This window comes from Pinus tabuliformis, chromosome X, assembly GCF_031772625.1.
Source record: "Pinus tabuliformis cultivar Carrire ecotype Pingquan chromosome X, CPIR1, whole genome shotgun sequence".
Taxonomy (NCBI): Eukaryota; Viridiplantae; Streptophyta; class Pinopsida; order Pinales; family Pinaceae; genus Pinus; species Pinus tabuliformis.
In genome coordinates, this window is record NC_142308.1 from 793,964,729 (window position 1) to 794,036,817 (window position 72,089).

Here is a 72,089-nt window from a genome sequence, read left to right on the forward strand (position 1 = left end):
GGTTGCACCCACATTCTTGAGACCGAATCGGAGCTTCTAATACACAAATATGCACCAAGGATAGATTAAGGTAGTTTTTTGCTAGTAAGTAGGTTTGATAGAAATCTAGTTATACCCTGAGCAGCCATCCATGAAGGAGAAAGATTCACAATCAGTGCAATATTCAATTATTGTGTCAATGAATGAAGTTGGATAGGTATCTTTTGGATATGCAGTAGTTGACACAGACGTAGATGGTACCTTGTTTTTTGTCTACAAGAACTAGATCAGAAACCCTACATTCATTCAAGGGAACAGGGTAGATAAAACCATCACTTAACAGTTTTTCGACTTCAGTCTTGATAGTTGTTGTTTTGCCGGGGTAGAATAGTCGAATTCTTTTCCAGATAAGCTTGGCATTGTCATAAATCTAGAAGGATATATGACGTCCATTTCCTCGTAAGACTAAGTGAAAACATCATGGAATTCCTTAAAAAGGCAGGTGGAGCTCGCAATTTACTCAGGACTGAAGTCAACTAAAATCTAAATGTTTTCCATGATGCCTGTTTTGATCGAGATATTGATGATCATAGTCTTTGAAATATTTCCCAAGTTACCTTCTGAATCCATAGTTTGGATAGTCGTATAAGCCAAAGGAACAATCTCAGGTGGATCAAATGGCAGGATTTATAGAGATGTCACATTTGAATCAGAGGTTGAAGCGCAGTGATGAGAATCATCCCAGGGTCACTCTTCTAAAGACATGATCACTCAAATAGATTTTTCTAAAGGTAGGACTTCATTGAGGAGATCATTAGAAGGAGTGGTTGTGGGAGAGGAAGTGGTACCATTGGTCATAAACAAAGCAGTGGAATAATCAAACATAGATTGAATAGCTTGGTAAGCTGATTCAATTGGCGAAAGTGACATCTATTATCCATACGAATCATTGTTTGAAGGGGGTGACAGGATCTAGGGATAAGTAGGGCCATTAGGAATGGTAGAGACCATTGAAACCTTCCATGGAACCTAGAGCAGCAGGGGAGGAAATCAACCTAAAAGGGAGGAACCCTTCAGAAGACCAGTACCAAAACTGAGATAGGAGTTAGGTATACCACCCACTAAGGGAACGATTCCACTAGGTAACAGGGAGTAATATGGGGTACAAAGAATAGTTGATCCACTGTGACTATTTTCCCATACAAATGGAAGAGGATGAGTCAGAAGACCGAAGAAACAATAGCAGTCATGGAATAAGTCCAGCGGCAGGCCAAAATCATATTATAGTTGAGATGACGATCTACGACTTCAATATCCACTTTTATCGTTTTCCCACTCAGAGTGATGGAGTAGATGGCAAGGTATCCTTTTAGGGTGAAAGTGTGGCTATCTAATTCTTTGATGGAATTCGACGGCGGTGAAAGAGTGGGAGAAGCCAAGGTGAGCCAACATGAAGTGGACATTACGTAGGTCAAAGCACCTTTGTCAACGACAGTTCGATTGATAGAAATGAAAGGCGAGGCTTTCTTTTTCCATGTCAAAAATTGCAAGAGTGGAATCCTAAGGGTAAATTCCACCAATATCTGAAAGCAAAAATTTCCTTTGTGCTGGACAGGTTTGTAATACTTCGAGGGTAGACATGGCAAATGATGCTTACACAAAATCTACTACAATATTGTAGTTTGGGCAACACGTGTGGATATATTGTGTGTTGTGCGACAAACTATCCCTTTGTGGGGACAGACCACAAACTCAACAAAGGCCCTTCGATATGAAGATCATTAGGCAGTGGTGGATTTGAACTAAGGAAATTTTTAGAGCATTAGTGACTGGAGTTCCATAATTCTTGGCTCACATTTGAAAATGAACCATTTCAAAGGTGTAAACAGCTGACGATCCTTCACCAGAGGAAGGAGGATGTGAACCATCATTTCCCCCTTGCAGGGGTTACAATGGGTTCAATATGAGGTGTCACTACTACTGAGAATGGAAAGGGTTGTTGAGGATTGCAGGGATCCGACTAGTGTCCTTTTTTTCAAGAAGGTTTATGAATTTTTGAAGGCGAGGACATTTGTAAGTCATGTGGTTCTATGCATAGATCTTGCAAGGGAACTTGACAACTTTTCCTTCCTAGTATTAGATTTGGAAACAACTTTTTGTTTGGGGTTGTTCTATGTGGTAGGCTGCTCCTCAAAAGGAGAGGTATTTTTATTATTCTTCTTGTTCTTAGTGCTACATTTTTGTGTATATTTCACAAATTTTATCGCAGCGGTTGGAAGAGAAGCCATTTGGGGAGTAGGAGTGGTATCGATAGATCACTTGACAGCTTTCCCGCTGAGTTGATTTATAGCATCCTTAGAGGCAGCGCCAACAAGTCCATAAGCATGTGCATCAGGTTGCTGAGTAGTGAGAGAATTGGAAGTTTGAGGGGCATGGGGGAGTATATCGTAGAGAATGCCAGATTGAGAGTAGATCAAACCTAAATTCTAGGTGCCCCTGAATCTAACCAAGGTAGTGCAGGATGAATTGCAGGACTAGGGGGTCCCCCCACCAAGTTGTTTCCAAAAAGATACATGGGATTCATCAGATAATAACTTCCTGGTTGTGGTGGTGCAGTCATATAAGGTGGCGGTCCGTATGTGATATTAGGCTGGGTGGAAAAATACTAGTTTCCCCATGGATAGAAAGAGCCACCATGACTCAATTGTGGTTGAGGAGGGGGTTCCCAAATTGATATAGCAGGCCCAAGTTGAGGGATACTTCTAGCCACATAGTTTGGAGTAGGCACATTACTGACACTAGAATAGTGTCCACTTGGTGAAGGTAAATTGATAAGCGAAGAACCAGGTTGTCCTATAGGTGAAAGGGGAACAAAAATGCCCCTGACAAGTATATGGATGTTTGGAACATTACCCCCAAGAACCTGAACCTGGGGTTAGAACTTAGCAATCGGTTCCAACCAAAATGGTTTCTGAAGGCGGCTATGCTAAAAACACTACTAGGAGCGATAAATGGTGGTATAGGAGATGACACGAAAGGGGTGGAGACCAAGATGTGCTAGACTCCACTCATAACTAGTGTAACATGGTTTCTTGGACTAGGAATAGTTTGAATAGTAGGATGATCAATTAGTTGTGTAGTACTGACTATAGGTGGGGGAAGTGATGGTGGAGCGAAATTGTCCACAAAGGACCATGACCCATTAGTCTCCGCAGGAATATTGGATGTGGGAACTGATGAAGACATGATAGGCACAGGTGCTACCTGAACCAACACTAGTACCAAGAGGATCGGTGAGAAGAGGATTATAAGGAGGTACAATTCCTTCATGAAAAAATTCCTCAAGAAGTAAGGTTTCTTGGGAAGTGTTATGTGATTCATTGTTGGACACTAAGAATGATTTCCCGAAGAGGGATAACCTGACTCACCAAGGCTCGACGGGTCTTCCTGGGTTAGTGGATGAAGACATCATTATCGTCTAGATAGATGAGGAGGGTTGAATGTAGCCACAGTGACAGATAAATTTTATAAAAAAAAATTAAAGTGACATTTATTATAGTCTCAGTGTCAACAATCCAACACCTAAAAATCAAAAAATACTCTAAAGGAAATCACTAAGAAACCAAGGAACATAACTCTATATGAAAACCACCACTAGCTAGAGATGAAACCCAGTATGACAGTGGCTAAAAGGGAGATTCAGCCAAATGTACAGTTACAATTACTCCTAAGCTTCACCCAAACCTTGGTAAGAAGGGGCCAAGTACTCTTGTGAAGATGGGCACCCTCCCAAAAAATCAAAGATCAAGTAGGTTCGTTTGTTTCAGTACCTGGCATCCCGCCCCAATCACTTGTGTTCATCCTGTTCATCCATAAAAATTCTGGCCACTAATGTTACCTCAAATAATAGACACCACTGGGGGGGTCATGCTCGTAGATAGTACATTGTGTGGGCAGGACACCTGAGTCCCTAACTCAATTCCAGTATCCTAAAGGGGATCCCCAATACATAGAATACCCACCAGAAATAGAATTGAAGATGGGCTACTTTCTCTCACACTTTGATGTTGTCTCATGCTTAACTTCTTTGTGAAGGGAGCACTCCTAGATGATATGAGTGCAACAAGATTTTACTCTCATTAATGACACTAGTCTCAGTTTCACGATCTTGAAAAGTTTACTCACCACTGCCTAAACCAAGACCCTGGCTTAAACTAATCTATGTGTAAGCTAAAGAGAGAGTTTTTGATTAATTTTATTAAGCGATTGATTTTATATGAACTTGTATTAGTGTCTACAGAGGGGGTGTTGACATATGGAGTTCAATGGGACTCTGACTCAACCATGAAAGAAAAATTCTTTAAGTTTTTCATTCGATGAAGGAGAGCTTCTTACAAGGTGATATTATACATAATTTCAAAAGTACACATCCAAATACAGTAGAAACAAAGGCACAAATTGTATACATACAATACTCTAACAACTAACCCAATATAATAAGAAAAATACCAGCTAAAATAGAAAGCTAAAGTAATTTTTCATTTTCATTTTCTGAAAATTAAATGAAATTAAGTTATTCTCTAAAAATAAAAATTACCATGCAAGCAGCCAACCAACCAAACTTCACAGTTTCAAATCCCAAGGCAACACCACAGGCAAGCTATCAACCCAAGAATCCACAGAGTATGGTGGATGTCAAGATAATGGTTCAGTAACACATCCCATAAGGACAATTAGAGAGTTAGTAGCGGAACTAATGCACTGTATCAGAGACTAGGAAGCATTATAACGCTCTGAGCTTACACAGGGAGGTGCATTACAGAGAATCAAGGTGAAAAAAGGGTCCAGCCAAGGTCTGAGAAGAAATTTTGAGTAGAAAAAGAGGTCGGCAAGTACACAAAGTGTTCATAATATGAATCCAAAAGAGCATGAAGGCTTAGAGAGAAAGAGAGATCTAGGAACATGTTGACGGTGTTGGACTTGACATGTTGCCAACATGTCAGAGGATCTCCCCAGTAAGAAGTCTCAATTAGACCTCAGACTGTTTGGTGTAGGAGACCCAGCAGTGGATCATATGGTAATGCCATGACCGCGATTTCACATAGAGGCAAGTAAGATAAATCTATTGGTAGAAAGGGTGTGACAGCTGCAGCAAGCCAAGGAAGTTGCATGAGAAGTTCTAACACATGGGGGTTGAGATGCATGCACCCCTTGGAAACCTGTGATAGCACGCAGTTAAGAAGGGAAAACAGGAGCAAAGATACATCACAACATGGAAGGAAAGTTAGCAAGCAATCCAAAGTGATGGTTAAACCAACAACACATTTCAGAAAGATTCATACATACATACACAAATAGCTATACATGCATGCGTAAGAAAACCAATACATATATCATTTAGAGTAAAACAGATAGCATAGAATACAATGCAACATATGCATGAAATGTGATTGCTCTTGTTATATTAAGAAGTGTAAGTTCCAGTCATACAATACATTAATGTCCAACCACTAGTTCTGATAGCATAATGTTACAGCCACAACCGCCTGCTCCTCCAAAGAGATGTATTAGCTCTGCGCAGTGGAGAAGCCAAGGCTTATTACAATATTGTGCAAGCTCTCTCCAAGATAGTCTTATCAAAAGCTTGGATAACCAAAAGCCTATACAATGAGTTATGAGGGACTATTTATAGCAAAGGGTGGGGTGGCCCTTGACATTCCCCTTTATGACAGTTCAATTACCTTCATGACTCTTCATCTACTCTATGATTGTTACATCCAACTATTGACACTTGAATTACACTTGACATGACATTACATTATAATGCACATGTACCTATGTGAGACAAAATGGCTTGAAAAAGCCATGATAGACATCACTCTGACTTAGATAATCATGGAAGTCCAACTCCTAAACATCCTCGTGATGATCAATAGTAACATACTGATGCCAAGATCGGTAGTCCTTGATGGTGTCTGTGTGCTCCAAGGTGACATCTTTCTATAACCTGACTCTTGCCTCCATAGCATCCAGTTACACTGCTCGGGCTCCTCTATCCAACTCATACGTAAGCATGTGCATCATTGTCTTCAATGCAGCTGGACCAACAACATACTTGTGCATGATGTCTACACTGATGGGCAAGTCTAGGCTGGTAGCAATGCGCATCAACTCGTCAAAGTACGAGTCAAGCTCTAGTCAGACCTGTGAGAGTTCCAATAGATGGGATCGCATCTGCATGCACCACAACATCCATGCTCTTTAACACATGTGCATGGGAAGCCTATATACTAGTGATGAGCTACAGGAGATCTTCATTGTTCCAAATCTGACTCTAGATACATGCCTTTAACTTGACCACACAAGCCTTCATCATCTTAGGAAAGTGAAATGGGGCTCCCTTATATCTCATTGTCCATACTTTCATGTAATCAACAGCAACATGCAAGTTCATCAAGGTACATGCTCTTCTAGCACATCGCTGCTGCCATCCATTGAGATGGATGATTGCCTTATGCATGGTGCCAAACTTGGAGTACAACACTCACATAACTATATTAAGGGACAATACCTCATCTAGTATTTCCTTCTTTAGTTCAGCTCGAACAAACGTTTTCACCAACTCTCCTCCTTTCTTGGCCATATGTAGTTCCTTAGCCATTCACTCATTCTCAGCTAGCAGAAAGTGAACACTTGAGCTAGTGGCTTCAGCATAAAATCTAGTTGCATCGGCCAAGGCTGCTAGATGTTTGCGCATGTCAGACACGACCACTCGTTCCTCAACTTGTGCAAGAGATGTATGATAATCTAGATTCGACACTCTACGAGACTGCACAAGTCTATTTTGAGACTCGTCAAATGAGATGTTGTGCATCTCTTCTTCCGGCTGATCTTCGAGGATCTCAGTGCCTCCTCGGTCACTTGGGACTTGCTCATCATCTGGATACGGTGAAGCAGGTAAGTCAACCTCTTAGTGGTGAGGCATAAGGTCAATGTCCTATTCCTATTCCCATTGCTCCATGTCCATATCCAACTATTGAAGTGCTTTCTCTATCTCATAAGTGAATTCTTTCTCCTATGATGGTTCACCCTGTTTTCCTGATGCTAGCTATTCTGATGAATCCACTACCTATATGGGAACTGTTTCATTTGTTTTCACATGTTGCGCCCCCTGTTGTTCCTGTTGTAGTTGTGCTTCCCTCTCCTATTTGTGTAGCTCTTGTTCCTTCCTGAGTTTCTCCTTAAAATCATGCAACACCTTCTCTGATTCTTCCATTATTCTCTTATCCCTCTGCCTTTTCATGATTTTCTTGTTGCACTATTGCCTCTTTGCCTCTATAGCCATAGCTGCTTTCTCCACAAGTAGATATTCTTGGAAATTACATCTTTCCTCTTCCTCCATGTGATCGACAATCTTCCTCTTTCCCTTGTCACGCACTGGTATGCTTGCCTCTGTTGCTACTGCTACTGATGATGGTGCTCTCTTGGATGATACTTCACGTTGCTTCGCTAACCAATCCACAGTGAAGCTGACCTATTCATTAGGTCTGGAGAAACTGTAGCGATATCTCCATGGGTCCTCCTCGGCTCAATGAAATGACCCGTGGATCCAGTTGAAATGTACTCTCATGCAGTGATCTTTCACAATACAATGTGGGTCATAAGGATTGTAACTTCGGAGGTCAAATGGATACTTCTTCATCAGTTCTGCTTCAACATCTGCTTTCTTGAAACTCTGGATCTCATATAACCCAATATACAACGGAAGAGCAGGCCAAGGTGTCTTCTTCTTCTAGTGCAGTCTAGCTATCAATCCTACCGATATGTGATATGCTACTTCCTGCATGATGAGTATGTCCAAGGAAAACTTCGGTAGAACATGCGAAGGCTTCTCCGTGTTGAACATTCGTATGAACGTGCCAGACGGTGAGGCATACCAATTAGAAATGTCTATCATTTCCTCCATTACTTCCTTCAACATGCAGGGTGGATCTTGTTCGAATATCATCTTGTAGACTGGGGTGACAAAATGACCAAACAACTAGGTGATTACTCCTCTAAAGCTGCATTTAGACAACAAATTACAATATGTGTTCACAACGGTCTCCACCGGTGACCATGCCCACTCCAAGCCTTGGAAATCTTGTTGGGCACAGATTACATCTAAGATGTAGGCATACATGTAGATCTATGCTTGCATACCTTTGAGTGAATTTCGAGCCTTCGTTACTTGTTCCTTTAGTTGATGAGAAAACATGCCAGACCAGTTACATGGTTTACCCTCTCTGGCCAGTTGGTCTAGCACGATCACCCAACTCTGTGGGAAGGTTTTCGTGCTTTCTTGGCTACATAGTCAACATGAAAATATGACCAAGTATTGATACACCTTTCGTAGTATCTTCGTCTTATAGATCTGGTTGGGTGTCATCCTGAATCTAGACGGCTCCTTGACCCAGTTCTTCAGAATGTCTCTGGAGTTGACACTGTTGTTAGGTAAGATGAAAGGAGTCTCCATGATAGTCACAGGATTTGAAATCTATTAAGTATCATCATAATCCTATGCCCAGAAGGTGGCAAGCTTTGTCCTGTTGACACTACTCAGAATCATCGTCTCGGGATCAGTGTGCGAGATGATCTAGTGTATCATTTTTGTGCATGGGAACGGGAGGTATCTACATGCAATCCAGCACAAGCCAAACTTGTGAATGTTCACATACACCTGACGATCTTCGAGGTCTTCTAAAAATGTGCCTACAAATGATTCATTGACCTCTTTCCATTTCAGCTTGATGTCCTTGTCTAGAAATAGTTTGGTATCTTCATAGCTCGGTAGACATGCAGACACCTACTCAACTGTTGTTCCAGTTGCACTTCTATCAGTGTCCTTTGATCATACTATCTTGGAGGCCATTGATCCTATACTGCTAAGAGGCAAATGAACACCTGAAATATATGGTGACAAAGAAACATGCATGGTAAGAAATCTGTCAGTAAAAACCAAAGCAAATTTAGGGAATGACTTAACACATACCTGGGGAATGATAGGCAAAGATTGTGCAATTTCTTCTGGGAGGTTGGTGACTGGCTACGAGAACTATGCAAAAGGAAGTCTGGGTTGTCTGGGAGGCAAGGTTGGCTATTATATTTGTGCAATGTGCAATCCACGTTGACTGTTGACTGCTAGGATTGTGCAAAGCGCAATTCCAGCTAGCAATGACTGCAGGCTCAAGACTGCATTGCACAATTTTCTGGGCCAGCAGTCACTGTCCCTTAGAAATGCAAAAAAACAGTCTTGGAGGACAGTTCCTAGGTAGAAATTCACGTTGATGGAGGGGAAGATAGATCCTTCCTTCTCTAGATTGCACAATGCTATTTGGGTGAGGCAGAGTCCAGGCTAAGGCTACCTAAACCCGCTAACGGGAAACTGAAAGAAAATATGAAAGTGAATGCATGGTGACACTAAGTGAAAGTAGAAGTGATTGATCATGGATGCAAACATTGAACGAAAGACTCTGTAAACATATCAGCATGCATGTGGGTGAAGCAAGTCGTCGAATCGACGACCATTCGTGCAAAACAGTTTCATGCATGCGACAACAGTGAGATAGCAACGAAAACTGGAACGGTGCTAGTACAAGCTAGTATGCATGTAAATAACAACAAGCATTCAAATAAATCAAGTAAACAACACTCACACAAGAGAAAAACACAAAAATAAACAAAAACGTTGAAAAAGACAAGCTGAGACCACTTACCCATGAATAGCTGAGATAGATGTGTCGAAGAGTCCTGGATGTGTTGTGGGATGTCAAAGCTCCAAGATCAATGTGAAAGAATGAGATCCGATGTATCGAATAAATAAGTTCGAGCTCATGACGCACATGCCACAAATTGAGGAAAAAGAAACACTTGGAGGAAATTTTCTAAAACAAAATTTGCATGTAACCTCTAGCTGCTAAAAATAGCTCCATGAATCATGGGATTGTTATACAAAATTTATACCTATGGATAAGTATATCTTCCCTAAGTAGGTAGTTACACTTAGAACAACTGAAGTAAAGATGTTTAACCTTTTCCTACAATAAACAGATAATATAAAAGAACCTACTTGTGATCCTTTGCTTCCTTTGGTCTCCTTTGAGTTTCCCCCGTCGCTCCCGCTCAAACTAAATTCTCTCAATTGGTACCTGCCAACATAAACAAAAGACAACAACAATCAAATCATATGATTTATTTATTGTAAACAAATGGAATAGAGAACATTTGAACTTACATTCATCATAGATATAAACAAAAGTATTGGAAAAATAACAAACAACTTTATTGATTGATAGAAGGAGAAGTTACACCCAATGTGGTTCGATCTCATGTCACTCATCCAGATTAGTACAATCCCTTATCACACCAATAGCAACATCAATATAGCATCATAACATTACTTTGACAATTATTTCAAGTCTCTAAACCAACAATATTTCTCTATAATATCCCAGCTCTCTAGATCTATGATGGGAGGCCAATTTATAGATGAATGCAGGTGGTTTTGTCATATGGCATTGAATGGTTTTCCATAATTGGATGATTAGTTTCCATGTTCAAAGGGATTAGAGGATAGAGGATTAGATGATCCAAGGCTATCTTAAGTCGATCTCATCTTGATAGGATAGGATTTGGGTTCCTTCTAGAAGGCTCTAGAAAGGAGGAATATACTGAGGATCTAATGAACATTTCGAGGATTCTCGCCCAGCACAGGCTTGAGTGAGCTTAGGTGCTCTACAATGCAGCCTTGAATGGGGCTACCTACTCTTAGAGCACTTACCCTTGACCAGGGGTGCACTGGTGACCCAAGGAAGCACTTCAGCAGGGTTTGAAGTCAAGAAACTCTCATGGATGAAATCACTCAATGAGGTGGCATGTCTAGGGCATGTAGCAACTTAATTAGAGTTTGATAGACCCCATTTACAGTAATTTGATTGTCAGGAGTCATGTGCCCAAATAGACCTGTAACAGGGATTATTTTTTCATGTTGCCTTCTGCTATTCTGGAAAAAGAAAGTCATGCATGTAAGTCAAGTTTCCTTGGTCCCAGGTGGAACTAGTCAACCCAACTATTCATGCATGAGGTTGCTCAACTGTTGGGAGAAAATGCACATTTCTGGATTGGAGTTGGGATGGATGCCCAGGAGATTTGCGCAATTTATAGGTAGAGCAACTGACTGCTACCTAGGATTGCACAATTCCTGGGTTGAGCAAGCTTGTTGGGAAGGATTGTGCAGTTTTCTAGGTGAAGACTGTCTAGCAAGATTGCACAATTTTAGAGCCCAGCATGCTGCCAGACAAGATTGCGCAATTTTTGGAGGGAAGGCTGGTTTCCCTCCAGAGTTGTGCAATTTCTTTGGGAAGCTCCTCAACATGTAGCTAGACCAAGTCCGGGTGATCAACCTGTGAGAGGAATTCATCAAGCTTGGATCGACAGGCTGTCTTTGTGCAAGAAAAATATTGAAGCTTATGTACTTGATGAAGCAAGACAATGTGCTGTGAAAGGTTGGTAGGGAGGCTCCAAAACGAAGTGAAGGAAAAATTTTGGAGGGTGGTTGTAGCCGCCACAACACTTGGTGAGGCATTGGTATAAATCCAACTCTTTGAATGAACCTTGTTCGTGAAAACAAAGTCTAAAACCTCTAGAAGTATTGTTTAGTTCTCAGTCCATCTTGGTTTCACACTAGCCTGATTGTAAGATGTAGCATCTACCAAGCTCTTGGTCAGTTGACACACATTCCAAGCCAAGGAAACATAGTTGTTTTGATTAGGAATGAGGGGTATATTGGTGCACAAGAAGTATAGTCATCAAAGTCTTAGTTTCATCTCTGGTATTGCTCCACTATTAGAAAGCCTGGACAGTACCCTAACAGAGTCACATAGGAACACAAGCATAGCTCCACTGCCAGCGAGCCTGGTTAGTACCCCAACGGAGTTACTTGCATCACCTCTCTACACAAGAAGCCTTTCTCTTCTTTCGCCTTATTCATTTTCATTTGTTCAAACTTTTTTCACTTTCTCATTTTTCATATTTTGAACTATGCATAGTTCTTATTCATTCCAGAGGCGCAAGAGGGATCCCTAATTATTGAGAGCAGAAGAGGTTGTTCCAGTAGAGAAGTAGTTTATTATACCTCTGACGTGCCTATTAAGGTTTTCCCCTCACCTTACTCTACTTGACTGAGATGACAAGGGTTAACCCAAAAACAACCGACTAGAGTAGGTGACACTAGTTAGCACACAAGCGTTGTGTTTTCACCAAGGTTCACTTTGAACAGTACGTATTTTCCTTTGACGTATCATGGACTAAAAGTAAAAAGTTCTTCATACAGAGGTAGGATGAAAGATACCCAAGTAGTGATAGATGTACAAGGGCTCTTGTATTTTACCTAGCTTGTTTCAAGAGACATACATGGTTTCATGTGAAACTAACCTACGAACAAAACAAGAAAACTAACAAACAACAAAGAAAAGCAAGAGCAAAAGCAAAAGAGAAAGCAAAGCTAGTAAGCAAACAAGCAAGCAAGAAAACAAACAAACAAAGCAAGTAAGCAAAGAAGCATACAAGAAAACCAACTGAAAGAAAACACTATTCCTACTCCTAAATTAACGGCTCATGGGTCTGATCAAGTGAAGTGATATTTCCAATGCAACCACCGGTGCATTGGTTGACCCATGTTGGTGAAGGCTTGGTCCGCAATAAACCCAGTTGTGCAAACAAGCAAGCAAGAAAGATATAACAATGAAGACAACCACACTTCATGTTTCAAAGTGCCAAGTGAGTGAAAGTGTATGAAGAGCAGTCCATGGACATATCATGGTGTTATGTGACACTACGTGCAACTTTGAATAATAAGCACACTCTTGACTGTGACATGCAAGGAAACGAAAGAAACAAAGACAACTTGTGTCGTGCATGTGTGCTTGCAATGTAAGATTCCTCCAATGCATGAGTGATAGGATCATGCAGTTCTAGTGGAGGAAGCATGATCTATGTGTGAGATTGATCTTCAATGCATATAGATGAGTGATAAGGAGCCTCGAGTGATTGAATAGTTTCCTGATTGGAAGTGAGACTAACCCCAAGAGAGCAAGGGCCTAACATAACCATCAGCTCAAGCTAAACTGCCTCGACGATCTTGGGTGTTTCAACTTCATTGTCAGATAGATCATAACAAACTGGTGGCTTCAAAAAATCAACTGCGATAGAATCATGATTGTGATCGAATATGGGAGTAAATGGATCATGATAGCCATGATTATAAAAATAAATGATTTCATCGGCATCCATTTGATCTGATGAATCAAATATAGGGGTAGATAAAAAGTGGAAAATTTCATCCTCTGTGTTTTTGGAAAAGGCAGATGAAATATCAAATGGATTTTCAATGAATAACTTATCGTCTCTGTTGTCGAATGTTGGACTTACATCTAGTGCGTCTTGTGAGTGATCAATAATGGGTGCATCTGTGGATGACGATACACATGTGAAATCATGGATGGCAGGTTCACTAAAGATGTTGGGAAAGAACGGAGGAGGTTAGGACGAAAGGGAGTCATCATCCTTCACCAAGTATTTATGCTCAAGCTCCCACTCATACTCTTCATGAATGAGAGAGCAAGTTGGTTGTGCAACACCAACTATGTCAGTGGCTTGTTCCTCATTCAAAACAAGTGTAGAGTCTAGAATGGAAGAACACAAGAGAGTATCATCTGGAGGAACAGCCGAGTGTGAAGACAGAGGTTGTGGAACAAAAGGCATATGAAAACTCGATGGACTCACAACCAAATTTGCACAAAAATTAAGCGAAGTGATGTTGGGAGGATGTGACATTTAAATAGGTGTGTGAGCATGATCCTCAACATAACTCTGCAATGCTGTAACTATTTGATGAGGGGATGGCAGACAGTCACTTGTGACAGTGACCATTTCCAACTGAGATTGTGTAGCTCCATCACTGAAGAATGTTGAGCGAGGCTTGTTTTCAAACTTCTTCTTGGGACACGCAGATTTCTTAACACAATACTCAAACCAACCCCAAAGATAGAAAAAATTCATCTGGATCTTTGGAGCTTCAAACTGCAAGTCACGGAAGCGCTGCCAAAAATCCGTAGTCGATTCATGAGGAGCCTTCCATTGTTGTAGCATTTTTTGTCCAATGTGGTCTCGATCAAAATGATGGAAAGTGTCTTCAATAAGACCAAAGAAGTGCTTAAGTGAGTGCACACTGTCATTTGATAAGGCTTCACAACCATCAAAGTGGGTATTTTCGAAGTGTGTATGAAAGCAAAAATCTGGCCTCTTCGTCAGAACACCCATATTCCTCATGAAGCATGGAAATAAAGTCGTAATAACTCAAGCCAAGCCACTTTTCCTTCACCATCATACATGTAAGTGGACAAGAGATCAAAGAAATTCCTCGTGATGGTGACATCTTCATGATTCGAAAAACAACGTCGAGGGAGAAGAGTGCAAGAATGCATGACAGATATGAAAAGGTTCAAAACAGGATGAGAGGACACAACTTGTCATTTGGCCCTCCTTCTAGCACCATAAATCTTGACGGTGATGGACCCACCAACATATCATGGGATCTTCCTAGTAAGAAGTCCCAATTAGACCTCAAACTATTTGGTGTAGGAGTCCCAGTAGTGGGTCGTATGGTAATGCCTTGACTGCGATTTTGCACAGAGGCAAGTAAGATAACTCTATTGGTATCAAGGGTGTGACAACTGCAACGAGCCAAGGAAGTTGCATGAGGGGTTCTAACACACGAGGGTTGAGATGAGTGCACCCGTTGGAAACCTGTGATAGCACGTAGTTAAGAAGGGAACACATGAGTAAAGATACATCACAACATGGAAGGCAAGTTAGCAAGCAATCCAAAGTGATGGTTAAACCAACATCACATTTCAGAAAGATTCATACATACATACACAGATAACTATACATGCATACGTAAGAAAACCAATACATATATCATTTTAAACCAGATAACATAAAATATAATACAACATATGCATGAAACGTGATGGCTCTTGTTATATTCAAAAGTGTAAGTTCTAGTAATACAATACATCCATGTCCAGCCACTAGTTCCGATAGCGGAACGTTACAGCCACAACTGCCTGCTCCTCCAAAGAGATGTACTAGCTATGCACTGTGGAGAAGCCAAGGCTCGTTACAATACTGTCCAAGTTCTCTCCAAGATAGTCTTAGCTTGGCTGACAAAAAGCCTATATAATGAGTTATGAGGGACTATTTATAGCAAAGGGTGGGGTGGCCCTTGAGATTCTGCTTTTTGACAGTTCAACTACCCTCATGACTCTTCATCTACTCTATGATTGTTACATCAAACTATCGACACTTGACTTACACTTGACATGACGTTACATTACAATGCACATGTTCCCATGTGAGACAAAAAGGCTTGAGAAAGCCATGTTAGACATTACTCTGACTTACACAACCATGGAAGTCCAACTCCTCAACATCCTCGAGATGATCAATAGTAAAATACTGATTGGTAATCCTTGATGGTGTTTGTGTGCTCCAAGGTGACATCTTTCTGGAACCTGACTCATGCCTCCATAACATCTGGGTACACTGCTCGGGATCCTCTGTCCAACTCGTTTGTAAGCATGCGCATCATTGTCTTCAACGTGGCTAGACCAACAACATACTTATGCATGATGTCTGCACTGATGGGCAAGTTTGGGATGGTATCATGCACATCAACTTATCAATGTATGAGTCAAGCTCTAGCCGGACTTGTGCCTTTTCTTCACCGAGGTGAGAGTCCCAATAGATGGGATCACATGTGCGTGCACCACAACATCCATACTCTTGAACACACATGCATATGAAGCCAGTGATCTACTCCTGAGTGATATTTCCTTTCTCCATATCACCAGCTTAGTGAAAGATTCTTAGTTGCCTTCTCACTGGCTGGAAATAGTCCATATTCCACAATTTGAAGATTGTTTCATGAGTACCCATATGGCCCTGCAGTTTCATCACTCTCACTCAATACCCCAAACAACACATAATCATAGACTCCATTGCCCAATGGACTGAAACTCCTTAATATTACATTTTAGCTGTTAGAAGACATCATTCAACCAAAACTTTAAACAAAATTCAGTGCATCATAACTAGCCTAAACACTACTTAAACGAAGCTAAATTCTAAAGAGAGAGCCCTCTCTGATTGCAGGTAGGCTAGGACCTGTGATCCAAATATTGGTATGTGGTTACCTCGGCCGTATTCCCTTAGGAGTCAAAGGGAACAACCTGAGTGTTAACATAACTGGCGACTCCACTGGGGACAGAACTAATGTTTCAACTGCTATTGTTGTTCATGTTGTTCCAGTTGTTTCCCTTCTACTTGTTGTCCCACTTATCCCTCCAAATATGGCTAATCGTTATGCTCCCCTTCAACTACCTGGTAATCCGGGGGCTATGCCTCAGGACTACCAAAGTAAGATCACTTATTTCGATGGAACCAGTACATACATTGCCTTACAGCATACCAAGAAAATGCAAGATTACTTTGAAAAGTATGAAATAGATGATGATGATGTAAGGATGAAAATTTTTGTCCAAAGCTTAACAGGTGAAGTAAGAACTTGGTTCAAAGCACTTGCTGCAAATTCTATACCTAACTCAGGCGCTCTTTATCAATCCTTCCTAAACAGATGGGAAAAGAAAAAGGACCCTCTACACATTTTATCTGAGTATGACTCCATAAGGAGAGGCCCTCAAGAAACTGTACTAGATTATTGTACCAGATTCAACACTGTTTATGATGCCATTCCTCAAAATCTTAGGCCTCCACCTGATTTGGCATTAATTAAGTTCCCTGATGGGTTTGATGCTGATATGTCATATCAACTAAGGGAAAGAGCCCCTGCAACTTTGGCAAACATGCAAAACATAGCTGTCAGCGTAGAGGCAAATCTGATTGCTAAAAGAAACCGGGCAAGAACTGAAAGAAGAACCACTTTTAATGAAGAACCCTCATCATTTGAGCAAAAGCTAGATGCAATCATAAATGGTATGGATAGACTTGGGGATAGGGTGGAAACCATAGAAAGAAAATCATCATGGGAAGGTCAACCAAGCAATATTAGAAACCCAAACTTTAGAAAGAATCAAAATCCTAATGTTGGAAGGATTGATCCAGACCAGCATGTCAGACCTCCTTTCCAAGAAAATTATGTTGAGGCTTCAACATCTAATGAACCAACTGAGGAACCTCACATCAATCTAATGGGTTTGGACAGTGAACATCAAGTCTTCTTAACACAAGAAGATCAAGACATTTATAATAACAATCAATTCCACACTAAGTCAGGAGAATCATTTGATTTCAGAGAAGGTTATGATGCAGCTGTTTATGAGGTACACAAACAGTATAAACTAAGGACTAGAACGATAGATGTACCTGAACCTCATAAACCAAGGGACAGTAAGCAGCCAAAAAAGACCAATGACAAGACTGCTCTTCCACAATCAGCTGGCAATTCAAACCCACTCACCATAGAAGTCACTGTGGAGGATATCTCAGAACAACAGCCCTCTGAAAACCAGCCAACCCCGCTCCATCTCGCAAAGGCAAGGGCAGATACCACCCCGGGAAACAAACAGGGTACTATTTTCATTCAAAATCATGCCAACCATGAACAAAAGACTACTGATAACCCAGCTGAAAAAGAAAAACCTGCTGCACCTAATACCAAGATTCAAAAGGAAAAACCTTTTAACTTAGAAACTGAAATAAGTAAACTGAAGATATCAGTCCCTCTTTCGGAATTGGCCAAACATCAAGTATATAGACAACAGATTAACAAGTCACTCCAAGTATCAGACAATAAAGATGTTGTGAATGTCCTAGATGATCAACCAGAGTTATTGTTTGGCCCTGAGGTTAATGGAAAAACAGAAAACGGAGGAATTCCACCCTTCTATGTCAGTTTAAACATTCATGATAAGGTTCTACACAATGCAATGTTTGATTCTGGGGCCTCACACAACTTAATGCCCAAATCTGTAATGAAAAAACTCGACTTAGACATCACAAGACCTTATAAAGATCTATTTTCAGGTGCTTAGGATTGATTAAAGATTTATGTGTCTCCCTGGTCCAATACCCAACCAAAACAATCTTGATGGATGTAGTGGGAGCTGACATACCTCCTAAGTATGGTATGCTCTTGTCCAGATCTTGGGGGGCCAAACTCCAAGGATCTTTGCAATTAGATATGTCCTATGCAACCATTTCAGTCTTTGGGCAGCCAAAGAGATTATACCGAGAAACATTAATGAAATATGTGGTAAGCAGTCAAGAGAAGCCCCAAAACTTCCCAATCTATTCAATACACTCTGACATGGATTCATTTATTCTCTACAATGTTGACATCTGCAGCAAGGCTTATTATGAACTATTAATAGCAGCAGAAGCAGAGAAATTAAATGAACAATGTGCCCCCCAAGACCAAAGGACTTTAGGCATAACTGAGGTAACAACAGAACACAATGTATCAACCAACTTGCAGGAAACAAATCTGCCCATGATCCAACTTACTAAAAATCTCAATCCAAGTCTTGATCATGAAACCTTATGGTACTTAGAATTTGATGCCTCTTTAAACAAGTTAGGGGCTGGGGCAGGAGTCTGGATCCATAATATGAACAATGACCAGGCCAAGGGTCATGCATACAGGTTAAACTTCCGATGTAAAAACAATATGGCTGATTATGCGGCCCTTTTGTTAGGTCTCAAACTCATAAAAAATTTGGGTGCAACCAAAGTTTCAATCTTAGGAGATTCAGATCTAATCATACAACAAATCAAAGGAAACTTTACCACTAATGATCTAAGGTTGAGAGCATATAAGGGAGCAGCTATACAGGTACTGGATACCTTCTCCAATCACAGTTGACTAAAATTTCTAGAGAACTCAATCTACATGCTCACGGCTTGGCAACCTTTGCCAGCACTTGCAAGCTGCCTTTCAAACCCAATCATACTTTTACTGCTGAAATCAAACATAGACCTGCAGTTCCAGACAACATCAAAAACTGGCAAATCTTTGAGAATGACACTCAGATAAACAACTTCCTCACTCTAAAAGAGGAATTCTCTGGCATTAACATTGACTCAATCACTGGAGATGATCAACAACACACACAGAATATATCAGCTGAAACAACTAACCTAGTTTTGCATCCTACCACCTTTAACAGTGAAATCATACAAAAGTTGAGGCAAATAGATGAAGATGAACTGGCTGAAATAGAAGCAGAGGTAATTGAGCTAAAAGATAATTTTCTGCCCACAGATTTAACCCCTTTGGAGGATCTGTTTGATTCAAATGACATCTCAAGAAAACCAAAAATGCAACCATTGAGTGCCGAAATTGAAGATTGTAACATTGGAACTACAGAAAATCCCAAAATAATAAAATTATCTAAAGCATTACCACCTGATCAGAAATTGAAATACATTGAATTGTTTAAGGAGTTCCAAGATGTCTTTGCCTGGAGCTATGAGGACCTCAAATCCTATGATACCTCAGTCATCCAGCACACCATACCTTTAAAGGAAAACCAAAAGCCTTTCAAACAAAAACTTAGAAGAGTCAGCCCAGTACTCCTTCCCCTCATTGAAAAATAAGTGAAACGTATGTATGAAGCAGGAATCATTGCCCCAATCAGGTTCTCAGAATGGATTTCAAACCTAGTGCCTACTAGGAAAAAGACAGGAGAAATCAGACTGTGTGTTGACCTACGAAATTTAAACAAAGTCTCTCTCAAAGACCATTACCCCTTACCAAAAATGGATCATATCCTGCAAAGGGTAGTGGGAGCCTCTAGGATCTCATTATTAGATGGTTTCTCAGGATTCAATCAGATTCTAGTACACCCGGATGATCAAGACAAAACTGCCTTCACAACACCTTGGGGAACTTTCAAATATGTCAAAATGCCTTTTGGGCTTAAGAATGCAGGGGCCACATTCCAAAGAGCAATGGATATTTCCTTTTCCAAAGAAATCCATGATTTCCTGGTGGTCTACCTGGATGATCTAACTGCCTTCTCAAAATCAGACCAAGAACACTTAGAGCACTTGAGGCAGGTTTTCACAATTTGTAGAAAATATGGCATATCTTTAAATCCAAAGAAATCACTGTTTGGGCTAGAGGAAGGTAAACTCCTAGGGAATATCATCTCAAAAGATGGTATTAGGATTGACCCAGACAGAATTCAAGCCATCCTTCAAGTGCCTCACCCGAGAAACATCAAAGAATTACAAAGCTTTCTAGGAAAAATCAACTTCTTGAGAAGGTTCATTCCTAATTTGGCTGAGCTCACAAGACTGTTAAACAATATGCTGAAAAAGGACTCCAAAGTCAAATGGACCATGGAAGCTAGACAAGCCTTTGAGGATATTAAAAGAGCATTGAAAAACACACCAGTCCTAACAAGCCCTAGATTTGATAAAGATTTCTTCATTTTTTCTTTTGCATCTGAGCATACAATTGTTGTTGTTCTGCTACAAAACGATGACCAAGGCTATGAAAAGCCTATTTCATTCTGTAGCAGAGCTCTTAGGGATGCCCCCTTGAAATATCAGATTATGGAAAAACAAGCCTATGCACTGGTAAAAGAAATCAAAGACTTTAAAATCTATATCCTGTACTCCCACATCATTTCCTATGTCCCAAATGAAGTAGTGAAGGACATTTTGACCCAAGAAGGAATTGAAGGTAGGAGGGGCAAATGGATTGCCAAAATCTTAGAATATGACATGGAAATCAAGCCTACCAAACTGATAAAAGGACAAGGTTTAGCCAAGCTGATGGCTGAAACCAATTTCCAAGCCCTTGACATTAATGAACTGGACAACGAACAAGAGATGGCGACTCCACAGATCAACCAAGCCTTTATGCAATCCCCCTGGTATACTGATATATGTTTTGTATTGTTAAACCTGCAAGCTCCTCCAGGGTTGTCCAGAACTAAAAAAAGGTTCTTGAAAATGAAAGCATCAAAATTTTGTATTATTGACAGTGTTTTCTTTTGGAGAAATCATGAAGGAATCTTACTTAATTGCTTAACATTGGATGAAACTGACAATGTCCTCAAACAATTTCATGCAGGTGACTGTGGAGGACACTTATACTAGAAATCCACAGCTGATAAAATCATAAGGGCTGGTTTTTATTGGCCCTACTTGTTTACTGATGTAAGAAAATTTGTAATGTCTTGTAACAAATGTCAAATCTTTGAAGGGAAGAGAAAGTTGTTGCCTTTACCACTCAAAACTGTTTCAACTGAGAGACCATTCCAGCAATGGGGTTTGGACTTTATTGGTGAAATTCACCCCCCATCCTCTGGCCAGCATAGGTCGATTCTGACTGCTACAGACTATTTCACCAAATGGATAGAAGTTGTCCCCTGTAGGCAGGCCAATGACTCCATTATCATACAATTTCTAGAAACCAACATCTTGTCCAGGTTTGGCTATCCAGAAAAAATTATCACAGACAATGCTACCGCTTTCAAATCCAAAAAAATGACCAACTTTTGCCACAAATATCATATGACCTTAGGTCATTCCACAACTTATTATCCTCAAGGCAATGGCCTAGCTGAGTCTTCCAATAAAAGCCTCATCAATATCATCAAAAAAGTTTTGGAGGAAAACAAAAAGAATTGGCATAAGAAGTTAGTGAAAGCTCTATGGGCAGATAGACTGACCACCAAAAGATCCATTGGTACAAGCCCATATGAACTGGCTTATGGAATGGAAGCAAGGTTTCCTTCATCTTTAGGTGTTCCTGTAATCAAGTTACTACAAGAGATACAAGCTGAGCCAAATGACATTTAAAGAAGGATCAATCAAACAATTCACCTACAACAAACAAGAGAGGAAGTTTATGAAAGAACCCAAGTACTGCAAGAAAAACTCAAAAGAATATTTGACAAAAGAACCAAGGCTGAAGACTTCTTTATAGGAAACAAAGTGCTGAGATGGGATTCCAGAAGGGAGGACAAAGGAAAACATGGGAAATTTGACTTCTTGTGGAAAGGGCCTTACGTGATTTATGCTGTACAAGGTAATAACACCTATTTTCTAAAAAGTTTGGATGATTCAAACACTGAGGAAGGCCTAGTAAATGGGAGGATGCTTAAGCATTACTTTGATCCCCTCTGATCAAGCACTGCTCAATTGTATATTGTACATAAATACCTATATTTTCAGTATGTATGTTTACAGCGGATAGATAAGGGTCCAAATGAAGTAAATCTTTGAGAAAGACTAAGATGTTGCATTCTTCCTGATGTATATTACTCACTTTGTCATGGGAAAATAAGAGAAGGTACTTGGAAACTATCTAGGAGATGAACAGCTCTCAGGCATACAGGGTAACAACAGTACTGTAATTTCACAGTAGATCAGCTTAATGAGTATTGCATACAAATTTTGTGGATTCAGATGTACAGTCCTCAACAAAAGGAAAGTTTCAGACTGCAAAAAGAGTGAGAACTCAAGGCAATCTGACCTGCTGATCTTGACTTTTCATCTGGAAAAGTCATCCCCAAGTGGAGCCACTGTTAGCCTCCTATACCAATAGGGTGTCATATTTCATGATTGACAGTGGAAGTGCTAAAAATGTTCATCTTTGGCGATACAAAGGTTCCATTTTCTGTGGACAAAGCAAAAAGTTAAAAAATGTAAAGAGGGTATGCCTTAAAAGAATAATCAAAAGGCAAGAAAATGAACTGGTCAAAAGAAAAAATAATTGAAATGAACCCCAAAGAAAGACCAGGAAAGTGGCCAATCAAAATGCCACTGCTATCTTGATGTATGGCTCAACAGTTCAATTGTGCCATGCCATGTTTTAAATTGCTTGTTTTAGAGTAGGTAATGAGTACCTGTTCAAACAGTTCAAGCTTGACAGATGACTAGCTGGATAGAGAAAGGAAGGATCCCACTAGCTTAATCTGAGCCCTTGGAAGATATAAGGGTAGATTTAGATAGGAGGGTAGCAAAAAGAAAAGAGCATATGAGGGTTTGCAAGCCTAAGTGCACCCTCCTTGAAGTAACAAAAAATGCTAGGTACTAGGTTGGGTAGGTAGCCAGAAGTTGCAGAATCCTGATCCTACTCAGTTTTGGCCTTGATCAAGAAGGCATATGTTAGCAGTCGCAAAGGTATCTATGCAGCATTTTGAAAGCAAAATATAGAAGCATGTCTAACTCCCCCTGTTTTCCCCCAAAGACTCTCTTTCTAACATCCCATGGAGGACTTCAAGACTTTCCTAAATAATCCTCCTTGTATTTCTTCTTGGAAATTTCATGACAAGTTTTCACCTTATTCTCTGAAAAGAAGCCACATTTCTTGTGTAAAATCATTCCCCATCAACTCCTAAAAATCTAGGTTTACTCACTAAACTTAGTTTTCTATTCCTCACTTTCAATCTTTCATATCCCCAATGCACATTGACTTCTAAATTTATTATCTAAATCCCTAAGTGCCCCTTTTCCCCTACTACTATAGCACTATTGTGAAAAAAACCCACAAAATATGTAAATACCCCCCTTTTTGGCATTATAGCCATATTTTCAAAGTTTGGAGAATGCTACAGAATCAAAGGGTTCTGATATTTGGGTCACTTTAAAGTCAGGGATTGAATTAACATTTGGTTAGTTTAATAACCTGTTCCTACCCTTATCCGCTTTGCAAACCCATAACAGTGCATTATCCACGCCATTGTATAAACTTTGTTAAAAAACCCACTTTTTCCGCTTTTCCAAAGTCTGTTTCGGCGTGCCCACCAAAAGACAAAAATATTAAAAAAAATCCCGCCGGGACCCACCGTATCGCCTTTGCACCTCTGCAGCCCGTCGTCCGTCGGATCCGAGCCCTCCCATCCGACGGCCCACAACGATTTCGGACCACCCCCGATGCCTGAACGTTAGCGCCTGAAATTGTCAGAAGGGTGACGTTAGGGCTCGGACACGTGTTTCTCCTTGATTTCATCGGGTGGCCTCCTGCCAAAACCATACCCGTACCATGAGTGGTCTGATATTACCGCTTACCGCCCTCCAATTTCCGCCATATGTCACTCCCACGTCACCCCCACGTCATTGCCGCTTCAGCATCACATTAGCGCCCCATCCGCCATTGCTTCGAGCTGTCTGCCCTGTCATCTGTCCACGTAGAGCCGCTCACCGGCCGCCACGTCATCATTCCATACCTAACCCCACCTATGATGTCATGCTGACGTCATCCGACAAAAGGCGCCAAAGTCCAAAATTTCCCTATTTTTCCCAAAAAAGTCGTTTTTTCGCATTATTTGCAAAAAGACCACAGTACTCCTGCATGAGTGTTTACGTTGCTTGTCCGCCAACTCTGAAGATTTCTCCCTCGCTGCTGGCGCCGTGAATTCACCTATCTATCAACACCATCTTCATATTGTGCCCATGTATTTATCGCTTTCCCTCTGTATGCCTTGCTCTTTGCATAATTCACTGAAACAAGCAAGAAAAGAGGGAAAACACAGGAATTGCTAGGAATCCACAGTAACCGGAGTTTCTTTTCCCCCACTGTAATCCCAAATTCGCCTACAGAGGACCCCCATTGTGCAAAATTACTGCCAATCCACAGCCTGTTGCACATTTGCGAAACTAAACCATTGCCAGACAAATTCACCGAAAAAGCAATTCTCAGTCCCAGCATTTTCTCTTTAAATCCCTCCCAGGAGCATTTCATCTCAGTTTCACCCCAATTTGCCTTGTCCCCTCTGCAAATTGCCCTGCTCATTGAAATTCACTGCTCTATATTGTTGTGCCCAGAAAATCAAGTTCAAATACAATTCCAAGTATCAGTTGACAATGGAAACCCCTGTGGCATTAAACATTGCACCATTAAATGCCCCACACAAGAACCTGGAATGGTTGGCCCTTGCTGACAGAGATTATCAGATGAGAGAAACTGTAGAGCGGTGCAACACATACCACATAGAAATAGTTTGTGAGTTGAGAAAGAAGCACAGAGATGGTACAGACCTCCTGGGAATCTGGAAATCCCATTTTCCAATCTACTATCTCCCTCAGGTCAATGAGTTCCCTGACTTGATTCACCAATGCTGCACAAACTATGACCCCAATCAAAGGGTTGTTCTGAGTCCTTCAGGCTCTGTCTTATTCCATATTACTCCTGAAGCCATCAACCAAATGCTACAGTTTCAACCTACAAAGCCAATGGTTCCTCTTACTATGCAGCTTTTACTAGAGCAGGGTGCCAAGCTCTCCAACTCATAAATTACAAGAATTGGCCAATTATTTATGCTTCTAGATTACTAGCCCCGACAACCTCCCCCTTATCTGCGTGACTGTTTCAATGGCATAGGGAGACTGCTAGTAGACATAATATCCTCCATCCTAGGGTTCAAGACCAGTGAGTTTGTGGATGAGACAACATTGGTAGTGCTATCCATTTTTACCCCAGGACAGCCCCCTATTGTCGAGTATGACTATGCTACATTTATAGCCAACAAAATTCATGAACAGTTCATGAACTTGGAGAGAGAGAGAGAGGGTATTCAAATAAACCTCCTATATATATCATCTGCTATTGTACAATTAGCCTGACAGCTTCCCTGTCTTCCTCAAGAAGTTAGATGCAAAGGGAAACCGAAGATCTGTAATGTTCTGGACATCAGTTTGTCATCATATTCATTATTCACCATACACCTACTGTGAGTTTATTGACCTCTTCATTCATCCAGCCTTGTCACTGCTGCAAAGTTCCCCTCCTCCTAGACTCACTAATGATATGCAGAAAATCCTCCAGATGTCCAAGAACTATAGCATTGGAGATTGGTACTTTTACCAAGACCACACAGTGATTAGAATATATGGTTGTGAATTAGCACCATACAGGCTACCAAAGTATGTTCCCATGAGACTCTTTGCACTAGAATACTTCAGGCAGTTCGGCAATGCAGATATGATTCACTTCCATAGCAGAAACAAGAAGGCACAACAGAAAATTAAGCATCAATTGGGTCCACTCATCTTTAATAAGAGGGAAGAAGCTTGGGATGAGGCAGACAAAATGCTAAAAGGCCTCCTCCTCAAGACAAGCTTCTATTGGGCACCCTATGACCCTAACCATTTCATAAGCCTCAGAAGAATCAAGCATAGGCTTGCTACATATGACCACATTAGCATTCCAAAAGTTGAAAAGTATGCTAACCAATTAGAGTGGAAAGAAGGCACATTAGTGGAAGATTATTTTGAAGAAGAATTAGCAGAAAGAGCCATTAAAACTTTAGAAAAGGAAGTTGACTTGGAATATTTTGGACAGGGTTGGTCTTCAGGCACTCAGCATCTTGGAGAAGCTGCCTCTTCGTCCACCGTTCCCAAGTAGCATGCCAAAACAACTGATCAAGCAGCAGACATGGCTAAAGGCAAAACAATGCAGCAAGAAGAGTCACCTCCAAATGTGGAACAACAAGTAGAGCAGCAGGAAGGTACAGCCAAGGAACCTGCCTCCACAGAACAACAAACACAAGAGCAAATCCCTCCAAGGCAGGAGGTAACAGTTGAGTCCTCAGTTTTACAAACACCTGCTAATGAGGAAAGAACAAGGAAAAGGGATAGGCAAGAGGACACTCCTCTTACTACTTCAACGGACCAGCAGGGTGAAAAAAGACAGAGGCTAAATCCATTTTCAAAGGAGGAATTACCAGAGATACCAATTGATATTGTGCCCCCTCCTAGCATTGAAACATCGGCCAGCTCCTTACAGCAAGGACAAGACATGCCACATGGTGCAGAGGTGAGCTCTTCAAGGCAGCGATCTAAGGCGGACTCTAGCATCAAGCAGCAGTTCATAGATATCAAGAAAAGGAATGAGCCCCTCAAACACCAAATCTACAACCAACTCTTGAAAATGGCACCAACTAATCAGCAGAGATTAATGTTTGCTTATGACATTCAAGAACAAAACATGACTCTTAGTCATTTCAGGCCTACTATGCAGCAACCTCAAACAGCTGTCGATTATATCAGAACTAATCTGGAGATTTTTGCCAAATACATCCACCCCTTGGATGAGATTGAGCTACACAGGCAAATCGAGGAAATGATATATTCCACATTAGCTGATAAGACCATACTCGCACACTAATTACAAAATTCTTTACACAACACTGCTCCTCAACTGGAATTGGAAAAGGCATCATCTCAAGCCAAGGACAACAGAATCAAGTCCTTGGAAGAGATCATTATAGAGTTGGGTCATGATCCAAAGGACCCTAAGGGTGTGCAGGAACTGTTAAAGAAAAGAGATGAAGACATAGCAACTATGAGAAAGCATATCAAGCTGCCAGCTTCCCTTCACCCTCAGACTGGAGAGGTGGCAGAGCAAAAGAAGGATCAGGATGTAGTTGCTTTACTCCTGAGTTTATACAAGAGATTGATGGAAACAGAGAGTGCATTTGAGGTAGCACTAAAAACAAGACAAGGTGAGGCCAATGCAGCCAGCACAGACATCTGCATCCACTGAAGGTGTGCCACTTTATACTACTGCAGCAGGTCCTCCCCCCGGACAAACATTAGAGGCAGGCCCTTCAACATCAGCACCAGCTACAGGAGTATCAACGCCAGCAACAGCACGAGATCAGGGACCCAACCTAAGCATGCAAAACATGATGAAGGAGCTTGAAGCTTTAGAAGCACAGATGGCTGAACTGCAAGAGACCAAGGATAAATTGGCTGCCATTGAAGAAAAGTATGATAAATCAAAGCAAAGTGTAGCTGAAAAAACAAGAGAGGTAAGGGCTCTTGAGAAGAGAATAAAGGAACTAGAGAAAGAGCTCTCTCTTGATAAGGTTGTAGTTGAAATCAAGAAAATCCTGTGGGCCAATATTGGTCAATCTATTATAGACCAGTGGCAATATATTGAAACTATCCATGAGCATATGGATCTCATAGGCAGGGCCCAAAAAGAAAGTCAAAGAGCAAGAGCATCTCTAGGAAATATGCCTGAAATAGCCAATAGGATGATCAATGTCCTTAACAATCGCACTGGCCCCCAGCTGGCAGCAATCGGTATCACTAACAGAACTGGTACCATTTTACTAATAAAGATGGTGCTTACCTTGAGAAATCATGTACAGACATTGGACAGAAGGTGTCAAGAAATGCAGACAGAGGTGAACAAATTCATTGATAAAATTACAGCATTACATAACAAAGGTCTTCCCAGCTTGGTAATCAGTGCAGGAAGGTTACTATCTCATGAAAACTATGCCAAGAGGGTCAATACATATGCCACAAACGAGATCACTGCATCAGCAAGTGCCCCAGAGGAAACAGGGCCTCCATCTGGGCAAAGTCTATATGACAAACTGGACAATTTATTCTTTATTATGAATGAGAACAGAAATCTTTTTGAAGTGCCTCCAAACTATTACAAATATACTAAGGCAGATGAGACTTTTGGCATAATCCTAAGACACCAACTACCTACACAAGAATGGTGGATGGGCATGATACAAACACTGCTGTGAAGAAACAGGTTTTTCACCAAATTTTTGTATATCGATCATAAGTCATCATTTCAGAAAATTGATATATTCGCTCTGACTGGGAAAGGGATGGAAAAGGCCAACTCAACAATCAAGTTTAACCACCAAAGCAGATGCCTACAGATGCAAATGGTGAGGCTGAGATAGCCGCACCACGACAAAGCAATAAAGGGCATATTACTCAGAATCAGTGTGATGCACCCAACCGGCCCGGTTGCCTCCAAATGTCAAAGAACTTCTGACAGAACTGAACAGTCATTCATTGTCCATTTAAAGTAGCAATAACTATTGCATCTGCTATTTTTGAAAGTTGGTAAAGACAGTTATTGAGCAAATGACTCATCGTTAAGATATTTTGTAAAACGATTGTATATATATCCCCACGCATAAACTTATTGGGGTTGTTGGTTTTTCTTCTGAAGAAGCTATGCTGTAATTTCAGACTTTTAATACAAGAAGCTAATGGAATTTCTAAAGTTCTAAGTTGTTTGAAGTGTTGTGGTGTGCTTGCTTGCTGCTACAGGATTCTTGTGCTATTTCATGTCACAATAAGTTTTCTGAACCATGTTATTATATATTCCGCTCTTTCATAATCCACTTATGTTGTATGTTTCATAGGTTTAGCAATAGAGAAAAAGAATAGTTCGAGATTTTTTCATTGAACACCCTGAACTCAATCTATGTTGTTATGAATGTTTTCTTCAGAATTAGTTATGAATGTGTAATTCTTAATTGCTCACATTTATACTAAATCTTTCATAGTAAATACTATTCAGGAATTCTGATATGCTCCTGAGTGATATTTCCTTTCTCCATATCACCAGCTTAGTGAAAGATTCTTAGTTTCCTTCTCACTGGCTGGAAATAGTCCATATTCCACAATTTGAAGATTGTTTCATGAGTACCCATATGGCCCTGCAGTTTCATCACTCTCACTCAATACCCCAAACAACACATAATCACAGACTCCATTGCCCAATGGACTGAAACTCCTGAATATTACATTTTAGCTGTTAGAAGACATCATTCAACCAAAACTTTAAACAAAATTCAGTGCATCATAACTAGCCTAAACACTACTTAAACGAAGCTAAATTCTAAAGAGAGAGCCCTCTCTGATTGCAGGTAGGCTAGGACCTGTGATCCAAATATTGGTCTGTGGTTACCTCGGCCGTATTCCCTTAGGAGTCAAAGGGAACAACCTGATTGTTAACATAACTGGCGACTCCACTGGGGACAGAACTAATGCTTCAACTGCTATTGTTGTTCCTGTTGTTCCAGTTGTTCCCCTTCTACCTGTTGTCCCACTTATCCCTCCAAATATGGCTAATCGTTATGCTCCCCTTCAACTACCTGGTAATCCGGGGGATATGCCTCAGGACTACCAAAGTAAGATCACTTATTTCGATGGAACCAGTACATACATTGCCTTACAACATACCAAGAAAATGCAAGATTACTTTGAAAAGTATGAAATAGATGATGATGATGTAAGGATGAAAATTTTTGTCCAAAGCTTAACAGGTGAAGTAAGAACTTGGTTCAAAGCACTTGCTGCAAATTCTATACCTAACTCAGGCGCTCTTTATCAATCCTTCCTGAACAGATGGGAAAAGGAAAAGGACCCTCTACACATTTTATCTGAGTATGACTCCATAAGGAGAGGCCCTCAAGAAACTGTACTAGATTATTGTACCAGATTCAACACTGTTTATGATGCCATTCGTCAAAATCTTAGGCCTCCACCTGATTTGGCATTAATTAAGTTCCCTAATGGGTTTGATGCTGATATGGCATATCAACTAAGGGAAAGAGCCCCTGCAACTTTGGCAAACATGCAAAACATAGCTTTCAGCGTAGAGGCAAATCTGATTGCTAAAAGAAACCGGGCAAGAACTGAAAGAAGAACCACTTTTAATGAAGAACCCTCATCATTTGAGTAAAAGCTAGATGCAATCATCAATGGTATGGATAGACTTGGGGATAGGGTGGAAACCATAGAAAGAAAATCATCATGGGAAGGTCAACCAAGCAATATTAGAAACCCAAACTTTAGAAAGAATCAAAATCCTAATGTTGGAAGGACTGATCCAGACTAGCATGTCAAACCTCCTTTCCAAGAAAATTATGTTGAGGTTTCAACATCTAATGAACCAACTGAGGAACCTCACATCAATCTAATGGGTTTGGACAGTGAACATCAAGTCTTCTTAACACAAGAAGATCAAGACATTTATAATAACAATCAATTCCACACTAAGTCAGGAGAATCATTTGATTTCATAGAAGGTTATGATGCAGCTGTTTATGAGGTACACAAACAGTATAAACTAAGGACTAGAACGATAGATGTACCTGAACCTCATAAACCAAGGGACAATAAGCAACCAAAAAAGACCAATGACAAGACTGCTCTTCCACAATCAGCGGGCAATTAAAACCCACTCACCACAGAAGCCACTGTGGAGGATATCTCAGAACAACAGCCCTCTGAAATCCAGCCAGCCCCGCTCCATCCCGCAAAGGCAAGGGCAGATACCACCCCGGGAAACAGGTTTTCCACCAAATTTTTGTATATCGATCATAAGTCATCATTTTTAGAAAATTGATATATTCGCTCTGACTGGGAAAGGGATGGAAAAGGCCAACTCAGCAATCAAGTTTAACCACCAAAGCAGATGCCTACAGATGCAAATGACGGGGCTGAGATAGCCGCACCACGACAAAGCAATAAAGGGAATATTACTCAGAATCAGTGTGATGCACCCAACCGACCCGGTTGCCTCCAAAAGTCAAAGAACTTCTGACAGAACTGAACAGTCATTCATTGTCCATTTAAAGTAGCAATAACTATTGCATCTGCTATTTTTGAAAGTTGGTAAAGACAGTTATTGAGCAAATGACTCATCGTTAAGATATTTTGTAAAACGATTGTATATATATCCCCAAGCATAAACTTATTGGGGTTGTTGGTTTTTCTTCTGAAGAAGCTATGCTGTAATTTCAGACTTTTAATACAAGAAGCTAATGGAATTTCTAAAGTTCTAAGTTGTTTGAAGTGTTGTGGTGTGCTTGCTTGCTGCTACAGGATTCCTGCGCTATTTCATGTCACAATAAGTTTTCTGAACCATGTTATTATATATTCCGCTCTTTCATAATCCACTTATGTTGTATGTTTCATAGGTTTAGCAGTAGAGAAAAAGAATAGTTCGGGATTTGTTCATTGAACACCCTGAACTCAATCTATGCTATTATGAATGTTTTCTTCAGAATTAGTTATGAATGTGTAATTTTTAATTGCTCAAATCTATACTAAATCTTTCATAGTAAATACTATTCAAGAATTCTGATCTGCTCCTGAGTGATATTTCCTTTCTCCATATCACTAGCTTAGTGAAAGATTCTTAGTTGCCTTCTTACTGGCTGGAAATAGTCAATATTCCACAATTTGAATATTGTTTCATGAGTACCCATATGGCCCTGCAATTTCATCACTCTCACTCAATACCCCAAACAACACATAATCACAGACTCCATTGCCCAATGGACTGAAACTCCTGAATATTACATTTTAGCTGTTAGAAGACATCATTCAACCAAAACTTTAAACAAAATTCAGTGCATCATAACTAGCCTAAACACTACTTAAATGAAGCTAAATTCTAAAGAGAGAGCCCTCTCTGATTGCAGGTAGGCTAGGACCTGTGATCCAAAGATTGGTCTGTGGTTACCTCGGCCGTATTCCCTTAGGAGTCAAAGGGAACAACCTGAGTGTTAACACTACATTCGGTTTTAACGAGTTTAACGAAAAGGATAACTCGGTCCTTTTCAATTTTAGAGAGTCTGAAAAAGGGACGTAAAGAAAACTCCAATAATCCTTTTTCGTCATATAATCCCTTGATTCCGAAAAAGTATCAAACAATACAAAAGGGATGAATTTTCGGTACTTTTAACAAGCCGAACAAAACAAGCGCTCGATCTTTTTGTGTAATAATCCCTCAAGTCCAAAAAGATTAAAATCTAAAGGAGGGATAGCACTTCTGGTCCCTTTAACGAGCTGGAGAGGCCAATGGCTCAGCAATCTTTTCATATTTTACGAGTCAGTTGAAAGGAGATTAAAGGAGACTCGTTTTTTTAGGAACGAGTGATAAATGCGGGTAACAGCTGATTCCAGGTAAGGTTTGGAATTTCCAATCACGGCAGTGTCACAAGGATGGCTAACAAGATCACTCTTTGCAGCTGTTCCTCAAAAAGGGAAAACAATCAAATGGGGTGAATGATCGGTCAATACAGAGTGGAGGTGATGATGAGAACACGACCAAGGCTTCAAAGGCTGATGATAATACATTCACGATGGTTATTTACCGGAAATTGGTTCATTTTTTAATGAGCTTAAACTCTGGGGGAACATTTGCTCATTTCTTATGTTTATTTTTTAACGAGCTTGAATTCCGCGTTAAAACTGCTCGATGCGGGTTTATTTTTTAACGAGCTTGAACCCTACGGTAACACTGCTCGTGATAAGTTTGCATGCCCCTAGCATAATAATGAAAATCGAGGTGCGTGCCCCCCAAGCTTCATTGCATTCATCTCGGTGGTTGGAATGAAGGTTTACCTTCAAGATCTTCGAAAGACTCGACTTTGATTTTACGAGATCGTAATCAAAGACTCGATTTGGAAAGGGAGTCGTTTCATTTTTAATGAGGTTGACACAGTAAAAGAACTATCCTCATGACTCCTTGTTTCATTTTTTAACGAGGTCGACACAAGATAAGAACCATCCTCGAAATCCACCGTATTTACAGTATTTGATAGAAAATCAAAAACTGAAGGATGATTAAGGTTTCTGGAATAATCTTTGTGGTAATCTAGAAGACGAGAACTATGGTGGTGATTTTCCCATTGTGCCTCTCCTATCATCATTGACAGAATGATTCCTTTGTCTGTAGAATGTACATGCGACCAAGGATCTGAAGAGGTACCACATTCCTTAGACTTATCTATCCAAACACTCGATGAGCATTGATTTGGGTCTGCCCCCTAGGCCAAGAAAATTGATTGCTACAATATTTCTAAAATGGCGATGATCCATGCTGTCAAAATGCTCAGGAATCTTCTGAATCCATTAGATATAGAAGATTTCATATTGCCAGTTTCCAAGGCGGCCACTTCTGCCAGATTACTCGGAGGCAGTAGGGCAAAAGTACCCATTAAGGCAGGGTCTTTTAGGAGGCCTACTCCAATATTTTGAAGTGAATGATTGCTTCCATGAATCATTGGAATGCTTCCCGTAACTTGTGAACGGTTGGGGAGAAATGTTTTTTGGTCGACGATTGTAATTCCTCCTTGAAAGGGAAATGCAATCTTTCTGAAGTATTTCGACACAACTGCAGCCATAGCATAAATCCAAGGCCTTCCCAGTAGGATTTTATAATCGAGGTTTCCATCGATAACCTCAACATCAATTTCTATTGTTTTTCCCCCCAGTTCAACTCGCAAGTTACTTAAAATCCCGTATGGAGTGTATGATCGTCCATCAAATGCTTTTAATGTCATTAACGATCTCGACAAGGGTGGTGAGCCTAAATTTTTCCAGCAACTCATCGACATAATACATGTAGATGCCCCCTCATCAATAATTGTTCGATGAACAGTTTTGTTGAGGGCTTTCACTTGAATAAGGAAAGCTAGTTGAGCTGGTAACTGAGGGTCATATCCTTTATGATCAAAGGCCACAAGATTGGAATCCATTGGGTCAATCCCACCTATTGCTGATAATAAAGCTTGCTTTTGGGAGGGGCAATTTTGCGGTACCTCAAGTGTCGACATAGCGGACGGCGATTGGCAAGTCCCCTACTATATTATAATGTTGTGCTGCTCTGGCACAAGGATTAAATGTCGAATTTTGTACTACTCCCTTTGGCGGTTTTATTGTTATCTCAGGAATGATGGGCGGTACAACTTCGATCGAAGTTGTTGTCGAACTACTAGGTTGATCGTTAGCCTTGTATTTTGACAGCTGAGGATTCTTGTAATCTTTATTCCTTGTCGATATCAAAGCATCATTTTGGTGCTTCGAAACGGACAACATAAGTACTTGGGATCGGGAAGCATTGTCACTAGCAACCATATTTGTTCCTGGATTCGGAAACGGATTAGTTAATACTACCGAGGTTTTTGTATTATTGAAGTATTTTCTAAGCTTAGATTTATATGGACAATCTGATGTCCAATGATCCTCATCGCATATAAAGCATGAATGATTTGGTTTCCTATTTCTAGAAGGGTTTACAGAAGATTTTTCAGGAGACGACTCCTCCTGTTTCTTCTTCTTCCCTTTCTTTTTCTTCTTGCCCCCTGGTTGCTTCAGTTGTTTGCCCTTGTCAGTCGACACAGCATTTACCTCCAAGGCGAGAAGTTCTTCATTTGCATTTTGATCAGAAATCTTAAGGGCTTTCTTAGATGTATCCTTTGTCGATTTCGTGCTTGCCGTACCTAGCACGCCATCGCTGGCATGAGAGTCTTTGTTTGATTTCGGAGGGGGAGGAACGGAAAATTCCGGTCTAGGAGCATCAGGTATTTTATCGTAGAGCGTGCTAGACTTAATATAAATCAAGTCTAAATATTGTGCACGAGCAATAACTTGCTCTTCAGTGACGACTCCTCCCTTTGCCACATCTTCTGTAATGGAAGGTAATAATGACTTAATAAACCATTCAGCTAAAAGCTGATCAGGAACATACGTTTTTATCATTCTACGACAATGTCGCCACTCATGAATATGGTCGGATATGTGAGTGGCTATCATTTTCTTGAAATTGGTAAGAAGTTCTGTTCCCATTTCGTACCTTATGGGTAACTGAAAATGGGTTAAAAAGGTTGTGGTTAGGGCACTGAAGTTATCAAACGAAGCTCTAGGTAATTCGATATACCATTTTGCTGCTAGACCAGTTAACGTTCTCTGAAAAAGGCAAAGCCTAATCGAATCATCGTTTAGGGTGTTTGATGAACACCACAGATGAAATTTCATCACATGATTCGACGGGTCTTCACCCGGATTCCCATTAAATTTAGGAATATCTGACGGAAGTTTATGCGGAATCGCTGGCCACCAAGGGGCGTAAGCAATTGGATCATTCGTTAGTCGATTTAGATCTCGTAACTCTAAAGTCGCCATGAAGGGTAACTGTTGATTCAGGTTTGGCGAAGCATACCCAGGATAAGATGGAATTACCTGAGCAGTTGATCTTTTCATACCAGCATAATGCATTTGATGCTAGTAACTTTGGTAAGTTTGATGGGCATAACCATTATAGAATGGTTGATCTTGACCATTTTGAATATACGACAGCCCATTATTTGCAAAGATTTGTTGCTTAGGTCCTTGTTATGATTGCTGGAATTGCAGTTGTTGAGATTGAACCAGCCATGGTTGTTGGACCATTTTTTGTTGTCCAATACTGGATGATTGACGAAGGTGAGGAGTCATAGTACTTGTTTGAGCCTGAGTCCTTCCAGATAAGGAGGCACTAACCTGAGGTTGTGATTGAGTCATTGAGACAAGAGGCTGGTTTATTGCAACTTGAGAAACTTGGGGTTGACATACAACAGGTAGCGCTTGTACTTGCGATGCAGTCACCATAGTAGGTATAGTGGGAATATTCGACACAGGGTGGACTGGTTGCATTGAATATACAACCCTTGGTTGTTGAGGCAGTATTGGTACCCAACCGCTGGATGTAATTCTAGTTTGACCCGAACTTTGTTGTAAACTCCCATATGGTTGTTCTTCGAGAGGAACAATGAAAAGGCATACTGCCCTCCATATGGTGGCAATCCAGTACTTAAAGGGTAGATTGGCCTTTGAAGACACATTGGATCAATTTGTTGAGTTTCAACATAAGAAATACTAGATGAAGAAATAGGAACCAACCATGTCGTTGAAACAACCCCTGATTGGACTTCGGCTTGTTGTTGATAACTTTCTAGGACAGATGGTATACTGGCGAACATCGTTGGAGTAGCAACAGGGGGCTTTGGCGCTGCTGCATCAGATGACACAGTCCTGGATGTCGACGGTTGTTCAGACATATCTAGTCTATCCAAAAGATTTTCTAGCGATTTCGATTGACTTTCTTCCACGATTGCGGATTACTCAATCAACTCAAAATAAAGGGGAAAATGATTCCGAATTAAATAAATTTTAGACGCTTTGACACAACTTGTTTTTTCAATTTTTAAGAGTCGAGAAAAATCAAAAGATGACTCTAGTCGCCTTCAATTTTTAATGAGCTTGAAGTGACAAGTGCTCAAATGGACCTTTTCCTTTAAGGAGTCTGAAAAGGAATGAAAGAGACTACTCTGGAAATCTAGATAGAGGGATTACCAAACCAATCGCAAAACTGCAGAATACTTTTTACGGTACGACAGTCAATCTTCCCGAATGTTGTGTTCAATGCATTGTGATCGATAGGGCGGTAGACACGGCTTCCTATGGATAAAGGATAAAGCCTATTGTGGTCTCCCAATATATACTCGACGATACGTGGGAGCACAAGTCCGTACTCGCACTTATCATCTCAAAGTGGAGGAATCACCCAACCATCAATGAAAACAACAGTTACCAGGCTTTACGACGCCAGAATACGTCTCTAGCCTAGACTTCTAAATGTTGTGTGTTAGGTTCCAAAGCGTTTTTAGATTCATTAAATTTATTTTACAGTTGATCTTGCTTAAGAAATTTGCCTTTCAGGTTCACCGTGTGATGTAGATATACAATTTCGTAAAATGCAATATAAGATGATAAACAGTCATTTAATCTTCTTTTTGCAATGAAAATCCTAGCTACTAAGGAAAGAGAGATGATATTCTTTCAACATAGAGCATAGAGCACACACTATATGCACTGTCCTAAATCAAACCAAAAAGCAGTCTAAATGCAAATGCACATGCATGTATTTGTTTTCATCCTTCTTAATGTGTGAATGATAAAAAGAAAGCTAAGCGCAAATCTGAATTATTTTTCAAAGACATTACTAGCAAGTTTCTTTTCAAGACAAAATGAGGATAATGACGACACTTTGCGATTTGGAATTGAAAACTTGCTTTCAACACTTGAAAAACTATTAATTCAAATCAAATACAAGAGTAACAGTGTAATCGACTATCAAGAACAATCGGATTCTCTTCTATGACTGAAAATGACACTTCCAAATCAAGAAACGACAGTTCAATTACGCTACTTCTTTGTAAAAGAGAACTGAAAATGGCTCAAAATACATAAAAACATTTACAGTTCTTTGCACAATGGAGGCGGAATAATGGCAAGGAAGGGGGTTTCAACAGAGGTGTATTGACTACAGGCAGCAAAACTCTTGAATAGAGCTAAAAAGAGTGAACACAGAAACCAAAATCTAGGAGCAGGAAAGGCCTTGTCTGATCAGCGCACCTGTAACACAGTGAAAAAGAGATGCAGTGCACCTACTACACTCGGGAAGTGCGATGCATCCAAAATTCACAGAAGAGACAGTGCATTGGACCAGGGACGAGACTTTAACTGGGTTCCGAGTCACAGTTTGCGGCTCAGTTTAGGGATTTAGGCCGAGCAAGTGGTAATCAGTAAATCAATCACAGGGGTAGATCTAAAGATGTTATTAGAGCCACCACAAGGTCAATTAGAGAGCTTGTAAATCAATTGCTCAGTTCATAAACAAAACCCGGAGATAGACTGAAGCGGCATTGATCTACTTTGCACTTGCATAGCAAATGCAGTTCGAAGGCTAGTTGGCTTAACTTCAGGCTCTGTCTGTAAGTTTATAAAGTAAAAAAATGTAGATAAACAAACAATCTATTCGTTCCCCAGTGGAGTCGCCATTTTGTTATCGGGAAATCTAGTGTCTATGCAGAGCTGCTAGTCCCACTAAGGCTGGTAGCTACCTTAGAAACAAACAAACTAAAACTACTTTAGTTTTCCTTTATGAGAATAGATAAGAGGGGAATAAAGGAGACCAACCTCTGTCTTGTGCTTGGTTCCTTGCTTGATTCCTCTCCCTTCTGATAGGTCCTTGCCACTAGCTTCCTCGTCTACCCAGCTTCAAAGAGCACCTGTAGAATCAAAGCAACATAACACTATCCAAGAACATAAATCTAATATCATAAACAACATAGGACCAGATATATATTGACCACACAAATGCATATATCATCAATCATACAAGAATGTGGAGGAAAACTTGAATAGCTTTATTGATAATCAAGAAATAGCAAAGAGGATTACAACCAATTGTTCTGACCCAGCATCATCCTCTCAACAAGAAAGCCCTTCTTCACCTCATGAAAAGCTTAGATCACCCAACACTATGATATTGCACCAAGAAACCAGTAGCACTTCCTTACAAGATACAAAATTCCAGCCTCTGGATCTCTGGGATGAGGGATCCATATATAGATGTTTGCAAGGGGGTGAGTCAGCTTTTGAGATTTGATTAGTGTCCTCTCTCTGATAGTTCTTGATTCCACTTGGATATTGATGATCTCTTACTCATCCCTGGGCGAATGCAGAGAGGCAAGTGTCACAAGAGAAGTTTCTAGAAGATTCCATGATCCTCCACCTTGCAGATTGACCCTGCCATTTGTCCACTCTCACCCATCGCACCCCATAGAAGGATTTTTCAAGATGCATCACACCTTCCGAGTGTATTTAGGTGGGATGCAACGCACTTTGACCATGGAGCAGGTGAGATGGTCCAGTTTTTACTAGTTCTGAGCAGTTTTTCATGGAAAACTTCTAGGAGAAGATGTAATCAGTTGACCTTGTTCTTTTAGAGGTTGGAACAACACTTTTGGGGACTTAAGAGCCCTTGGTTTATGGACATTTATGATTGGGGTTGCAGTGCCCAAAAATGTCTATAACACTCGCCATTAACTCATTTTAGCATGAGTTAGGTGAGTCGTCGTGTCGTAACCTTACCCTGCATACGTAACTCCTCGGATAGTAACACAAATGGTGGAGGATGAAGAGGGAGACATACGGTAACATCGATTTAGTTTAGTTGGGGATGGATAGGACCCACATTGTGGAGGGTCGCCAAAAAAGCCTCACCGGCAAGGAGGGGGAGCGAAACCTAAAAGGTGTTTCGTTGACCTGATAATTTACTCTGAAAAAAGAACAAAGGTACTATATCACATATAATGTGACAACCAAAGACTTTAATCACCCTTGATAATAACTCATGTGGGAAGTCAATTTTACATCTTACAATAAAAGTAATTACCCCGATGAAGATTTCTCGTAAAACCATCAACAATCCGGGACTCTTGAGAAGGACCCATACTATATATCTGTGTGTAATTGGATAAACAACTGCCAAACTAGAATAGAACAGGAACACAGAAACATAACAACCTGTAGCCATATTAGCTCTCCAGCAGGTAAATTGATACACTAAAAATTCACGTTTTGACAAGGAAATTCTGTTGCTCAGAAGTTTCTACATTGCTTTATTCTGAAACAGTTCATGTCCGTTCCTATTGAAATTTCAACAATCAAAACTTTAATTTCAACGCTTCATTAAAATGACGATGGTTGGAAATAAAAATCTATGTGCTACTTGACTAGTAATTCTCATGAAACGACAACCCATGACAAGTACAACGTACAATAAATTAGTACAAAACAAAATCAACTTCCCCGCGTAGATACGAAATATTAAAACCAAAGAAACGGTCATCCATAGGCTCTTGTGTCTTCTACTCTAATGATCTTCCCATCAATGTTGTTCAAAGACCCTGGTTATCTTTGGGATTTTTTCCCTCTTAAAAAATACAAAGAAGATAAATATGATATGGATTACGACATCCATGACATGAACAAAATTGTTTGAATATTAACATCACTTAACCGTCCAGACCTTGGGAGAATTTGGTGATGTAATTGCAATAGTTACAGTGTCACTTGTATCATCACCATGGGTATTATTAATCTTTATAGAGTCTTCCAGAGTTGGATTTTACTTCTTTAATGTGCTACAAATGCGCTCTATGTTACCTTTTGTCGCGTCTTAGTAGTCCCTATCTACTAATGGGTTCTTCATTGATGAATTATTAGTTTGTAAGTTGATAATCCTTTAATCAACAGTTTATTTTTTATAAGTTGATTTTTTTTTGTATTCTTTGATTTAATTTATTTAAAATTTGATAGAGATTTGTTCAAATTTGGTAGAGAGTTGTGAACTCTCTAAATTTAAAGATTCTTAGGATTTTTTAGGTACTATTTTTTTGTAAGCTATAATATTCCAACAAGATTTTTCATATATATACACAGGCTCGCTAACATGTTTTTCTACCAATTATGCTACCACCAACGTCTTTCATATTTTAATATTATATATATTAAATTATTATATTTAGTTATTTAAATTTATTTATTTATAAAATTAAACCAGTATTGATCCATCTTAAGCACGAATCTAGTATGCACCAAGAGGAATTAGGTGAAAAACCTATTTTATAGTGTAAAATTAGAAGAAAAAAAATTCATCCCTCTCATGCCTTGATACATCCCAATGAATTTGTAGTGGTTCTCTCTTCATATATGCAATGTATAATTTTTAATGGTTTAAATTCTATTTTTAAATGCTATATAGAGAAACTAGTAAGTCCAAAAATCTCTTTGTTGAATTTCAAAGAAAATTGACAAAAAAATATGCATTGATTTATATGATATATACATAATTTATTTTTACTATATATGTGTGTGGGGATTGGGGGAGACGTGGAGGGTTGACATTAAAATATTTTACATAACATGTGTATTGAAACATTTTATCTATGGACTACATTGTCCACATTAAAATGATTTTTTTATTATTAATATATGTTACTTTATCATGTATATTAAAATGTTTTATTGATGAACCACATTGAAGGCTTTTTATTATAATCAATATTTTTAAATGTCACACATTAATTTTATATTAAAAATTAGATGAATTACATATCTCTCTTATTATTCTAATTTGGGTGTACTTAATATTTTTTATTTTAATTTTCAATTATTTTTTACTTTGGACATTGAATACTTTATTATATATAACACTAGAATGTTTTTGGATTATATATATATATATATATATAATCCATGGATCATCAAATATTTTATTTAAATTTTAGGTTGAAATATTTTTGAAAGGTATGAAGTTTAAATATCTTATTCATATATTTTTGTTTTAAATTCTAATGGTTTTATCTCTTTTTAAAGATGATATATCCAAATATTTTATTTTATGATTGCCAATGAATGAAATATTTTTAACATATTGGATTCTAATATCAACAAATCCAATACCATAATGAGATTGAGAATATTAATATTTTATAACGCTTTTAATTAAAACTCACTAAACACACACACACACACACACACACACACACACATATATATATATATATAACTGGTATTATTATTATTATTTTTTTAGAGTGGTTCACAGACACCCTGGTCAACAGGTGGCACTACGTCCACAGAAAAATTTGGGCTGATGCCCCTCGGCCTACTGCAAGACCTGACTACAAGGGCTTCGAAGAGAATGGACCCTGTGACCTCCCGATGGCGAGGCACTGATTTTGACCAACTAACCCTTAGGCTCACTGGTATAATTTTTTAATTTAAATAATATTTTACTTTTATATTATCAACTCACATTGAACAAGGATAAAATCACAAATCCCCTGATATTATGCACAATTAATCCCCTGATATTATGCGCAATTATTATTATATTATTAGTATATTTATGTCTTCATTATAACAAGTACATATACGGGGAGATAACATTGTAGTACCATCTATGAACTAACATTATTAATAAATATAAAAATAAAAAAAACGTCTTAGAAACAAAACTCCAATAGTAACAACAATTTGATGTGTCCTCCAACATCTTCGTTCAAAGTAAATCTTAATAAGCATATTATGGACAATAAATATGATTTGAATTCAATCACTCTTGTAGGGGAAAAATTCTTACCCCCCTACACTATTAAATCAACACCAAGTCACAATTCGGTGTCAACAAAGCTCAAACCTGTTGGAGTTAATGCTTACATTCCATATTTAAGAAGTTGGTTTGTGATGGTTGAGAAATTCTCTCAACCTCTCTATCTAATTTGGGAATAAGTTGGATCTCAAAAACTCTATTTAATAGAGTAATCTGAATGTAAATGGGTGTGTGAGTGTGTTTACACATACACCATTTGTGCATAATATATGATTGAGTTTCTGTAATTATGTTGTTTTAGCTATTTTTATCATGGTATCAGAGCTAGATCTGAACCTGTGTTGTCCATCTGAGAAGCGCTGCCTACCTGAGGAGCAACTGCTTGAATACTCGCTGCTGCGTTGACTGCATGGAGCTGGACCGTCTTTTCTGGGCTATCTGTAGTTAATTAAAGATGCATGGATTGATTCGTCCGGGAGATTAATTTCTGAGGACATTTGAGCAATCCGGCCTCCACTTGAAGAGTAGCGTATATAATTTCTCGTGCTCATGTCGTACCGAGATTCCGAATCAATCTAGTTGCTTCCTTGGCTGGAATATTTTGTTAGGTTTCAATGCCTCCCGTTCAAGAGTAGAGCATACAATTTCTCCGGCTCCATGTTCTCGCATCTAAAGTCTCTGATTGTGTTGTCGTTCAGATAGGTGGCAGTTGTGTTGTCGTTCAGATAGGTGGCAGGATTGATCAACGCAAACTTTGCATTGTGTGCGCAGATTCTGGAATGGCTCTCTCACAGCCCGTCTGACATGGAAAGCTATATAAGGCCTGGATGTGTGATTCTCTCGATATTTGTGTCCATGCCATCTGCAAACTAGGAACGGCTACGAGAAGATCTGCCACAACGCTTGAAACTACTTGTTGAAGATTCCAGGACTGATTTCTGGAGATGCGGCAGAGTATTAGTGCAAGCTGAGCAGAGATTAGCCTCTTCCAATGATGGTAAAGTTAGGTTCTGCAGCTCTTGGAGGTCGTGTGAGCGATCTCCATACTGGTGTTGCGGATTTGTGTGTGGTCTATCACCTGGAGAGACGATCCATGTGTTTAGAGTGGCATCCTGTGTGTTTTAAAGTAGACCATTGTTTGGTATAGCGATGAATAGCTCAATGGATTTTTGATGGATACCTATAACCGTGTTGGTTGTGTATTGTAGAGGTCTTGTGAGAGTGTGGAGACTAGTTCGAGTGGCCAACGACCGTGGCGTGAGCGGCCCATTTTGTTCTGGTTTGAGGAGGCCATGTTTGGTGCATTTTCCAGGATTTATTAAACTTTTTTAAAATAGCTAGCAGTTCAACTATGTGTCTGATGCCAGTACTTAAAGATCAAGTAGCAGTAAGGCTCAATATGGATGGTTGTCCAGATAGTATGGCAGTTGCGGATCTAGGGAAGGATCCCTCATTAGTGGTAGACATGGAAGTGGTTTCCTAATGAGGTTATGCGACAGATTAGGATGTTGTCCAGTAATTGACTTCGGGAGGTCCTTGATTCGGGAGTTGAGGAAGGGAACTCGGGAATCCAACTTGCCAACTACACCTTTCCGAGGGTTATGAGGCAACTTGATGGAGCATCTACTGATAGGCTTGATTATTTTGTTATTTTCATGTAATGTAATCATTAAGGGGGGATGTTGGAGTTAATGCTTACATTCCATATTTAAGAAGTTGGTTTGTGATGGTTGAGAAATTCTCTCAACCTCTTTATCTAATTTGGGAATAAGTTGGATCTCAAAAACTCTATTTAATAGAGTAATCTGAATGTAAATGGGTGTGTGAGTGTGTTTACACATACACCATTTGTGCATAATATATGATTGAGTTTCTGTAATTATGTTGTTTTAGCTATTTTTATCAAAACCGGATTTAATTACTATCTCTTACATCATTTTAATGGCAAGTGATTACCACGACTAAAATCATTAATGGCTCATCCAGGAAGTGATTACCACCACTAAAATCTTGAAGACCACAAGGAAACACATGATTCATAGATTGCATAAAGGTTTGTACATTATAAAAAATCATACACAATAATGTTTGTGGCACTCACTCAATATTATCAGGCTTCTTTATATACTTATATACTATAACCAAGAATTTCCATCGGCGATTGCATTCATGGAGTGGTCTATGCATATAATATTGCAAGACTTTAGGACGAAAATCCAATATCGTCCATGGGGCATCTAAATAAATAGGAATTAAGAGTACTTATTTCTTCAAGGATACAACTCTTTGGGCAAAAAAATTGAGAACAAATAACCCCATTCACAACACAACATTTATTTATTTACTTAGGAGAAATAGAAAAATGTGTGGGGTTGGCGTTCAATTCTTACACAACAATTCTCACCTTTACACAACAAAGCTATAGTACAACTACCCTAACTAAGTGACCGGCCAACACGTTAGTCTCTTTGGAACGAACGAAATATATATATATATATATAGGATTCATTGAGTGCATCAATAGATTAAGTAACGCGATTGTGGAACTACAAGTCGTCTTTATCATTTTTGGTTAAGTTTATCCATTTCTTTCTTTTCTTTTCTTTTTTGAATGGTAAAACTAAATAGTTGATTGATGCCACACCAAATTCTGTTCATTCTAAGTTTCAAGTTAAGTTGAGTTGTGTGGTGTGAGGTCTTTGAAACAATTCTTACCATTCTAGTCACTCATTATTACGATTTGTATTTGTAGTGCTCCACTCGACCCTAGGGTGCTAGGTCTGCCGCAATTGTGACGCTTTTTTTTTTTTTGTTATTTATTGAGAAAACCTTATCTTTATTATTAAGTGAAAATAATAAAACCCAGTTTGGGGATTAAAATGTAAACCATCTCTCTTCGACCAATATTTCAACAAAGAAAGAGAAGGAAAATAATAACAAAAAATTATCTCAACAATATTTATTCATCATATCTCTTTCTACATTTTGCACAACAGGTTTCAACCACAACATCATTTGATAAACCAATAGAGTAGAGTATGATTGGTTTTTTGTTTTGTTTTTTTTTGTTTTTTTTGTTTTTTTTTTTTATAAATTGGGAGGGGCTAGTATGATTGGTTTTTTAAAATGGCAAGCCCACATATCAATTCCATAAACTAATGGAGGATAATTGGTTTATTGGAAATGAATTTTGTTTATTTCATTTTATTTGTGTTTTATATTTTTCTATTAAGTAACATTTTTCCTGGTCAGTAAAATAAATTGAGGATACTTTATGTTTTTCTATAACTAACGTACAAGTTAAAAAAATTATTATTCTTGAAATTTTAGCATAAATTGAATTGTCTTTTTATAAAAGTTTATAAAAAACAAAATTTAGAATTCGAGCACACTCTCTAATGTTTCTTGAGTCTTTATCATTGATATTTCTACTGTGCTACATGCGTTTTTTTCACAGACTTCTCATCTGCGATTTTCATATTTTATTTTGTTAATGTTGTGAATAAAGCCTTTAAATAAATTACTTTAATTAACATTGTTAAAGGATTACATTTCTAAAGAGATTTTTTCTTTGATACTTCAATGAAGTGTTTATTGGGATTTCTTGACGAGGTTAGTGAAAGCAGAAAGCATATTGATATTAAGTATGTTCAACAGTCATATATTGAACCAATAATGAGTTTTCATTCCTATAAACATTCAAGTTTTTCATGTAATGAATCCTAGTGTTAGCATGCACTAACAAAGAAAATCTATTTAGTTGATCAAACTAATAATGCCTATCACTGGTTAATTTTTTGTTCAACTCTTATTAAGGGAGAAAGCATGGAGTTGGGTTACACTTTTTGGCAAGAGAGGGTGCGTTTGAGTAGAAACAACGATGGTTCGCTCGAGCTATTTAAGCACTTGATCTAGTTTTTTTAAGAACTCGATTGAGCTTTTTTTAAATGCTCGATCGAACATTTTTTAAGCACTCGATCAAGCTCCCATGTAACCCCAGGTTAGGAGCTCCATTGAGATTTAAATCTCACTCGCTCTTTATGGCTCAATCGAGCCCTAAGCTTTAAAGCTTGAAAATTTAAAATTTATCTAAATATCAATAATGATATGCAAACTTTAAAATTTTAAGTACTCACTAGTTAAAAACAACATATTTAATTATAAATTGCATTTGAATAGGTAATTAACAATAGTGAGGATTAATTTCTCATTGCATTTCTAGAGTTTTGGTGTATAAATTTGAAAAATGATTCTATCCCACTTGCAATTGAAATTGTAATATTCTTATATTTAGAATTTGGTAACTGAAAATTTAGTTTTCAATATCATTTAAATTTTCAATGTTATAATTTAAATAATAAATAGATTAAACATAATAAAAATTATCAATTTAATTTAATAAATATTATAATTTTTTATATGAATAAGTGTATTTCAAAAATATGAATTTGACGTCGCTAGAAATGTATATTTTATAAAATTCAATGAAGAGTTAATAAAAACAATTCCCTCACCCATAATCATGTTGTCTTTTGAAGTCATTAACGTTCCATCAGAGAAAGAAATGCATAAAATTAGGAAATTAAATTACACAAATCAACACAAGGAATTACGTGGTAAAACCCTAATAACGTGTCAAGGAAACCTCCAAGGCGCAAGGGATTAGAATTCTTATTGTTCAAAAATGACTCTCCAAGTTACATGAAGCCTCTTGGGAAATCACCATTTTAATACAAATATTTCGTTACATAACTCCCTATAGTTACACAACTGCCTAAACGGTAAAAAAAAATTTAATTAGATAATCATTAATTGTTGTCATTCTTTAACAATCTCCACCTTGACAACAATTTTCCTAATCCCTTGCCCATGCTCATTCATCATCTCTTCTGCAAGCCAAGAGAAGCCAAAAACCACTGCAACTTCTCCACTAAAACTGCCTTCATGAATATGTCTGCATGATTCTCCTATGTATGGACCTTCTTGAGAGCTACTTTGTTGCCATCAATCACATGTCTTACAAAATGGTACATTACATCAATGTGCTTAGTCTTGTTGTGATAAGCTAGATTTGTAGCCAAATTAATATCACTTTGAGTGTCATAGAACATATTAACTATCTCTTGCGTCCTTCCAATCTCATCAAGTAGACCTTTCAACTAGATTTCCTCTTTACAAGCATCTGAAGTAGCTATATATTCTTCTTCAATAGTAGACAACACAACTATTTCTTGAAGCTTTGACATCCAACTAATTGCTCCACCTGCACGAGTAAAGACATATCTTGTAGTAGATCTCTTTTTGTCCAAATCACCTGCATAATCAGCATCCACATATCCGCAGACTAAACCTTCTCTACCATTAAAGATGATATAATGGTCACTTGTGCCTCTCAAATATCGAAACACCCATTTCACTGCTTGCCAAAGTTCTTCCCCTGTATTTTCCATGAAGCTGTTGATAACTCCAATTACACGTGATATGTCAAGTCTTGTAGATACCATCACATACACTAAGTTTCCTACCACATTTGCATATGGTACACAAGACATATACTTCTTTTCTTCATCAGTTCTAGGACTCAAACCCAAAGAAAGCTTAAAATTGGAAGGTAATGGAACATTAACAGGTTTCACATTGTTCATACCGAACTTTTCAAGTACTTTCTCCACATACTTCTATTGTGATAACCAAAGATTTCCATTTTTCATAAACTTTTCAAGTACTTTCTCCACATAATTATGTTGTGATAACTAGAGCTTTCCATTTTTCCTATCTTCGTGTATCTCCATGCCCAAAATATTTTTTTCTACTCCAAGATCCTTCATATTAAAAGTCCTAGAAAGTTGAGCCTTTAACATGTTGATCTCTTCCATGATTTTTCTTACAATAATAATATCGTCAACATACAATACCCAGATAATGAATATGCCATTGAAACTCTTAAAGTACACAAAATGGTCATACTCAGTTCTATTAAAGTTTTGGCTCACCATGAAGGAGTCAAACTTCTTGTACCACTGGTTAGGAGACTGCCTCGGGCCATACAATGATTTCCTGAGCTTGCAAACTAATCTTTTGTTGCAACCTTGTACAAAACCTTCTCGTTCTTCCATATAAATCGCTTCATCCAAATATCCATGAAGAAAAGTTGTTTTAACATCTAGTTGTTCTAACTCAAGATCAACTAATGCAATTAGTGCTAACACAGTTTGAATAGAAATAAGTTTTACGACTGGTGAAAAAATCTAATGAAAATAAATACCTTCAACCTGAGAATACCCTTTTGCTACCAGCCTCGCCTTATACCTTTCTATACTTCCATCAACATTTCGCTTCAATTTGAAGACCCATTTGCATCCGACAACACTTCTCCCTTCAGGAAGTTCTACAAGATCCCAAGTTTTGTCCTTGGCTAAGGAATCGATTTCTTCATCCATAGACTTTTTCCACTTTTTTCTATCTGCATTATCCACTATTTCCTGATAAGAAGAAGGTTCCCCATCTTTAGTAATCAATGCAATAGATAAAGCATAACCTTCATAACTTTTGGGTGTTCTTCTTTCTCTTGTAGATCTCCTTAGAGTGACTGGTTGCTGGATCGGTTCCTAAACTTCTACAGTTTCCTTTGCATCTTCTTCACCTTTTTCTTCAAAAGTATCTCCTTCCTTTTGATTTTCCCAAAAAGGTTTAGCCTCCAACTGGATTTGTTGATTCAGCGATACTTGTTCCTGTTCAAATTTTACAACACCAGATTTTAGGAGAGAAGATTCATCAAATGTTACATCTCTACTAATGAATATATTTGGCAAAGAAGGATCCCACAACCTATATCCTTTCACCACATAGTCATACCCAACAAAGACATAACATTTTTATTTTAAGTCTAACTTTGAACGTTGATTCTTCGAAATAAGAGCATAATCATCACAACAAAAATTCTTAAATGTGAATAATCACAAGACTGACCCGACCAAACTTACCAAACTTCTTCAGGAATTTTACAATTAATGGCAACTGAAGGTGCCCTGTTTACCAAATAACAAGCAATAGATATTACTTTTGCCCATAACTCATTTTGCAGGTTAGCATTGTTGATCATGCTTCTAGCTCTTTCCATAAGAGTCTGATTCACACGTTCAACAATGCCATTTTGCGAGTATAAGAAACAATTTTATGTTTAACAATCCCTTCATTCTTGCAATATTGTTCAAATTTTAAGGAATTAAATTCACCGTCATTGTCAGTTCTTAAACATTTAATTGATTTTCCTATTTTCTTTTCCACCATAGCTTTAAATCATTTAAAAACATTAAATACATCAATTTTTCTTTTCAACATATAGACCCAAACTTTCCTAGATAAATCATCAATAAATGTTAAGAAGTATAATGCACCTCCATAAGATACGATAGGAGATGGTCCCAAAAGATCAGAATGAATATATTCCAAAATTCTTTTACTATTATGACTTCTAGCTTTAAATTTATGTTTACATTGTTTTCAATATACACAATTCTTTCAAAACTCCAAACTTAAGGATTTCAAATTAGGAAGCAATTTGTGATTCATCAGTACCTGAAGACCCTTCTCACTCATGTGACCCAAGTGTTGATGCCATAGGCCAGTATCTTCTTCTGCTTTCTCAGATATAGTCACTACCTCACTGACTTGAGTACTTCCTTTAAGTTTGTAAATATTTTTTATCTTCATTGCTTTCATAGCAACCAGAGTGCCCTTTAAATCTTTTAGCACTCCATTTTGAATTGTAAATTTGTAATATTCTGAGTCTAATACTCCCAAAGAAATCAAAATTTTCCTCAACTCAGATACATGTCTAACATTAGTTAATGTTCTAACTTCATACGTTTTAATTCCGACATTTCCTATCTCAATAGTCTGAAAATATACATTATAACCCATAAACACAAAAATACCAATCACAACTTGATATGAAGTGAACCAATTTCTGTGCGGACTTATGTGATGAGAAGCACCAAAATCTAACAACCATTTTTCATAATTCTGAGAGACATTGCAAACAGGTAAAGCTTTATCTACCATATCTAATTCAACAGATAAAAATTCATCAATTGTACTTGTCTCAACTTGATTTTCTTCCTTCTTTGAGTTTTCAACACACTCTTTTATTTTCCAACAGCGTTTCTTGAGATGCCCTTGTTGCAGTACCAACATTTTTCTTTACACTTCTTGCCTTTTAATTTTGATCAGGAAGAACTTTTTAATTTCTCCAATCTTTACTTGGACTGACCTCTAGCTACCATGGCTTATGGTGGAGAAGTTTCAATGCTAGATTTCCTTCATACTTCTTCAGATAACAAATGTCCCACAATAGAATCAATTTCCAAAGATTCAGTTGTGCTCAAACTGAGAGAAGTCATAAAGTGATCCCACGACTCGAGCAAGGAACATAACAAGGTAATAGCTTTATCTTCTTCTTAAAATCTAACATTGATATATAACAACAGGAAAATAAGTGCATTAACTACATTTAAATGTTTTGTAATTTTAGTACCCCTCTTCATTCGAAGGTTATACAGTTTCCTCTTCAAATAAATTCTACTAGTTAAAGATTTGGTCATATACAAAGTTTCTAATTTTACCCACAAACCTATTGCTAAGGTTTCTTCAACAATGTTGAAGAGAACTTCATTTACTAGGCATAACTTGATAATACTGAGAGCTCAGGCATCCAAGTCCTCCCAATCCAAATCTGTCATGCCAACAAGTTTCTTTTTAACCCCATCTAATACTTTATGCAACCCTTGTTGCACCAACAAATCCCTTACTTTAACTTTCCACAATGCAAAATTATTCTTATCAGTAAAATTCTCCACCTCAAACTTAACATTAGTCACTTTTGCCATTTCTTCCTACACGGGCTCTTTTTAAATGGCTGATCTTTTTAAAAAGAAAATCTGATGCTAGGGTTTCATTTCTTCTTTCAACTAGGGTTTATCCTTTCTTGTCTACTTGAAATTTTAATTAAGGGTTTATTTCTTTTAAAAAATATGATTACCTTTTCCAGAATAACCAATCTTGATTTAATATACCCATCTCTTTTGGCAAAGTGAAAAATAAACAAACCCCTTGACAAAAATATTCTTCAAACAATTTTAAAAACTATCATAAATGCTATAAACTATTTTTAACCATTCTTTTGATAATTTTTCTCTTTTTGTGTAGTGTTGTCTTCCAAAATCATCGCATTCATGATTTTATTGTATCGATGTTTCGAACCAACCTCTATGGTTCATCATTAGGATCAGATGTGTGACAAAGTCAGATAATAATGCGACAATAAATAGAGGAGAGGGTTGGGATGATGATGAATGGAGCCGACAGTAATGTCTAGAAATAAATTTAATTTAATTAATTAAATGTTATTATTAAGTTTTTGTTATTATTAAATGTTTATATTTTTATTGATAATTATTAGTTTATTTGATATTTGTATGTTAGATCTAAGACTTTTGTGATCCATAATTTAGAGAATAGTCTTTTGGATTGATCACATCACAAGGATTGGGTCGACGTTTCGAACCAACTAATGTGGTTCATCCTCATGACAAGGTGAGAAATCAATCGGTCTGAGAGAATAAATAGCAGGGATGCACCATTGTACAGTGTTAGCCGTTCATAGTAGTCGTTAGTGAAATAAAATTATTTAGTTAGAAACTAGCTGTTATGTAATAATAAATTATTTATTATTGGAAAAAAGTCGCAAATTTATTAATTAAATAATCTAATAAAATAATAATATAAGGGTCGACCTAGTCAATGGGATGAAGAAGACTAGGTATTATCATAATAATATTAATTAGTTTGTAGAAAACTAGCCATTATAATAGGTGATGATAATAATATTAGGTAAAAGTTTTCTATTATGTAATAAAATATTACAAAAACTAGCTTATTTACCAAATTAAATAACTAAAATCTTATAAATTCATATAATAATGTCTTACAACTATTATAAATTTAAATAATAATAATAGTTTGAAAATAATTAATTATAAAATCTTATATAATAATATATTACTAATATTATGAATTTATATAAAAAGTTTAGATGAAATTAATAATCAATTTTATTATTATTATATTATGACTAGAACTAATGATATTATTATTTATTTATTTGAATCATAGGTTAAAAAAAAATCAATCACTTTAGATAACTTTATGTTAAACATTAACAAGCATTCAATAAGGACTATAAGGGGGGGATAACCAACTTATTGACAAAGAAAGGAATAACTAACAACAAGAGGAGAGTAACTACATAAAAGGAGGAAGATAACAAAAGCCAAGAAAGATAAGGGGGAGGAGAGGGTGGTAGAGTTAAGAGGTGAGAGCTGGAATCCAACTTTTGTTAACTTCCAGCCATCATACGTATTCAGGTTATTAGTATGCCTCTCGATCTCAATCGCTTCCCTGAGTTTGCTATGGTGGAAATGACCAATTTTAGCAATGACCTTAGATTCTTCAATCCAGACATGGTGCTTTGATTTCTCAGCATGTTCTGCAAGGGTTGACGTGCGGGAGAGATTGTCTCTGATGTCAGCTACATTCTCATTGATCCTCTGCTTAATAGATCTCCCAGTTTCTCCAATGTAGGGGATACCACAAGAGCAGGGAACAAGGTAGACCCGTTTTGAGCTCATTGGGTCAATAGGGTCCTTAACCAACCTAAGATAATTTTTAATGGTATTGAGAGGCTTGAAGGACAAAGAAATATTAGTTTTCCTAAGAATATGAGCAATCCTATCATTAGTTCCTTGGATATATGGGAGATGAACCTTAGAGATAGGATTAGAGAGGGTGGATTTAACCCTCGAATCCTTACTAGCTCTGTGAAAAGCCTTGAGACTATGGAATCTGTTGTACCCATTATTTTCAAAAACCTCAAGAAGATGAGATTTCTCCTAATCAAGATGGTCATCATCGAATATTCTTAGGGCGCGGGTAGCAAGAGTGCTAAGAACCCCAAATTTCTGAGCAGGGAAATGGTGAGAATCGGCATGGAAGTACTATTCCATATGAGTCTTCTTCTAGAAAACTTGGTGACAGACGGAACCATCGTCCCTCCTAGAAAGGAGGATGTCAAGAAAAGGAAGGTGACCATTCTCCTCAACTTCCATGGTGAATTTGATGGAATCTCATTGGGAATTAAGGTGCTCAAGAAACAAATCTAGTTTCTCTCGACCATGAGACTAGATGACACAAGTGTGATTGACGAACCTCTTCCATTTTTTAGGAAGGTATTTGGCAGAAGCAAGGGCCCTGGTCTCAAAATCTTCCATGAGCAAGTTTGTGACAATGGGGGAGAGGGGGGGAGCCCATCGCAACATAACAAGTTTGTTCATAGAATTCACCCTGAAATCTAAAGAAAGTAGAGGTAAGGCAAAGGCCAACTAATTTGGCAGTGTCTTTATCATTGATATGATTAATGATATCAATGGCTTCTTGGATGGATATTTTGGTGTATAAAGAGACGACATCAAAACTCACTAGTAAATCACCAAGATCCAACTTGATATCTTTTCACTCTTGAATGAAAGAGGCAGAGTCTTTCACAAAAGAGTCAGTGCAGCCGACGAGAGGTTTGAGCTTTTGGGAAAGGAATTTGGCAAGAGCATAGGTTGGCCTGCTTATTGTATTAACGATAGGTCTCAAGGGAGCGCCAAACTTATGAACCTTTGGAAGGCCATAGATCCTAGGGGTAAAGGGATTGCTCTCAATGAGTTTTCGGGCCAGGGGATTGAGAAAAGGATCTGCTTTGATAGCAACAACAACCTTTTTAGAAATTGACTTAAGGCGATTTTTGTATGTTTATATTTTTATGATGATTATTAGTTTATTAATTATTACTAGATTAGGTAACTAAGGTTTACATAAAATTATTTGAATATAAAAATTACAATTTTTATTTTGATTAATGTTATTTATTCAAATATTATAATGTAATATTGTAATATTATGATGTTATTTATTAAATATTATAATATTATTATCTAGAAATTTTTGTTTTAATTATTTTAGTTGACATTAATTAATACTTAAAGTTATTTATTCAAAAATAATATGATGCAACATTATAATGTTATAATGTTTTACATGCTATAATTTTTGGTTAATTACAGTGTATAAAACATTATAACATTATAATGTGCATCATATTATTTTTGAATAAATAACATTAACCATTAATTAATGTCAACTAAAATAATTAATACAAATTTTTTTAGATAATAATATTATAATATTGAATAAATAACATCATAATACTAAAATATTACATTGTAATATTTGAGTAAATAACATTAATAAAAAAAACCATTAAAAAAAAAAAAAAAAATAATTGTAATTTTTATATTCAAATAAGTTTATGTAAACCTTAGTTACCCAATCTAGTATTAATTAATAAACTAATAATCATCATAAAAATATAAGCATACAAATATCAAATAAACTAATAATCATCAACAAAAATATAAACATTTAATAATAACAAAAACTTAATAATAACATTTAATTAATTAAAACTAAATTTTTATCAAACTTGTCACGGCCATTCATCATCATCCTAACCCTCTCCTCTATTTATTGCCCCATTATCATCTGACTTTTCCACATATCTGATCCTGATGATGAACCACAGAGGTTGGTTCGAAACATCGATACAATAAAATCATGAATGCGATGAATTTGAAAGACAACATTACACAAAATGAAAATCGCAAAAGCCTCAAATCTATAATTTTTCTCTTCTTAAGATTTTTATTAAAATAACCCTAATTCTTTCTGTTAAACAAAAAAACTAAATAGTACTCTGAAAAAACTTCATAAAACCCCAGAAATTATTTTTCACCTCTTTCTTCCAAAGTCACAACAATTATTCTGTAAACTACTGAGGAAAAAAAAAAAAAATACATAGCCTTGTGCACTGATTGTTGATCCATCACAATATGACGACACTCTCGAACTAAATTCCATTCACTCTTTTTCCGGTTGCAACACCCGGCTTCGATGAAGACTTAATCGTTGATTCCAAGTTCCTTTTCCACAATATGGCGGAGCCATCCCAGCTGCAATCTAACATAGTGTCCCAATTAATTGGCATTCTAGAATTTGACTGCACACTCAATGACTCTGGTCAAAATAATGTTCATTCTTCTGCTCTAAAGTCCAGAGACGTGCTTCACCAGTGGTTCCTCTATTATCTTTCGAGCTCCAGACGGGTCGGTTGCTTCTCCCGGAATCCGAGAAGACCACAAAGCAGAAGCTGCGAGAAATCTCGGTGTTTTGATCCCGCAATATCATGATGTCCACAACTTTTCCGTAGCGCTTGAAGTAGTCCCGGAGTGGTGTCTTCCGTAGCGTTTAACAAAAAAAATTAAAAATAAAAAAACTAGTGGCTATTTCGTCCATTTCAATTTAACAAAAAAATGACGGCTCAGTCAACAGGTTTCCCTAAGTGCTATTACATGGTTCACTAGGTCTGGCTTCGTAGGTTGACCCCAACGAGCGAATTTCAAATAATTAAACTGGCTCACAGATTACCTTACGACTCTCACAACAATAAATCTCTGATAACATTGGTTGGTTTTTGAAGTCATTAACATTCAATCAGAGAAAGAAATGCATAAGGTTATGAAATTGAATCACACAAATTAAAGTAATGAATTACGTGGTAAAACTCTAACACTGTGTCAAGGAAACTTCCACAAGGTAAGGGATTGGAATTATTATTGCTCAAAAATGTCTATCCAAGTTACATCAAGCCTCTTAGGCAATCACCATTTTAATACAAAAATTTCGTTATATAACTCCCTATAGTTATACAACTGCTTGAACGATAAAATTGAATTTACTTATATAATCATTAATTGTTGTCATCCTTTAACAAATCATATCTCTCTCTCTCTTTCTCTCTCTCACACACACAGATATATATATATATATATAAAATGTAGTAATATCCATTTGTTCAAGAAACAAAATGAGTGCAATAATAATTAAGATAATTGTAATAGTTGTAAGCTATAATTAATATAGTTGTAATGGATGCAATGATATATGTGGTTATAAATCTCTCTCAACCCGTCAAATGTGATTACACTCAATTCTATCCTCAGTCTTCACAAGTGCAAAGTATATATAGAAATTTGAACTCTTGACTCAAGTTTGCAATATATATTTTTAAAATAATAAAAACATAAGAAAATCATAATTTTTAAAATATTATTGACTAATTTGAATTTGAGTGATATAGATTTGAATGTATGTATGAAATTATTTTTAAAATAATAATATTATAAAATTTAATTTAGTTTATTTTTTTAATATTTATTATAATTTGATTTATTTTTATTGAAAAATTATACATAATTTTTCTTATAAAATTATTAAGTATAAAATATGTTATGTCTAAAATCAAAACAATAAACAAATTATTATTTTTAAGAATTTCGAAATTGAAAAAAATTATCTATATATTAGTATAATTATTTTCTTGGTAAAATAAAATAAAATAAAAATTGGATTTATAATTAACGAAAATTAGAATTTCATATCTATTTGAATGTTTATATATTAAAAAAAATTGTGGAATAAATACGTTTTGTAATTCGCTTATGGACAAGTATTGAGAGACTTCATTTTTCTTTTTAAAATAATTATGATAATTCGGTCGAGCTATAGACTCAATCGCGCCTCTTTTTAATCACAATCGAGGGTTTCTTAAACCCTCGATCAAGCTATTTGAAATTTGAATTTCAAACACTCGATCGCGCTGTCGAGGGCCTAAAAAACAAAGTTTTAGCTCATCTTCTTCATTTTTTCTGCAACACCATTTTGTACCCTGGCGGAATCCAAACAAAGTTTGTCTTTAAGTGGCAGAGTTGATCATGTTGGATTCGTGAAGGAACCCTCTATCCAATGACATATGAGTTTGACCTTTTTCGAATTCATATGATATTTTTTTATCTAATTTCTTTTAAATGTAATGTTTGAAATTTTTTTGAACACTTTTAAAGAGGTTGAATTAAAAATCAATGTCATAAAATATACACAACTAGAAAATTCAAAATATACCACTATCTTCCTTTACTAGTTCTCTTCAAAAGGATACTCTTAGTTTTTCAATTTATTTAAATAGTTGAAAAAAAACTTACATGAATACATGCGTCTGCAAAATATAATTGAAATATTACTTCGCCAACATTAAAAATAATAAAAGATATACTTTTGCATTAAAAAATAGTTTTTTAATATGAAAAACTTAACTCTCTCTTTGTCGACTATGCTCATATATATATATATATATATATATATATATAACACATTTTAGACTACGTTATGCTACATGAACACACACATACCTTTTAAGATGTGTGAAAATTTGCAAGGACAAACATTTTATTTAATGGAAATTTGACATATTATACAATACCAAATATTTTTGCAAAAAATATCATTAGGACAACATAATTCTCCAAAATTTGTATTTTTACTCTGAATCAAAATCCACAATGTAGAGGCTTCAATTCGATAAAAGAGGATAAACTTGAAATTTCATCGCCACATTTGGCCCAAAAATGTAACCCATCTTCTTGCTTTCACCATTAAAAAAATATAGTTTATCATAATGCCTTTCAATTCCATTATACTATTAGAAATAATCATGGAGTAATCTAAATTGGCTTTCTTCTTTGTCTTAATACATTTACTCAAGTTAGTTTATGTTTTTACATCTTTCAATTACGAAGTTTTCACAAGAGTCAATTAGTTTTGACATGAAGCATCTCTGAAAACTATAAGTTGCCTTTTGACACAGGAAAAACTGCCTAAAGGCAATTCCCCTAGTTTTCATAATCACCTTACCGTGAACCTCTGGGTTATGGCCCACCTATACAAATCAAAAGCGTTTACATTGGTGGGTTTTAACACACCTGATCAATCACCAAACAACGCTTTAACATATAATCAGCCAACTAACGTCGGTCCCACCTGAATGCATAAGACCGAACCTCAAATAGATTTAAACTTGCGTTCATACACTTCTCGGGTCCGCTCAGCAATTGAACATCAATGGAACGACAATTGAACAACAACTATCCCACGTTGACTTTCCCTTTTTGCATAGGTGCTTCACTCTATGTTGTTGATCTTACCATTCAATCTGACAGTCAATAGTCACCCAATCATCGCACATCGCATATTGCAATTTCTCTTGGCCAAGGTTCATTCACTCATGAATGATGCGATGCGATATTAATCCAATGGTCAACATCATCAGTGATCCAACGGTCTGCAGTCCTTCAACTAACACACAGGTTAAAAAACAACTTAACCCTCGTTGTTGACTGTGACGTAAGAGGTTGAAATTGAAATCAATGGCTAGGAATGAGTGTGGTGCTTCAACCCCTATCAAGACACCTGTAGGCTCCTAACCTCCGCAGTTACGCATTTCACTTTGGCTGCAATTCCTCAGGAACCAGACTTCCATGATAAATATTCATGGCGATTTATAACATACCAACTCCACACACATAGATCTTCCCATCTGTTGTTCCAGCAGATTATAACACCATTTATGCTTTCCATTGGCACTCAGATTATCGTCCAGATTATACCTCTGAGCTTTGCGCTGATTTCTTTAATCGGATTCATACAGTCCGACCACTATCCTCCTCTGTATTCTTTAACACCACTTCGAACTGGAATACATAATACTCTCTGTATTATTTCTCTTTTTCCAGATTTCATAATTCGTTATTTACTTGACCTGTACATACATCTATTAAATTAAAACTAGAATCACACGGATTCTATCCAAATGATAAATCTTTTGTCACTCAGAAAGACTTTCAGAAATTCAACTTGAATTCATTCATCATGGTTTATCACACAGAAACCATAAATTCCCAATTACAGATCACTCAGCACATAAAAGGAATGATACACACAGTCGCAATGAATTCAATTTCCCCATTCATTAAACAAATGTACAGATACAAATAAAAACTTGTTTACAGTCTAGCTTTGGCCTGATCTGCCTTTACATGGTCTGTATCAATGGCCCTTTCTCATTTCAATGCCTGTAGGCTCACAATCCAACTCTCCTGTCTACTAACTCTCTCACTAACTACTTTAAGCCTTCGAGGCTTACAAATTATACCCAAAAGGATTATGTTAACCAATTTTGGTTCAGATCCTCAATCTTTCCAACTAAATCCTAAGAATCCTCTAAGTCCTCAATTAGTTCCTAAAATATCTTCCTTATCCCTTTAGGATCTCACCTTTCAACTAATCCTAAGGATCCTCCATAAATCATAAACTACTTTCTAAGATTTACAATATCTCAATCCATACTAATTATTCATCATCACTCATATTCTCTTACATTCGAGAACATTTACAAATATCCTCACAATATTTAATTAACTCCTATTCTAAATGCCTCACCTAAATCACTCAAAATATCTAAAATTACATGAATTAAATACTTAGGAAAACCACTCTTTTGAAAACATAAGACCACCTAGATTCTACTAAATGTACACATTTTCAGAACCATGATGCTCCTGCATCAGACTCCCAAAGTAGAAAATAATCATGATCTCCGGATCATGTGATTCTAATCTTTGTCCTCCTGAATCCCAGATTTTGTTTTGTAATTTATCTTTACCTATTTCTTTTCCTTTTAGTTGTTCTATTGTTGTTGTTATCTGTTGCTATTCTCCAGTTTTCCATACCTTATTCTACAATGCTCCACTTGCTATGCTCTCACACCCTTCTGTTGTCTTCCTCTTACTGCTTCTTCTTTGCTTTCATGATGTTGTCTTCTTCCGAGACACTTTCATCATTATCTTTCTTATCAGTTCAATCTCTCTGTCTAGTATATCTTCTTACTGTTGATTGCCTTCAACTCCTGATTGTTGAACTCTCATTCTTGTTGCCACCCTTACATCCTTACCCTCTTGTTCACTATTGTTTTGCACCTTTTCAGCTGCTGTCACATTGTCCTTCAAGACAATTTTCTGCTTCTATTTACTGTACTTGTCAACTTCTTCTTGACTACCATTTGTGACAATTTCTTTGTCATTCTTCATCAACAATTTACTTTGGATATTTATCCTCTGTTGTTCTAGCTTTCCCCTTTGAAGGTATAACTCTCTATATAACTCAACAATTTTAATTGGAATAGAATTTGGAAATTTTACACAATTTTCAATGCTTTCATTTGTTGTTGACCAATCGTCAAATGGTCCTTATTCCCTTGCTAAATATTCCTTAACATCTTTCAGTAGATGTTCTTTCTCTTATTTTTTCATTTGGCTGTCCACCTGTGCCAAATATGTTCCAGTTTCTGCAACAAAATCTGCAATCATAAGATAACTATCAAAATAAAAAATATAAGGCCTTTGTACCTCTTCTTCCTCTGGAAACCTTTCAGTACATTGTTTTGATCTTTCCTTTAACTCCTCTGTCAACACATTAGTATGTTGATTCCAACTCAAAGAATCCTTGAGACTATCAACAAGTCTCTTTTCCACACCATCTATTTTAATGATGCCTCTCTGCACTTGTTCACTGTAGTGAGTTGTTTCTTCTCTAGTCTCATTGTCATACTCTGCTTCAAAACTTTCATCTTCATGTCTTAACTCATATCTACTATTCCAATATTCACTGTTACCAGCCCCAATATTCTGCTGCATATTTCCATGAGACCTTTCTGTCTCCTTTCGTTTATGAGATCTTGCTATCTCAGTCTTAATTTGAACAAATTTCAGATTATGCTCCTTCTTCTTAACAAATTCTAAAATATGTTCATCACCCTGTGTTGTACCTACAATCATACACAAATCATTAGTTTTAAAAATACAAGACCTTTCGGTCTCGGTTGATGCTTCAGACATCAGGTCTTCTTGCTGCTCTGAATCCTTCATATGATTCAACTCCTTTGTCTCTTCATTACTTTCAAAAAATAAAGGTCCCTGTTTTGGTTCACATACCAAAACTTCAACACCTTCTCCAACATTTTCCTTTTGTTGTAACTCAACTCTTTCGAGCTTCTTTGTCTCCAATTTGACATCTATAATCTGTTCAAGTTCCCTCAACTCCTTAATTAAATTCATATTTTCTTATTGATTCCTCTTCTCTTGTAGGTTTTGCCACTTCACTTTCTTCCTCATGACTACCATAGTTTTGGTCCTTCTCATTTTTCTGTAACATTTCCATTAATACTTCAAGCTGAACTGCATCTCAACCATTTCCCTATCATATTTTTCGTCACTAATTCTCATGTCATTTGCCTTGACATATTTTTTCTTTTGTCCTCTGTTGTGATCTCTTTCAGAACCTCTGCTATGACTGTCACTAGTAATCATCCTTTCCATCTCTATGAGTTCCTCACTCACTTTACTATGAGTTGTGAAAGCCTCTGCAACAACAAGTCTTCCCTGCTGCCACTTACCTCACCAAGCGTTCCTCTGGACTTGGTCTTTTGGAAAGTACTTGTCCTCTGTCTGGAACCTCCTTGAGCATTTCTCTCTACTCCTTCTAGGCTTCAACTCATATACACTTTAAGAACACAATTGTCCTCTCACAATAAAACACTAGGTTCTAACCACCTTTTCTTTCACTTAGAAACTCTTATCAGCTTCCTTCATCCCTTAGAAATTCTACCCACATCCTTTGTGGAATTGCCTTTGTGAGTTGCAACAATGCCTCTGCATTAACAAGTCTCCTTCTTGCTAAATATGCCTCACTAATCTTCTCTCCTCTGAGCTCAGTTTGTTAGCATTTCTATGGTTCTTTCCTCTGGAACCAATTGAGAATTCCTTGCTCTAGGTTTCTGCAATCTTCTCACCTTCTTATGTTTCTATTTGTGCAACAATATAAAAACCACAAACTCTACAGTCTTCAAATCAAATTAAAATAAAAAACATATCATCTCACTTTCAAGATCTCTACATGATCTTGTCCCCCATTCATCTGCACTTTGAATGGACTATTCTTTTATTCAACATTCAGTTGTATCTTCAAACTCTGCTACTTCAAGAACTTGCAAAAGTCCCTCTTACAGTTTAACTACTGTAATCCTACTTTAAATTCTCACTCATTCAATTTCTGCTAATCATTAGACAAACTTGTGTACCATCACCTGTCTTCAGGATCTCACCACTCCTGCAAATATGTTGCAGCAGATGTTCATGCTTCCACTACGCAAATTTTCAACATTTAGCTACTGTCAATCAGATTTAGAATCTGATTCTTTCTTTCAATCTCCTAGCTTTATCTTGGTGAAGCCTAACTGTCAGAAACAATTACTACTTCACTGTTTCGTTCTACCCTGAGTTTCTTCAAAACAAATTTACCTATTCCTTTTACACGCAAAGTCTTCTTTCTACTCGCAGGAAACCTTTCCCATCTCTGATACCAAATGACACAGGAAAAACCACCTAAAGGCAATTCCCCTGGTTTTCATAATCACCTTACCATGAACCTCTGGGTTATGGCCCACCTATACAAATCAAAGCGTTTACATTGGTGGGTTTTAACACACCCGACCAATCACCAAACAACGCTTTAACATATAATCCGCCAACTAACGTCGGTACCACCTGAATGCATAAGAATGGACCTCAAATTGATTTAAACTCGCATCCATACACTTCTCGAGTTCACTCAGCAATTGAATAGCAATTGAAAAACAATTGAAAAACAATTGAACAGAAATGGAACAACAATTGAACAACAACCATCCCACATTGACTTTCCCTTTTTTCACAGGCAATTCACTCTACGCCGCTTATCTTACCATTCAATATGACGGTTGATAGTCATTCGATCATCACACATCACATATCGCAATTTCTCTTGGCCAGGGTTCATTCACTCATGAATGATGAGATGCGATATTAATCCAACGGTTAGCATCAGCAGTGATCCAACGGCCTATGGTCCTTCAACTAACACACGGGTTAAAAAATAACTTAAGCCCCACTGTTGATTGTGACGTAAGCGGTTGAAATTGAAATCAATGGCTAGGAATGATTGTGGTGCTTCAACCCCGATCAAGGCACCCGTAGAATCCTAACCTTCGCAGTTACGCATTTCACTTTGGCTCCAATTCCTCAGGAACCAGACTTCCATGATAAATATTCATGCCGATTTATAACGTACCAACTCCATACACCCAGATCTTCCCATCTGTTGTTCTAGCAGATTATAACACCATTTATGCTTTCCTTTAGCACTCAAATTATCGACCAGATTATACCTCTAAGCTTTGCGTTGATTTCTTTAATCAGATTCATACAGTCTGACCACTATCCTCCTATGTATTCCTTAACATCACTTCAAACTGGAATACATAATACTCTCTGTATTATTTCTCTTTTTCCAGATTTCGTAATTCGTTCTTTACTTGACTTGTACATACATCTATTAAATCCAAACTAGAATCACACAGATTCTACCAGACGGTAAGTCTTTTGTCACTCAGAAAGACTTTCAGAAATTAAATTTGAATTCATTCATCATGGTTTATCACACAGAAACCATAAATTCCCAATTATGGATCACTCAACACATAAAAGGAATGACACACACAGTCACAATGAATTCAATTTCCTCATTCATTAAACAAATGTACAGATACAAATAAAAACCTGTTTACAATCTAGCTTTCGCCTGATCTGCCTTTACATGGTCTGTATCGGCCCTTTCTCATTTCAATGCCCGTAGGCTCACAATCCAACCCTCATGTCTACTAACTCTCTCACTAACTCCTTTAAGCCTTCGAGGCTTACAAATTATACCCAAAAGGATTTTGTCAACCAATTTTGGTTCAGATCCTCAATCTTCTCAACTAAATCCTAAGAATCCTCTAAGTCCTCAATTAGTTCCTAAAATATCTTCCTTATCCCTTGAGGATCTCAACTTTCAACTAATCCTAAGGATCCTCCATAAATCATAAACTACTTTCTAAGATTTACAATATCTCAATCCATAGTAATTACTCATCATCACTCATGTTCTCCTACATTCGAGAACATTTACAAATATCCTCACAATATTTAATTAACTCCTATTCTAAATGTCTCACCTAAATCACTCAAAATATCTAAAATTCAATGAATTAAATACTTAGGAAAACCACTCTTTTAAAAACACAAGACCACCTAGATTCTACTAAATGTACACATTTTCAGAACCATGATGCTCCTGCATCACCTTTGTTGGTGCCACTTAACATGTGAGTACAAGGGCTTGCATATCGTGTTGCCATCTAATGCTACTCATTAAATGTAGTGTTGTATATTCATGAGATTAATTTATTTAATATGGCACATGTTATAAAGTATTATGATAGGGGATTTGGCATTGTGTTGGTTCCCAATGCTTGCTTTGGAACTAAAGTGCACTGTATTTTGGTTTACTATGATTTGTTGATGTTGTTTTGATGCTATTGGATTTCAAAATTGGTTATGTTTAGGGTGAATGTATATGCAATTGATAGCAACCATTGCATGGTTTCAGAGTACTTGTTTAATATGTGAAAAACCACCTATTTATGACTTAAGTATACAATGCAATGCAATACGACAAGGACTATGCTACTCAATAGCCTTGTTTAGCACCAAAATTTGTGATGTTAAGTGCTTTGAAGCAACAGAATCAGAATTTTGGGTTTTCAAAATTACATGTGCATGGAAATATGGGTGTAATGATAAACAAATGATAACCCATTGTTCAATATAATTATTTTTTTCAAGGAAAAAATATTTATATTTCATATTTCATATTAAATTTTAGAATATACATCACCACTTTAAATATAGAATTGTCTTCATCTTATTCAAAGTTATTTATTATAAACATAGAATTGTCTTTATCCTATCCAAAGCTATTTATTATAGTAATATGGTGGACAACATAAGTCTCTCTTTTTGTCACGTATCTATGGTTTTCCTAAATTATTACTTGCAAATTTGGGTTTCTCCCAAATTTGTTTCAACCCTTGAGGTTGTGTGGCATTGCCTTGCCTTGATTATAGTCGCTTGCCCATCCCAAACTTACTATAATTAGACTATGCATCTTCACATATGGTTTTCCCATAAGTCCACCTTAAGATAAAATCTATAAAATGCAACTAAGTCCTACTTAACCAACTTTATTCAACAATTATGCACATGTTCAACCAAGGCCTTTAAAACATCCTTACAATGCTTTTATTTAGTTGACTATTAAATACTTATCTAACACAAAATATTGAGGAACATAACATTTATCTAAGTAAAGAGACTCCAACACACATGTATAAGAAACATCCAATTTGGATGCCTAAACATTATTAAGAAGAATGTGACTGATATACAATAAGAGAGTTGACGTGTTGTGCTTGCAACTTTATTATTGATGTACAATGAGCCTAAAACCATATTTCCTTTTTCCTACTACCTAATAGACTTACACAATCCAACCCTTAAAGCCATTGTAGTTTTCCCTGTTGTGTGAACCTTGAACTTAGCACTACCATAGAGATCATTTACACTATTGGTGAATGATCAATCAATTATTGATGCCTTAGCACCTTTGAGGTATCCACTATTTATACAAGAATTTCCTTGCACTTGCAAGCCCCTACAAATCTAAGTGGAAACAAGTTCCCACATTGCCAATTTCGACTATGTATGAGGGTGTCAATGCCCTCTTCATGACTTGTTCACTAACTGTCAAATGCCCAATGTCTAAAGGTGTTGCACCTGAGGTGCCATGTTCCCAACAAGTGTGTCCAAGGAACTTATGTGCACCTAGCAAATGTGCACCCAACAAGTATGTCCAAGGCACCCATGTGCACCTAATAAGTGCGTCTAATGGATGTGCACCTAAGAAGTGTGTCCTCAATTATGCACCATGGATGGCTATTCTTAAAGGCACTTGTACCATTAGTTGCAACTCCCAAGCATGGAACACCTAGCTACTTGGGTCAACATGTAGCCCAAGTACCCAAGTCTAGAAAATCTAGTCAAGCTCTCAATGCTACTTTGTCATTATGAGTGGCGCATGTCAAAGGATGAAGTCTCCCATGACAACCCTCTCTTCCTTTCCTTTAAAATTTCCCTTACAAGTTTCTCTTGGTTTGACCAACTAATGCAAGTTGACAAGTTTTGCAATCCACTTAGTCTAAGAACAAGGAAATATGTCATTTCTGTAGACCAATTTTCCAATGTCCCAAAGAACTTCAAATCTGACTCATATAGCCATCAACTTTATGTCAAGTTTGTTGATCTATTTAATGGCCATTGAGGTAATCATGCAGTAGAGGTGCCTAAAGACATTCGAGGCTAGGGCCTTACATCCTCCCCTACCAAAAGTTTCCATCCTCAACAACATCATCAATAACCCCCTCTCCTCCATGTTCATTATCTAGACTCATGCATATGACCATAGTTGGTTTCTCCAAACACTTTACATTATTGTTTCTAGAATTACTTATGCAATTGTTCACTATCCATTACTTCCTTGAGACTAGTAAATAGGTTGGCATCCTTCCAAACTAAAATAACACACGAGTAGAAAATAAGCACATGAGGGAGTTGTAGCATTATGCTTGCAACTCTACTATAGATGTACGATGAGTCTAACGCAATAGTGCCTTTTTCCTATAGCCCAACAAACTTGCACAATCCAACCCTTGAAGCAATCACATGCCCACCTCCTATAGGTCCTATCTTCTTCTTCTTCTTACTCAGAGTGCAATTTTCCCTATTGTGCCAACCCTAAACCTCGTACAATTGTAGAGTTCCCTTACAATTTTGGTTAATGATTAACGATGATTGATACCTTAGCACCTTTGAGGTGTCCACTATTTTATACAAAACTTTCCTTACACTTGCAAGCACCTCCAAGCATAAGTGAACCTAAGTGGCCACAATGCCAACTTTGATTATGTTTGATGGTGCCACTGTGCTCTTTATAACTTGTCCATCAATCATTCAATGTCCATTGGTGTTGCACTCAAAGTGTTATGTGCCCAACAAGCGTGTCTAAGGCACTCAGGTGGACCTAGTAACCGTGCATCATGTTAGCGCTTGAAATTTCACCTCACGCTGAGAAAGGTAAACTCCAAGGCAACATCAAACCACTTAGCCTCGTAGCTAGCCCTACGGGGCAGGAGAGGGCTCTCTCCGGTCTATCTCAGTAAAGATCTTCAATGGGCGATATGACCAATAGGGAAACACTGATTTTAGGCTAGTAAACTGATCAAATGGGTTGATTTGGGGTTTTTAGGGTTTTTGGTGGCAAATTGAGGAGGTGGCAATTTTGGGTGCGGGGATTGGACACAGTTTCTTCAGGGGGTTCTTTGGGGCGAGGTAGGAGATAGTATTGATGCCTTAGATTGAGGTGAATGGATGAGAAAGACAGGTGAGGAGCTAAGGAGAGCAAACAATAACTTTGAATTCTCCTTAAACAGTAGAAAACATTGAAATTAAACAAACTTAAAAGCAGAGCATGACAGTCATGAATTCTACTTTAACACTTCATTTGTTTAATGTGCAGAAGGAAAAGAAAGGAAATGATTCACATAACACACTTACAAGTACAAAGAAAAACACACCATCAATACATGTGACCACAAGAATCCCAAAAAGGACTGCAAAACCCTGGTCTTCCTTTGCCAAAAATTGCAGAGATACAGTGAATAATACAATGATAGCTTCTCCCTCAAGAGTCCAACCATGAAAATGAGCAAGAAAGTACATAATATATATCATCTAACATCTTTCCTGCCTCTAGGGGTCGAGCTCACTATCCTAGGAGCTATTTCAACCACTTCTAAACTAAGCACTGAAAACTAGGCAGTCAAAACAACATGCCTCTATAAGCTAGGAAACCAATTCATTCATTTAATTTTCACCTATTTCATGAATGAATCTTCTAGAAGAGAATCATAAGTGTAAAAGTATCAAAAAATTACATTATTTACATCAAGGAGGATAACAATCCACTCCAAAAAGTCAAACATGGTCAAATCTGCGTTTTTCTGAGCTGTACAGTAAAATTTTGAGAAAATTGCCTGATAGGTCGCGCGCCTCTGTGTGACGGGTCGCGTGCCTTTGAGGGCACTTTTGGGGCACTTACAGGTGTCCAAATTGAGCAAGAGTAGGCTTGTTGGAAAGGTCTATGAGTCTACTTTCCAACCCAACAGGAATTTCTGAATTTGGTGGTCATTTGCCCCTCCAAAATTGCAATCTCCCAAGCCTGCTTTCTGTGTCTCAAAAATGTGGCAGAAAGTCATTTTTTGCTTGTTTTTTGACCTTCTGGAGGCCCAAAACTTCATAAAATATCTTGGCAATGGATGACCATATGTAACTTTTCATGACAAATCTGGAAATGCTGAGTTTTTGCAAAATGAAGTTTCCAAGAGAAAGGGTCGCGCGGGGGGTGAGACCCGTTAATGGACAAAACCTGTAAATTGCCTGAAAAAACCAAAATTGACCCAAAATGTTCAAAATTTCTTGGGATTTGTGTTGTGGCTGAGCTATTTAGTGCCTTGCTCCTGCAAGGAAGCCTCGACCAAGATGTGGAGGGGATCGGGCCGTTTTCTCCTTTTTTGTGCCTTGGCCAACCGCCTTTGGAACATCTTCATCTTCGCCTTGCACACTTGCATCCGCGCCCAATAATGGTTCTTCATGTTTCTCAACAATTTCTTATCTTGGTTGGCCTTAGCCAACAGCCTCTCCAAATGAGCATTGAGCTGGATAAGCATAGACTCTCGCTCAGCGGGCAATGGATCACCGGGTCTTCTTCGATTCAAGTTGCGGTCACTACGAATCCTCCACAACTCATCAAGAGCTTGCTCATCCTCCAACTGTTTGTTGCGTTGCTCTAGATATGAGATTGTCCATTGTGCCCCCTCTAATATCCTCTGCAATGCATCATTTTCAGCTCTAAGGTGCTGAATGATCTCCTTTGACTCTTGGCTAGGAGAACTGACATCAAGATCAATAAGCTCTATATCTGGAACACCTGATGGTCCCTCATCAATCTTGGGCTGCTTGCCCCTCTATGCTGCCTGTGCTGCTGAAGAAAGCGAGGCCCCTTCCACCTAATGTTGAGATAACACTCGCTAAACCGATGAAGAAGGCGAGACCCCTTCAACATGCTGTGGAGAAAGTACTCGCCGAGCTGCTGCAAATAAGGCCCTTTGGCCTCTCTGATAGGTGACCAATGGTGAGGAGCTGACATGTCTAGTCATGGGGATGTCATGCTGCTGTGATGGTCCTCCCTCCTTGTGAATAACCTCAGGATGTGGCGGTGGTGGTGCTGTGAAAAGCTCACGAGAGATAAACTCCTCCCATGAGATGCCCTGCTGAGCCAACTGATGTAATACCACAAGCTGAATCAAACCATAATGGTAAAGGCTCCTATACTGCTGTTTCGGGCTCTTCCTCTGCATCATGGACACCATCCTCTCAATGTTCTGATAGAAGAAAATAGGGATGTTCATCATCCGTACCCGTGTGAAGTGCATCAATAGGCGAATATGGTACGAATATACCTGTGAAAATCTGCCCTCACAGGTAAAATAGAGCATGATGAGCCTCATCATGGGAGCATACTCACTCTTGAGAAATCTGAAGGGAAACACACTTGTCAAGTGTCTCATGAGTGTTGGTCTAACGAAAGGCTCAAAATGAACACTGTCCAACACCTTGCGCTTATTCCATACCTCTCCGACATTAGGTATCCATGTGGCCTGTGCAATCATCTCGGGTGTCAATGTAAAGTCCACCCCGGCAAGGTTGACATGTCCATCATGCAAATGTAAAACAAATAGGCGAGCCAACTCTCTGTGATGCTGAATCCGAGAGATCCTCTCGCAAAACTCATAACAAGACATATACTGGAAACATGATACTGCCATAGGACAAGCTTGTAAATCTGCCAAAGAAGTGGGCTCCTCTCTCTTATGATGACCACCCTTTCCACCCTTATGAGGCCTCCTCTGTACCTCAAACTCTGAAGTTGATGCCTGGTCATCACTTTGCTCATAGGTTTCGGTTTCTGACATTGTTTAAGGAGCAAAGTGGCCAAAATGTACTGTTGTTTCTGCCTTGCAAAATGTTGATCTATATGTTGTTTCAAGGGGACAAGGAGCACAAGGGGAATGTTAGGGGAGGGATACTTTTAAAGGGAAAATGGGAGTAAATATATAAAACAGGGATTTTAGGGAAAAAAACATTGCAAAATAATTGCATATGCATCATTATATACATTTGTTTACATGGGTATTATGAGAGGTAGGATTAGGGCTTGATTTTTTTTTAGTTTTTAGGGAAGAGGGGTAGGGTTTAGTTTTTCTTTACAAATTTAAAAGGGAAATTTACATAGGAAGACAAGGAAAATGAAATGGGAAATGGGGAAAAATGATTACAAAGGAATACCCTAAAACAACATAAAACCCTAGGCATATTTTACAATTTTAAACCACAGCCACATAGAGCTTTTTCTCTTGCACAATGAGATCTTTAAAAATGTATTCATGATGTCTTTAACCATAACAAGTAGCAATTTGTAAGTTGGAGGGCCTACCTTAGGCAATTTGGCGATTTTGTTGGCTCCTTGGATGAATTTGCAGGCAGTTTGATAAGGAGGGCGCTGACGGGTCGCGCGCCTCACCCAACGGGTCACGCGCCACTGACGGGTCGCGCCCGTTAGAAATTAACACTGCTGGAAGGCTCTTGACAGGTCGCGCGCCTCTGATGGGTCTCGCGCGTTAGAAATTAACACTGCTGGAAGGCGCTTGACGGGTCGCGCGCCTGGTCTGACGGGTCGCGCGCCTCTGCAACTCACAAATTCGCCTCGAACTCACTTGCAATCACTTGCTCAATGACTTAGATGCACAATGAGGCTCGATGGAGGGAGATTGGGCTTTTATAACCTTGATTTGAATTAATTTCATGCCCAAACCCACTTTATAATGTTTTTCTTTGACACTTTATAAACTTGATGTTTTTGGTTTCCTTTTGTCCTGAAATTGACTAATTTGATGTTTTTGCTCGATACTTTTTGCAGGGATAACATCTGAGGGATCTTGACAAGGGAGCCAAGGTTACATGCTGTCCTTTGAAGCCTTTTTAAATTTTACCATTTTTTACAAAATTTCGAAAAATGACCTTGGCTTTAAAAACAGGGTTTTTAAATCCAAGGTGAAATTTAACTATACAAGATAGAAAATTTCGAAGAAACACTTTGAAAAACATCCCTCTGGCTTGCTGGGCACTTATTGACCTTCAGAGACAATGACCTTGAAGACAAACTTGACCAAAACCCTAGACCTAAAATTTGATTTCAAGACAAGACAAGTAAGCTTTAAAAGAGTTTAAGGACTGAAACAACTTTGATCCAGCAATGCCAAGAGGGG